The 72,089-nt window shown below is 35.7% G+C and overlaps 1 long non-coding RNA gene across 3 annotated transcripts; it reads right to left on the bottom strand.

Moving 5' to 3' along the window:
- Positions 1–11,860: 11,860 nt before the first annotated feature.
- LOC140635024 (uncharacterized) lies at positions 11,861–70,489 on the bottom strand. 3 transcript variants are annotated; one of them, XR_012032373.1, is made up of 4 exons: positions 70,446–70,489; positions 49,907–50,008; positions 46,342–46,469; positions 11,861–12,448 (listed from the first exon to the last, which is right to left on the bottom strand). It is a non-coding gene; the product is annotated as an uncharacterized lncRNA (long non-coding RNA). The 3 variants fall into 3 exon arrangements; XR_012032372.1 differs by lacking the exon at positions 11,861–12,448 and adding an exon at positions 42,527–43,794; XR_012032374.1 differs by lacking the exon at positions 46,342–46,469.
- Positions 70,490–72,089: the final 1,600 nt, after the last annotated feature.

Raw genomic sequence — 72,089 nt, 5'->3', positions numbered from 1 at the left:
TAATATTCTAAATATGTAACTCATTGTGAGTCTTAAACTAGGACCTTGAAAAGAGACTTTTTATATATAGAACATTTATATATCTGTATCATATTTCGCATATAACATTTTAATATGTTATAGTGCCCAGTAAAGCTATTATTTGATTTTTCATACTAATCCAGAAATGTTATAACACAAATAGGACACTCATAGATAACCTTATACGTTCTTTCTATTAATAGTTTTTACCTTTTTCCCCTCCTCAGCTATTGAGACTTTTCTCAGATCTATTAAATAGGAGAAAAACAACTGAATTATTTGGTTTCCAATTCTCTCAAATGCCTTGTGGTAGCAGTAACAATAGACAGTGAACCCCCTAAGAAATTACTGGTCAAAAGAAGGAAGAGCACAGCAAAGCTTGTGTAGTGATCTTCAGTTGTTTTCCATACGTGCACTTCAACCAGAGCAGCATTCCTCAGGCATGATCTGTCTGTCTTCCTCTCTCCCTCTCCCTCTCTCCATCACTCTTCGTCCCTCTGCAGCTTCTCACCACAGTGTTAGGTATAGAGTAAGGCCTTGATAAATATGGGTTCAGTTGACAGGAGCAGGAACCAGGGGCTGAGCTGATCTCATAGTATAATGTCAGCTGCTGAGTAGTGGAGCATGCTCTGGATGATTAGTGTATTTATGTATTCAACTTGTATTAGCAATATCCTCCCTGCCATCTTTCTACCCCATGTCCCTCATCTCTCAGCCCTGTATTTGGTAAAGGTATTTTGTAAAGTGGCTTGTTAATGAAACAAGAAAGAGGAGGAATGTGCTGGGCTAGGGGTGATAGGGATTTATTTATTTATTTATTTATTTATTTAAAGATTTTATTTATTTATTCATTAGAGACACAGAGAGAGAAGGAGAGGCAGAGACACAGACAGAGGGAGAAGCAGGATCCATGCAGGGAACACGATGTGGGACTCGATCCCGGGTCTCCAGGATCACACCTTGGGCCGAAGGCGACACTAAACCGCTGAGCCACTCGGGCTGCCCAGGAGTTACTTATTGGAAAATATTTAAACAATTCATGTAACATGAGAGACTCCTAACTCTGGCAAATGAACAAGGGGTGGTGGAAAGGGAGGTGGGCAGGGGGTGGGGGTGACTGGGTGACGGGCACTTGATGAGATGAGCACTGGGTGTTATGCTATATGTTGGCAAATTGAACTCCAATAAATAAAAAAAAAATTCATGTAAGTGTTCTGCTTCATATATCTATGTATGTGTGTGTACACACACGCACACACACACACACACACAGATTGTAGATATGGCTAATCCACATTTTCTCAGCAGTAGCTGAGATTGAAAAATGATACATTCATGAAAAGGTAACTTTACTCCATCAGTCAGGGTTAGTTGTTGTTGTTGTTTTTTAATCTTTTTTTCGGAATTTAACATACAACATAATTAAAGACAATGTCTCTAATCAAGGTCATAAGTGCTGTTTTATTTTGTAGAAATGCATTGTATAAAGCAATAAGCAATAAACAGTGATTCCTGTTACCTAAAATAATCCAAGATGGAAAACAGCACTAGAAAAAATGACAAGTAATTGCTGTTAGCAGTAAGAGAGACAATTGTTTCCTGGATGATTCTTCTTCTCCCCCTCTTTCTTCCCTTCCACTTCACCTCCCCTCCTCTTCCTCCTCTTCTTTCTTCCTACTTTACTGAGACATGATTGACATGCAAAAAGCTGTACAAATTTAATGCATACAACTTGATGAGTTTAGGGATATGTATATACTTCTGAAACCATCACCACTATCAAGGCCATAAGATATCCATCACCTCTCAGTTTTCTCCTATCCCCTTTATTATTATCACTTTTTTTGGTGTGTGTGGTAAAAACATTTATGAAAGATCCATTCTCTTAACAAGTTTTCATCTTTTATCTTTTCAAACCTGGAGGTGGATCAGTTATAGAACCAATTATAATTATAGTTTTACATGCTTATTGTTACAGAAAGGATGTTATTGTTCAGTTCTACTTGGATTTAGACATATCAGCAGTTCCCTACAAGATACATAAGGCAGTATATATCTTTTAGGAAAAGGAGTTGTATAAGAAATACTTGATTCATACAACTTGTGGAGGGTTATAACAATGTTTACGGAGCAGATATAGCTATCTACATTTTTTTTTTTTTTGCTTATACTGTGAGCTTTTTAGACCACTGAAACCTTTTTTTTCATCTGGAAAGTTGGCATCTTTCCACTGGCCAGAAGTAGCCAGTCATCCTTAATGAAGCACATGTTGTTTTTTTGGCTCAGTTTTCTGGGGTCCTACTTTATCCTGATTTCTGGATCCATTCCACAATGTCTTGATCTATTTCTTCAGAAACTCTGGTTGTTAGCCTCTAGAGAATTGTGGTTCTGGTTGCTAAGCAAATGGTAGGGACTTTTGTGTTTTTACTGTAGACCTTTTTGGGTCAAAGCCAGGGCTTTGCTAGTTGTTAAAGACCTCATCCTTCTGGATTTATTGTGGGGGTTGTCCTTGTCCTTGCTGGTGGCTTTCTATACTTTACCCTAAGCTATTTGGTGTGTCCTCTGTCTCTGCACCTGGTAGAATAGGAGAGGTAGTATTTAGTTCTAGAAAACCAATCATCTTTGGCCAAGAAAGTTTTGCTGGAAGTATCACGTGGAAGATTAACTCCTTTAGGAAATACTGCCTGTATAACCTGGTACCTGGGAAGAGAGAAGTACCTTTACTTTCTTTACTTTCAAGTCTTTCATCGTCATAGCTATGCTATACTAGTAGCATCAAAGGGCCTTTGATCATTCTTTTACTTTAAACAATATTAGTTGTTAGCTGCCATACGTGAGTAACACTTTCCATTCAGATGTGTTTTATTTAATCTTATTTGTTCATTCAATTTTAGGATTACAGTTCTAAAGGATTCTTTTTTTTTTTTTTTTTTGGTGACTCCTACCTCTTTTTGCAATTTTACCATTCAACTCAATATTGGTCAGAGATGGACATCTGACCCAAAGCCACTCAATGCATTGACTTGCTAATGAACAGTTAGATTCTCTTTCTGGGAATTTGAATGATGAAGGATCCAGAGCAGTTCTTTGGCAGTGACCTATTACTCTATCTATGGCCATGAAGACTTCAGGCTGGTGACCATATCAGAGCTTTGATTGATTTCACTTTGGTCAAATTCCAACTCTAAACAATCATATGACAAAAAGTGTCTGGTGGTACATTGGTACCTTAAGGGAGTAATTTTTGCACCAGAAAATGGGAAACAGAAAACACTAATAAATATCTCTCCATATTTGCTTATAATATTTGAGTGTTTGCTATATTATTTAACTGTCTCACTATCTCACTGACTTTTCTTCCCTCCTAACAACTGTGAGTCTAAGAGGCTAAGGTCATTCAGGTGAGTAACCTGAATTATCTAGATGCAAGAATCATGTGATCATTCCTAGAAAAATTGTAAAGATATTGCAAGGTAGGCTAGTTTGGGAACATGCTTAAAATGCAACTGGGCTTGGGGTAGTGACAATACATGGCATCGTGAGGCGATTTGCTAAGCTTGTCTTCTACTCAAGGGAAATGAACTGCAAGGCAATGAATAAACAGCTAGAGTCCTTGAAAGAGTAGGGGTTAATTCCATGGAAAAGAAACACCAGGCCAGTTTGGAAGAATGTCAGGGGTGAATCACCACTTTTGTTCTGTATCTAGACAGTTGGAGGTACTGGCATCTTGTTTCCCAGAGTAGACTGTAAAGTGGAAGTGGGAGGCCTCTACTCTCCTAAAAACATGAAGACTTTATTCCTGGAGGCACTGGTTAAGTATGGTTAAGTAGAGGCAATAAAACTGAAGCCAATTGGGACAACCTCAAAGGGTAGAATTCTCTGTTCTATGGAAGAAAATAATAACTACCGTTTGTTGTATTCCAAAATGTACTGAAAATAGTATTAGGAAACATTATTTCTATCCTTGAGGTAAACATGCAACATTGATATTATTATTTCTATTTTGCAGAACAGGAAATTAATGCTTAGAGAGATGGTTTCATTATTTGTTGGTAAATGAAATGAAAATCCAGGTCTTTTGATTCCACTGAAAGTCCTGAAAGAACCCTGCTTTGTCAGACTCTGGTGGATTTCTTATATTTTCCAGTAAAACCCAGAGCAGAGAACAGATGATCTAGTCTTCATTTTGGGACAAATGGAAAAATGGCTGAGTCCTTAGATGTATCTCCAAACAAAAAAACCCACCTCCAAATGCCATATTCTGACTTTCATAACAACCATTTTCATGATGTCACACTTCAATCAAAACCATTCAGTGAGTCTCCTGTAGGAGGAAACCTATGCTCTTTAGATTGGCATTTGAAGCTCTTGGCTCAAGTGGTCTTTAAAATTCCCAGTAGAATCAATCCTGTCTTTCTAGACTCCTCCTGCTAGAAAACTAATCTTGGGCTGCAGTAAAACCTGTCATTCGGTTAGTCTCTTTTCTTCTGTTTACCAGCACCAGTCATCCCCATAGCCTCTACCACCATCTGTGTGAAACATTCCTCATTTGCTTTATTCTGTGGATTTTTGTTGTGTTTTTAGTCTGTATTTCTTATATAGCCAAACATAGTCTAGCCTGTTGTAATTACTTATGAACCTCTACTAGAGGCTATACATCTAGAAGAAGGACGCTTGTCTTAAATGTCATGTGAGCACTCAAAGATTTCTTCAATGATTTATAATAAAGTTTATAGATTTTCACTTGATATGATGATTGGTAATAGTAATGATAATAGCTAATACTAAGTATGGATTGAGTGCAGGACACTGTTTTAGGGATTTTATATAAATCATTTATTTATCAACCTATAGTAGCCTTCCTGAGGAGGAAGGAGTTGAGGTATCTGGCCTGTGACTATCTTCCCTGACTACTAGGGGAATCTTCCTGGGAAGCAAGAGAAAAGGAAGGTGGCTCAGTATAATCTCCTTGTAAACATGAAAATAGATGGACCTTCAGGGAGATAGACTAGTGGTATTTTCTCAGAGGATATTCCTAATCTATGGATGCCTTGATTAGGATATCTCTGGTTTAGGATTGTTTATGGTAAGCAAACCAACAATCTCTCGATTTATAAGGCATGGCTCCCTGGCAAATGTCATATACGTCATACAACTATTTGGTGGCATAAAATGGAGATGTTTTATGACTTGAATGCTCCTTACTATGTGGGGTGTCCTTAGAGATCTCATCTATTATTCTGCATCAGAGAGCATATGTCCAAAGCAGGAAGGGGAACCCAGGGAGCCAGTGTCTTAGACCTTTCCCTGGTTTGCCTTTGCTTCTTAGTTGTTGTTTTCTCTTGGAATCTGGGAACGAATATATTATATTACATGGGAAAGGGGAATTACAGTTGGAGATAGAATGAATATTGCTAATCTTCTGACCTTAACATTGGGAGATTATCCTGGATTATCCAGATGGGCCCAGTATAATCACAAAGATCTTTAAATGTGGAAGAGAGGGCAGCCCGGGTGGCTTAGTGATTTACTGCCCACTTTCGGCCCAGGGCCTGATCCTGGAGACCTGGGATCGAGTCGCACGTTGGGCTCCCTGCATGGAGCCTGCTTCTCTCTCTGCCTGTGTCTCTGCCTCTCTCTCTCTTTATTTATTCACAAGAGACACAGAAAGAGGCAGGATCAGGCCCTGGGCTGAAAGTGGGCACTAAATCGCTAAGCCATCCAGGCTGCCCCAATAAATAAAATCTTAAAAAAATGTGGGAGAGAAGATGCAGAGTTGGTGTTAGAATGATGGCAGTGTGAGAGACTTGATCAGTCATTGCTGGCTTTGAAGATGGAAGTGGCCATGAGCCAAGGAATGGGTGCAGTCTCTAGAAGCTGAAAAATGCAAGGAAAGGGATTCTTCCAAGAGCTTCTAGAAGGACTATAGCCTTGACAACATCCTAATTTTAGTCCAGTGAGATCTGCTTCAGACTTCTGACTTCCAAACTGCAAGATAAATTTGTATTGTTTTAAGCCACTAAATTTGTGGTAATTTCTTATAGCAGCAATAGAAAGCACATAATAGGCTAGAACTCCTGTATCTCCATTTGTAAAATCACTTATCCAATCTGATGTGACTATCAAGTAGCACATTCTCATTTAAAGCCTGATTCATCTGACTCCAAAGTCTGTGCTCTTCTACTCTGTTTCATGTTGTTCTGCTATTATTATAAGATGGGCCTGTGAAATTTTCTCTTGGACGATAGCTACAGTTTTTGGTTTTCTTTTGTTTATAAAACTTCCTTCTTTTGCATTCAGGTTTGTTTGCTTCCTAGTGGGAGAAATAATTTCTACCCATTGTCATGGCTCGCAGTGAGTTTTCCTCAGGTTTTTGGATGGGGCTTAAAAAGTAGAATTAAGATCACTCTGAATATTAATTTGAGCTGTTGAGGTAAAAGAGATTCTGACTCAGCAGTCATATTAATTAAAAATATATGCAAGTCTTTGAGAAAAAAGATTTCTTATCAGCCTGAATTAAATAAACTTCTGTTATACAAACATGCAAGTTTAGTACTGCATAGTTTTAAATGGTATCCTATGTCAAGAACAAATTTTAATGTTTATGAGATTAGATAAGAAGTAGTTGGCGTCAGAAAAACTTTTGTTTAAATCGAAGCATCTACTTATTTGTGTGATACTGGAATAATTATCTCTGAGCTTTAATGTCCTGATTTTTAAAGGGGGGGTGGTGGATAACCTAACTAAATAGGCTTCAAATGAGAATTCATGTTAAGCAGATTACAATCCATAAAACACTATGCAAATATAAGGTATAATAATTATTATTGTTATGAGATTTGAGAGAGAATGTATGCGTCTATTTGAATGCAGTTCACTTGCTGTATGAAAAGTTTGGCTGATTATCATACCCCTAAGGAATTACTACTGTCAGTTTTGTTTGAACAATTACTGGCTGATCAAAAAAAAAAAAAAGAATCAATTTCAACAATACACATTATTATTAGCTTTCCCAAACTAATTTAGAGCTCAGAGGTCCCTTAGTGTTCAGAACTCATAACATTTATTGTTTATAATAGTGGTTCACAAACTTGACTACACATTAGAAACTCACATGAGGAAATTAAAAAAAAATTCTTGGGCCCCATGTTGAGATACTCTGCTTCTATGTTTTTGTTTTGTTTTGTTTTTTTAAATTTCTGATGACTTTCATTACTATCCAGATTTGGGTGCCATTAACATATGCCAGTCTTTTGATAGTTAGCAGCCTTATTTAACTTGTTCTGATAGGTAATTTTTCATGTTTTTAAAAATTTTCTTAGTCATATTGTGAACTTTGTATCTCCAAAAAGTGGTTTGCACTGAATATTATTGCTGATGATGTTTACATGGGGAAAAGTACTGCAGTGCATACAGGCCACAGTAGTGGTTTGCTTCAATTATTTGGAGAGATAATAGCAACTTTTTAATTATTCATAACATATGCTTAGAAAACTTGGAACTTGAAGAAACCATATCTTATCTTCTTCAATCTTTTTATTTTTCCATCCCCAGATAATGAAACTTAGGCCAAGAGAAGTTAAAAGGCCCATCTAAGGTGACTCTACTAGCCATCCAGGATGAGAATTTCCAGATCTTGTATTTTTCCTCTATTTGTGGTAATTATAGAGGGCATAATTGACATTCACAAATAGCCAAATCTCTAATCTTAGCAGAAACTCAATCATCTTTCTTTTACGGTAATTCCTAATAAGTGGCGGAATCCACAAACTGGAGTTAAAGTTTTTTCCCCCTTGAATAGTCTCTGGTGGGTGTCCTAAGCAAGCATCTACAAAATTTGAGAAGTGAAGTGGTAATTGGAATTACCAACTGTTTGTACCTTCAATTCTTTTTATGTTATTTTATCTGTTCTCTCATGTGGAGGAAATTAAATAACTGCAGTATTAACTCTGGAAATTACTGCAGTATTAACCTCTTCCAGCATCATTAATGGGACTGATTCAAACTAACATGAACAAATTGGACATTAAAAGGCATAATAAAAACCACATACTGAAAGAAAAGAAAACTTTCACCTTGCTAAATAAAGAAGCACTTTTCTACTTGAGGTTTCACACATCCAGATGTAGGAAGAAATTTTTCTCCTATAAATTTTTGACAAGTGGACTGGTTATATTTCAGGAACTCTACATTTCAGGAAGAAAGGTTTATTTATTCTAAATTCCTCTTTTGTCTGCTCTTGAAGTAGCATAAATGATCTGTGCCTTTTTATTTCTACCAAACAATACATTTAAGGTATAGATTGTATCTTACTCATCTTTACCATTATAACATCTACATCTGGAAATATCTATTCAGCTATTCTGATAAAGGAAGAAAACAGAAAACCTCGAGAACCAGAGTCAAACAATATTTTTCTGACTTCAAAGCTATATTTATTTCCAGCCATATTCCAATGAAAACTTTCTGTACTAAAATTTGCATAGAAATTGGTTTCTTTGCTTTTTTATCAGATTAATTTTGATTTGACTTTTGACAATGAGATATGTAATATCAAGAGATGATAATGTTTTGAGTTTTAAGGATTAGAGATTAGATCGTTGTTTGAAAGAGTTATATTAAAAGCAAGACTGCTAAAATAAAAGTAATAATTAGGAAAGGATAATATTCACTCTTTTAACCAAAACTAGGCACTGTCTCAGGCAATGGGGATGCAATAACAAATAAAAAGAGTTCTAAGGCTTTATCTTCCCCAAGAGGAAGATGGAATATGGACACACAGATACTATTAGGTGGTAAGTTTTAGGAAGAAAATCAATGGAGTAAAAGGATAAAGGATGGTTGGGGAAAGGATGCTCCTTTCGGTAGAATGGTAACAAAGATTTCTTTGAGGAAGTGATATTAAGTCTAAAAATGTGATCACTAAACATAGGTATAATTTTAGGGGTAGAATACATAATTACGTTGCCAGCCTCTAATTTTTGCAAGTCTAACAAGACAATGCTGTTCTTTTGTAGAGACAATGAGAAGAAATTATGTCACTGGCCAATTTTGTGTATTTGAGCCTCAGGTATGTTTTCTTAGCACTAGCTTGTAGCACAAGCAAGTTCTTTCTCACTGTGTTTCCTTAAGTTGTTACTGAGTCACTAGCACCATGGAGCCCCTAAATGTTGAGGCCTTGAAGAATTCTCTTTATTTACTCTATCCTTACCCTATGAATGGCTTGTCAGGTCATTTTTGCTCTTAAGAGACATCCTCTTATTGATTTAAACACAGACACACACAGACACACACACCAAAAACAGGATCATGGAACCCAGTAAAGGCAGTCAACCAGAGGCTCAACTGGTTCATACTCTCTTGTACCTGCACTAACTTTCAGAATTTACTGTGTGTGGTACATTTGAATCCAAGGAAATTGAGAAGATAAATAGTGTCACTAGTTTACTTAAATTTCTTTGAATATCATCTATATCAGCATATCATTAAAAGAAAAAAGTTAATGTACTCTGTCTTAGTCTATTCAGGCTGATCTAACAAAAATACCAGACTGGGTGGTTTACATACCAAACATTCATTTCTCATAGTCTGGGGGTTGGGAAGTCCAAGATAAGGTGCTGGGAGATTCCATGTCTGGTGAGGAGGATCTGCTTCTTGGTTCATAGTCAGCTATATTCTTTCTGTGTTCTTACAAGGTAGAAGGACAAGGGAGATCTCTGTGGTCTCTTTTATAGGGCACTAGTTTAATTCATGAGGGCCCCACCCTCATGGCCCGATTATTTGCTTTACTTTACTCTGTACATTTATTTCAAATGGCTCCACACTTTGTTGGCATAACAAAACATTGTTCTTTTTAAAAAAACCTGAGTCAATATAGCACTGTTATTAATAACATGGTTTCTGGTGCCAGATTATGCCTGGGTTCAAATGCCAGTTCTATTTATTTTATCCTAGATGTTTGACCTTGGGGAAGTTTCATAAGTTCTCTGTGTCTCAGTCTTATCATCTATAAAATGGAGGGAGTAGTAGTGTTTATTTTATGCAAATGTTATAGAAATACAAGAAGTTAACACATGTGAAACATTTAGAGAAGGGCCAGTAGAAATATACTCAGTGAATATTGGCTGTTTCTATTATGTATATTTGGGGTTGTTAGAGGGTTGGACTAAAGTTGCCAATTAGGCCATTTTTTCCCCTGGTTACTGTCTGTTCCAAAATGGAGAATACTATCTGTAGGGTGGTCCATGAAGGAAAATTTGGGGTTGAATATAGAAGGCAAAACGGAGTATTTTGATCTAGGTAAAAGTAGGATTGGAGAACGGAGTGAGGACAAATTGGGAAGAAGATAAGCATATTCTTATCTGGGTCAAAGACATTACTTAGAGATGAGTCTTCTAGATGGATTCTTTAATATTAATTGATATCAAATTACTCTGTGAATATAATTTTAAACTTTCTCATTATCAGAGGGCTCTCTACCCTCTGATGTGTGATGCATTGCATATACCATGGTAAGGAAATTATTATTATTTTTTTTTTGAAAGAAAAAAATTTGGGATTTTGCCTACTGCCAAGCTATAGGGATTTATATGTTTAATTGAGATATGGTTATATTAAGGAAAAGAGCTATGATGGCCTTTTGGTAATGTATTCTAATTATAAAATGTTCTCTCTCTTTTTTAAAAAAATATTTATTTGTTTATTTTAGAGAGAGAAAGTGCAGGGGTGAGGGGGAGAGGGCGAGGGAGAGTCCTAAGGGGACTAGGTACTGAGCATGGGGACTGACATGGGGCTCAATCTCACAACCCGAGGATCATGACCTGAACCAAAACCAAAATTCTGACCTCAATCGACTGCACCACCTAGGCGTCCCTATAAAATGTTCTTCTAATAAGACAGAGTGATGGTGTTAGAGAAGCTTTAGCTGAATATGGAATATAAAATGATTCATGGATATAATAGTTTTCAGAAGTGCTATAAGTTATTGGAAAAACATTTGTTAAGTAGAATGTCCTTTTTCTACCCATGAAGAATAATTCAGCTGAGGTTTCCTGTATCTGCTGCTCTCATGGTTCTTTTCTAGTGAGGCAAATTAAAAATGTATATGTATCCCCCAAAATTACCGCCTGCCACTAAACTATACTCCAGAACAAATAATGAACTGTATGTCAGCTAACTAGAATTTAAATAAAAAAAAATAAAGTTTAATAAAAAGGATTTTTAGATTAAAAAAAGGAATTGGTATAAGAAAGTGATTATAATATTTTGTTTGCTATATAAAAATATTATGTTTGCTATAACAAAATACCATAAACTGGATAGTTTATAAACAATGGAAATTTATTTCTCACAAAATAAAATGTTTTCAAAGAACCAAAAAAAAATTACATACCTAGCTATTTGATTATATATCTTCAGAAAGGTATTTAGCTTCTATGTGGACTAAAGCTCAGCATTTTGTTGGTCACAACCTATTATGCTTTTCACAACTGTTGCTTGTGTGGCATGTGGTTGTAATTGTTCTTTGACAATTCAATTTTCTTAGCTTAAAAACCAAACTTAAAAAAATGCATAAGTTACAAGTATAAAAATGAGATATATATTTTGAATATCCCAGTTTTTGTTAATTGCACTAATGGAAAGGAGAGGAAGGTTGTGTTTTCTCATTAATTATTAGATCTGGGATATTATTTAAGAATGACACTTGCAAGGAATACAGTTAATATAATTGTAAGAGTAATTCCATTGACCTTCCACTTTTGCTATATATGGGATTGGGTGAACAGAGGCCAAATGAGAAACAGAAATCTGTTAAAAGTAGATAAAGGAATTTGGGAGATCTTTATTTGCATATGTATTAAAAACAACATATTACCTTGATGTCACCAAAGTCTTGAGACTTCAGAAACAAGAGATAGTCTGTGATTTTCATTTTCTCTTGAAGTTAGCTTCATGGAGTTGTGGATCACGAAGAGACCTGCAAAGTGTTTTATTCAGAAGACCGGCTCTTTCTTCTGCTAAAGTAGAGTTTTCCAAATGTAGCTCTTAGTAGCTTTTTCTTGTGTGTTGTGACTCAAAATGTGGGCGACTTCTTTATGTCTAGCGTTCTGTTATACAACTCTTCTTTTCTTTTTTAATCTTCAGGGGAAACAAAGTTTGATATCCTTATTTTAAATTCAGAGCTACGACTGACCTTCTGTCTTCTTAAAATCTCCAGATTCTGTAGTTCACTGACCCTTTATGAATAGTCATGCCCCTCAGGACTTTGGGATTTGGAGAAAGGCAGCTGTTGTCAGGCCAACTGATTAGAAGTAAATACACGCACATGATATTCGGATATTCAGTGGAGTTCAGAGATGTTTATAAAAGCTTTGTTGACACAGATTGTGTCATTTACACCCAGAGTACAGCCCTGAAGGTGAATTTCCTGAAAATACAAACCATATTTAATGATCCAAGGAACTTAAAAATCTATGTCTAATGGCATGTGGTGAGAGATATGAGTGATTATATCTTCAAAAATAGAGTTTAACTCTTGTTAAAGTTGATACAACTAAGATGTGTAAAACCTGTCTGCACAGTAGCTAAGGAGTGATGTTTTTGTAGTAAATTTTTTTTAGCATGTAGGCCATGATGCACTACTGGATTGAGGGTTATCTCTAGTTATAGCTTAGTTAGATGGAGCAGAGATTGTGTATTACACAGACTCTTGTGACAAAAGAGAATCCAACCATTCTCACACTTTCTGTTTGCTTCCTTAGAACTCTTGTTACCATAGAATGCACTGAAAGGAAAATTGACTAAAGTTGTTGATCTCTTCCTAATGAAATAATGAAATGGCCCACTTGCTTTCCCATGACTCTTAAGTCAGAAATCCCTTAATGCAACATTTGTGAAATGAAATACACGCATACACACACACACACACACACACACACACACACACAAATCCCTTTTGGTAAATACATTATTAAGAATTAAAAAAATAAATTAAAAAATTTAAAAAATCAAAATACTTAAAAATTTAATTAAATACGTTTAAAAAATTAGGGAATGTTACATTGTGAGACTGATTAGGATTAGAAGAAATCTGTACTAAAAATCAAGAAACAAGGGTGCCTGGGTAGCTCAGTCAGTTAGGCCTCCCACTCTGGATTTCAGCTCAGGTCATGATCTCTGCTGCACCCTATACCTTCTCAGCCCCAGCACAGTGGGGAGTTTGCTTATGTCCCTCTCCCTTTGCCTCTCTCCCTGGTTGCCTGTTCTCTCTCCCTCAAATAAATAAATCTTAAAAAAAAAAAAAAATCAAATCTTGTTCTTGATGCTTACTAGCTTTTAACCTTGTGGAAATGACTTCAGCCTTTATCCTTAGGTTTTTAATTGGTAGAGGTGTGTGTAGGGGTGTGTGTGTGTATGTGTGTGAGGGAGAGAGAGAGAGAGAAATATGAGTGGGTTCTTAAATAAGGTGATAACGACCTCCCAGGGAGCATTTTTATTTGTCACAATGACGGGATTTACTAGCAGTTGTCAGTTTGGGTTGGAAAACAAGCTGCAATGCACAGGACCATCTTACACAGTGAAACAGTGGCCTGCCTGAGATGTCAGTAATCAGGACCCCACTTTGATGAAGCTGTAGATAATTCTCTAGGATCTCTTTCAATTTGTATCCAAATTACACAATTAGTAAAAACAACATTAGATTAAATAAAAAGGCAAATGTTGGGATCCCTGTGTGGCGCAGTGGTTTGGCGCCTGCCTTTGGCCCAGGGCGCGATCCTGGAGACCCGGGATCGAATCCCACATCGGGCTCCCGGTGCATGGAGCCTGCTTCTCCCTCTGCCTGTGTCTCTGCCTCTCTCTCTCTCTCTGTGACTATCATAAAAAAAAAAAAAAAAAGGCAAATGTCATCAGTTCAAAACTGTAAACACAAAGAAACCCTTCAAATTCTTAGGAAAAGCTTGAGGCAAATGTAGTCTCTATGATTCAGGAGGGAAACTTGTTTATTGATGTTTCTGTACCAGCTATTTTCCCAATTGTAGTCACATACATTTTAATGAGGACTGCCCAAGTTAGATGTTGCCATTACTATTTGCCAATAATAAGCCTGAAGCTTAGGGAGGCTGAACAACTTGTCTAAAATCAGATTATAAGTGCAGAACCAAATGTTAATTTGACCCCATCTGGCACCAAACGTGGGGCTCTTTTCCCACTTTATGCTCCCTTGAAAAGAGAAAATGGTAAATATGATGGTAGGAAAGTAGTAGTGACACTAAATGTCAGTGAGCAGTCATTATGAACTTGTTTTCCATTTCTTGAGCATATACCCTCTTTTGCCTCTAAGCCTGTGCTGTTTCTGAACTCCTCCTCCTCACCGGGCCAACTCATCTTTATCCTCAGGTCTCACTTGTGCTTTGTTTCCTCTGGGAAGTCTTCCTGACCATGCGGAACTTATTTCAGATGCCCTGAATTGTGCTTCAGTGGCTTCCTACACATCCTCAGTCATATGCACTCATCTCTCAGTGCTGTCGCTTGATTGCCTTCCATGCTGATTGTGTGTGTGTGTGGGGTGTGTGTGCATTTCCTTCATTCCTAGCATTATATTTTGTGCCTCCCAAATATTTGTGGAACAAAGGGATGAAAAAGACTTGATGTAGCAATTTATTTATTTATTTGTTTTTAAAATATTTTATTTATTCATGACAGACAGAGAGAGAGAGGCAGAGAAACAGGCAGAGGGAGAGGGAGAGAAGCAGGCTCCATGCAGAGAGCCCGACATGGGACTCGATCCTGGGTTTCTAGGATCACACCCCAGGCCAAAGGCAGCGCCAAACTGCTGTGCCACTGGGGCTGCCCAGTAGCCATTTATTTTAAAAAATGAAGTGAATTTAATTAATTGTGAACATTTTGTGTATTTGTTCTTTGATCATTTGTTTTATAACATCAGGACATAATTCATTTTATATGCATATATAATTTTTTAAAATAAATTTATTTTTATTGGTGTTCAATTTACCAACATACAGAATAACACCCAACATATATAATTTTTATATCACATTCATTATTGTAATTCTTCATAGTACATGTGTATAAAATTCAATCCTCCTACTTATGTTTTCTTTCTCTTGTATGCTTACTATTTGATATCTTTTATTTTATATGTCTTTGTATTTGTGTTCTTTCTTTAATCATATTGTGTATGAGAATTAAATGTACGATGCTAATATATCCTTTGGGGGAAGAATAGCAGAAATGTAGGAGAGCAGATTATGGAGCCAGGCAGCCTGAGTCTGAGGATCTTGGTTCCACTATTTATTAACTGCACAAGTTTTGGCAGGTCACTTGGCCTTTCTTCATATGTAAAAAATAAGGAAATAGAATCACTTATCCTTAATGATTGTTTCGGACTAATAAGTGAGGTAATACATTAACATTTACCATACAGCTAAAAACATGTAAGGGGATTAAGAAAAAGTGCCATGTAATATAAATGCAGTTGTTATTATTATCTTTTTCTTTAACTAAGACTTTTTAGATAATTTTTTTTGGAAAGTGCATATTATGGGAAAGGGGAATGATTAAACTTGGTTATTGCATTTAAAGGAAGTTTAGAGAAAATTTTGATCCATAAAATCCAAGGCAATTTAAACCAATTAGTACCAGTGCAGACAAACAAGAAACATGCTGGCTGTCCTAGGATGAACTTAGGAGTGGAACATCCCAGAAGATGACATCAGGCCTTTGGTGCCATTTCCTTACTCACATATGGTTTTGTTCTTACTCACCTTGTTTGTGATGTCACTGTCAAATTTAGGCTCTTCTATTTCTTTATTGAAATGGTAAGATTGAAGGCTGGTAGGTCTACAAAGAACAGGTCCCTGGGGATAATTTTGGTGATGGTAATTTTGCAATATAGCTGTATGCAATTATAATTCTCTTTTTGAGGAAGTTTCTAAGAGATTTTTTTAAAAAAGATTTTATTTATTTACTTATGAGAGACACAGCGAGACACAGAGAGGCATAGGCAGAGGGAAGAGAAGTCGGTTGGTTCCCTGCGGGAAGCCGGATACAGGACTCATCCCAGGACCCCAGGATCACAACCTGAACCAAAGGCAGATGCTCAACCACTGAGCTACCCAGGTGCCCCAATTCCTGAGCATTCTTAAAGATAATTTAACAATTGCCTTATGTATACCTGAGGATTTAATACATCATCAAAGTCCTTCTCTCTTTTGTGTACTGGACCTAGATTAAGCCTCACAAAAACTAATTTGATGCAGACCCAGAATTAAGACTTTTATGGTTCTGTTGTTTTAGTGTATAGATCACCATACATCTCTAGATTCCCACAGCTCATAGATGACAGTTATGCTGCTTTGCTCAATACTATTTCCTATCAATGTTTTCTTGTCCTGCAACTCCATGGGGACTCACTTTAAATCATACCAATAAATCCTAGTTAGTCAAGTGTGTATGAAGATTTCCTGAAGTGTCAAATGCTGAATTAACAATCATGTAAATGTTTTGTATAGGCCTCCTCATATTATAGATGGTCTGAGAGGTGAGGAATTCTAGATTAAGTAAATTTTTTCTTCCTCTTGGAGGTTTTGAGAATTTATATTTTAGTTGTTTACTAAACTATGAATGGTCTAAACAGCCAAATTATTATCCTATAATGTTAAAAGAAAGCTAAGAAAGCTTGTCTCACCATGTGACAGATTTTGATTATAGAGAACAAGTAGTGTACTATGACAAAAACCAGGTCTTAGAAAAAACCTACATGGTAGGACTAATGGCATTCTCTCCATTTTTAATTGAGAAAGCTTATTTGCTCCACCAAAGGGTATATTATATCCTTAAATGGTATGCATGAGTGGAAATAAATCAGGAGAAATGTTCTTTGAAAAAAAGAATCATATTGGTACCAAATAGTGGTCGGGTTTTGCTTTAATACTTACCAAATAAATATCATTCTAAGGCTATATTCACTGGTAACTTTGTGGTGTTTGTAATTGAGTACCTTTGCTAATTTGGAATTGGGTGAATAAAGTGTGTGTGTGGGAGACATATCTATATTCTACACACATCTGTGAATGAATTTTTATGACATCATATAAATGCTAAAATTTCCCACATGTAGCTAGTGCTGTGGCTATACTATTTGGTAATTATAGTTTCAGGAATGTATTGGAATACCTCTTTGCTCCTCGATGGTTATGAAGAACTACAACTAAATTAAGCTGAAACAAGAGAAAAGGACATGTATATATTCATAGAGTTTGTTATATTGGCCTTCTTATTGCCATTTATGGTTTTTCATTTCTTCTTATGCTTTTGACTTACCATCTGGGGTTGTTTTCTTATTCCAATACAGCTTTGTTTTTGCCCACCTCTTTTGTGCTGTAATTGTCAAATACATTGCATTTCTACATGTTAAAGCCCAACAATACAATTATGTAGTTAAGTGAAGAAATATGCAATTAAACTGTCTTTTATAATTACCTACAGAATTACCTTTACTGGTACTTTTTCTTTTCTTATATGGATTCAAATTGCTGATATCCTTTATTTAGTTTAAATAATATTCCTTAGTATTTCTTGTAAGGTGGATCAACTAGCAACAGATTCCCTTAGGTTTTGCTTATCTGGAAATGTTTTTTCCTCCTTTTTTTTTTATGGTACTTCCATTAGACATTATTTGGAATGCTCGATAGTATCCTACCATTCCCTGAGACTTCATTTTACTTCATTCTTTTTTCTCTGTTTTACAGATTGCATAATTTCTATAAATTTTTTTTCAAGTTTGCTGATTCTTTCTTCTGCTGTCTCAAATCTTCTGCTAAGCACCGCTAATAAAATTTTCATTTTTTTGTTATTACACTTTCAAACTCCATTTTTTGTCTTTATAGTTTCTTTTTCTCTGTTGATATACTCTATGTGATAGGACATTGGCATCATATTTTAAAAAATTTCTTAAGTGTGGTTTCTTTTAGATCTTTGAATATATTTATAATAGTTGCCTTGAAGTCCTTGTCTACTAACTCCAACATCTGGGTCCCCTCAAATATAATTTTCGTTGCCTGCTTTTTCTCTCTTGTGTATGGGTTCCTCTTTCTTTAAATGTCTGTATATCTCACATGTACACCAAATCATTTTTGGATACTGATCCCTTGCAGGCTTTTTGTTGTTGCTTTTTTCCTTACTGTTTAGTGTCTTGGCTGGACTAGTTTGATGAGATCTATTTCCCCTGAAATGTATAGCCTCTGATATCTCCTCAGAAGGCAGAACCTTGGGCATGCACATAGTTTTCCTGACTACCAGAGATGATTGTGTGTTTAGCTAGACTCTTTTTGACAGTCCCTTTTCCCCCTTTAAGTTTCAGATCTTCCTCTCTTTGTATCACACCCACCTGTAGCCTCCACTAGTTGCTAGATAATTGCTTTTTCATTTTTGACAACATCTTAGGGCATTAATTGTTCCATATTCTGATACAATGATAGTTAAATCCATTGATAGAAGTTGTTACCAGTCTTTGAGGCTTGTTTTGACCCTTTCCGGGGAAGAACCTCTTATCTAATGAAGCAGGAACTAGTTGAGGGATAGAGAACTTATTTTTCACTTCTTTTTTTCCTAAAAATTTTATTTATTCAAGAGAGACACACACAGCCAGACGGAGAAGCAGGCTTCATGCAGGGAGCCTGATGCGGGACTCAATCCTGGGTCTCCAAGATCATGCCCTGGGCTGAAGGCGGCGCTAAACTGCTGAGCCACTGGGGCTGCCCTTATTTTTCACTTCTTGTCCTGCCTGGATCCTTTCCATTGGAGATAGAGCTTTATTTGTGTATTTGTGGGAAGAGGCAGGCCCTGGTGCCACCGCCTGGCTGTGGCCACTACCCAGTATGGATCTTCTATAACTCAGTGCTGAAGATGAAGGAAAACTGCTGATATTTATTAACTGCTGCATGGTCTCTGTATTAGGAAGCTGGGGGAAATGGGAGCTTCCACTTGACTGCAAAGTACAGTTGGGCAGCTCAGAGCTATGAAGGAAAGGGGGACTAAACTGCTTGGCTCCATATTAAATAGTGAGAGATGATTTGGCATGACAGATGACACCCAGCTGCCACCAACTCTATGTAGGCCCTCTGCAGCATGGAGCTGTGGGAGATGAGATTTGCTAATGCACACTGGCTGCTGATACTACCAGAGTGCTCTCCCATCTCAAGGAACTGGGGAGATGGGAACTGCTCTTTGGCTACTGAGCCCACTGGGCCTGCTGAAATAGTTCTCAAGGCAGAATTGTTGGTGGATTGGTGTAGTCACTAGCTCAGATGCAACAGCATCCCACTGTTCTTTTTTTTTCTTTTAAAGATTTTATTTATTTATTCATGAGAGACAGAGAGAGAGAGATAGAGACACAGGCAGAGGGAGAAGTGGGCTCCCTGCATGGAAACTCTATCCCGGAACTTCAGGATCACGCCCCGGGCCGAAGACAGGCGCTCAGCTGCTGAGCCACCCAGGGATCTCCTCATCTCACTGTTCTTATTAAGTTTCTATCAATTTTGTTGAATAAATGTTTGCCAATTTGTTGTAAACTTGCTATAGCCCTTAGGTCAGTTGTCACCATGTATCCAATTGTTTTTATTAAATTTCCATTAATTTTGTTAAATACATGCTTGCCAATTTGTTGTAAGCCCTTTGATCAATCTCCAGAGACTTTGAATAATTGTTTTTGTTAATTTTGACCTGCTTATCTTTCCAGGAGAGAGGTTTCACTGAGTTACTCACAATATCATTCCAGAATTGCCTCCCACACTTAAATTACATAACCAAGTAGCAGAGTTACAACAAGGAAAAGACCAAATACTTATACAATGAGATGTTATATTTTCAATAATTTAAAAGAACCTGCCTTATTTTTTAAGGCATTTCTTATGTGTTGAAGAATTTTCCAATAAATTAGCCCATTTCACCTCCACTGGGGTGCAGAGAATTAGGTTGGGAAGTTGTTATCTTTCCTGTTTTACAAATGGCAGGAACGAAAGTACTGGGGATATGTGACTTGCCTAAAGATACATAGCTAGAAACTGGCCAAAGGGGACTCAAGCAGAATGTTTTATTTGGAACCAGTTTATTAATGTTTTAGATTAACTTCTCGTATGAGATCATGGCTAGTTGTATTTGATTTTGTTTCAAGAAAAACAAACTCTCCACTGGCCAATCTACTTGCACTTTAAACTGACTATGAACTCGATTTTTAATGTCCTCATTCACTTTGGTACCTTATCTTTTCCATTTGGAGAAAGACACCCAGAAATAAAAATCTCTTTTTCATACTATTTTCTTTTTTACTTTGGGAAGTGGTGGCTAGCCTTTCTTGTCTTGTGAGTATTGCCTTGTTAACTAGGAGGTGAGAGCTCAAGGTAATCCTGAATCTGCACCTGCAGCAGCAATGTTTTTAGTATATGCCGCAGCATCAGCCTTTACTACAGTGTGCTGGGGCTAACAGAGGCAGAAACGCAGTCACGATTTGCTCTGGGTCCAAGAATTATCACTTTATTTTCAATACTCAAAGGCCTAAGAGTATTTTTAGTAGGCTACTGTGATGAACATCAATTAAAAAAAGAAAAAAAAAAACCCTACTTCCCACCACTGTAATAATTATTTCCACTTTTGCATATTATTGTCTTATTCTTGTTCATGTGCAAATGATTTGTACATAATTGAAATCTTAATTTTTGACATTTGAGAAGTGACATTACCAAGATGGTGACATAGGCTGCTTGAGCTTCAGTCTCCCTCATTAGAACAACTAACAACTATTCAAGTATAAGATACCACTGAGAGGATCCTAGAACATGAGTGTGTGGCTGAGGCACCCCTGCACCACAAAACAGAGACAAGGCTATATTAGAAGGGCAAGAGAAGTGGCTACATGTCAATTACATTACCCCTCCCCCAGCATCATGCAGAGAGGTCCTCCTGAGCCTCCATTTCCTCCAGTGGAAAAAGAAACCCAGGTGGAACAATCAGCACCTCCTCCCACCAGCATTGTGAGTTGTGTGTGGAAGCCCCTCCTGATCTTGAATCACAGGGACTGCAGGGCAGTCAGTGGGATTCAACCATTGGGAAAGCATTTGACAAAATTCAACAACCATTCATGATAAAAACTCAACAAATTAGGCATAAAAGGAACAGATCTCAACATAGTAAAGGGCACATATGACAAGCCCAGAGCTAACATTTTAATGGTGAAAGGTTGAAAGCTTCTCCTTTAAGATCAGGAACAAGATAGACATGCTCAGTCTCATTGCTCCTATATCACATAGTACTAGAAGTCTTAGCTAGAGCAATCATGCAAAAATAAAAAAAAAAAGTATCAGAATTGGAGAGGAAGAAGTAAAATTGTCTCTATTTGCAGATAATAATATTTTGTATGTGGAAAATCTTAAAGACTCAACCAAAAATACTATTAGATTTAATCCAAGAATTCACTAAAGTTGCAAGATACAAAATTAACATAGTAGTGGTTGTGTACACTAACTATGAATTTTCTGAAAAAATTAATTCCATTTATAATACCGTCAAAAAATAAAAAATAAAGTAAAATAAAAAATAAAGTAAATTTAACTGAGGAGGCAAAAGATGTCTACTTTGAGAACTGCAAGACATTGATGAAATAAGTTGAAGAAGACACAAATAAGTGGAAAGGCATTCTGTGTTTATTGAAGGGAAGAATTGATGTTGTTAAGGAGTTAATACTACCAAATTCCATGTATATATTCAGTGCAAGTCTCATCATGTTTCCAGTGGCATTTTTTATGGAGGCAACAAAGACAAAAACAATGCTAAAATTTATATGGAACTGCAAAAGATCCCCCCAAAATCCCAAGAAAGAACAAAGGAGGAGGCATCACGCTTACTGACTTAAAGCTATATTATAAAGCTATGGTCATCAAAACAGTATGATCCTTGCATAAAAAACAGACAAATTGGCCAATGGAACAGAACCAAGAGTCTAGAAATAAACCCAAGCATATATGTATATGTGGCCAACTAATATTTGCTAAGGGAGCCAAGCATACTCAATGGAACAGATAGTCTCTTCAATGAATGGTGCTGGAATAATTGCATATTCACATGTAGATGAATGAAACTGGACTCATATCTTATACCACTCACAAAAGTTAGCTCAAAATGGATTAGATACTTAAATGTAAGACCTGAAACCATGAAACTCATAGGAGAAAGTATAGGAATAAAGCTCCTTGACATCTTGGTAGTGATTTTTGGATATGATACCCAAAGCACAAACAATGAAATAAAAAATAAATAAGTGGGGACTATATCAAACTAAAAAGGTTTTGCACAGCTAAAGAAATCATTGACAAAGTGAAGAGACAGCCTATAGAGTGGGAAACAATATTTACAAACTATACATCTGATAAGGGGTTAATACTCAAAATACATAAAGAACGCCGCTCCAAATAATCCATTTAATAAAAAAATGGGCAAAAGACCTACATAGCCATTTTTCTAAAGAAGATATATAAATGGCCAACAGGAACATGAACTAGTGCTGCACATACTAGTCATTAGGGAAATGAAAGTCAAAACCATGATGAAATATTACCTTACATCCGTTGGAATGGCCATCATCAAAAAGACAAGAGATAATGTATGTGATGTGGGTGTGGGAAAAGGGAACCCTCATGCAATGTTGCTGGGAATGTAAATTGGTACAGCCACCATGAAAACTAGTATGGGGGTTCCTCAGAATTTAAAAGCAGCGTTACCTTATGATCCAGCAATTCCACTTCTGAGAATATATCCAAAAGAGATAAAAACACTAACTTGAAAAGATATATGTACCCCTATGTTCATAGCAGCATTATTTACAATTGCCAAGACATGGAACTAACTTAAGTGTCTATCAAAGGATGAATGGGTAAAGAAGTTGTGGTTTTTATAACAATAGAATACTATTCAGCCATAAAAATGAGCAAATGCTACCATCTGTGACAACACAGACCAATATTGAAGGCATTGTGCTAAGTGAAATCAGAGACAGAAAGGCAAATCTTGTATGATCTCACAATGTGTAGCAAAAAAAAGAAAACAAAAAAACTCCAAACTCACAAGAGAAGAGATGAGACTTGTGGTTACCTGGGGGTGTGGTGGGGGAAGAAATTAGAGGAAGATGGTCAAAATGTACAAACTTCCAGTTATAAGATAAATAAGTATCTTACATTAGATCATAATGTACAACATAATCTTACTGTATGATATATAAGAAACTGTTCTAGGAGATCTCATCACAAAGAGAACATTTTTTTCTTTTCGTATCTATTTGAGAAGATGATGTTAACTGGACATATTATAGTAATCATTTCACAATAGATATAAAACCATCATGCTGTATGTTTTAAAGTTATACAGTGATGTGTGTCAATTATTTCTCAAGAAAACTGGAAAAATATTAATTTTTAAAAAACTGTGTCTTAACCATTTCTTTTAGATCCATAGGCTTTTCAGACTGTTAGAGATGTAAAACATCCATTGCTCTTCTTTTTTTTTTTTTTTAACGCAAGCTCCATTGCTCTTCTTATTAAAGAAGTAAACAATTTACAAAGTGTATATAATATTTTAAGAAATTCCTAAAAAAAAAAAAAAAAAAAAGAAATTCCTGAGTGTAGTTGGTGAAATTTTGGGAGAGGAAGGAAAAGATCATTAATTCAGCTATTTCTTTTTTATATAAAAGGAAACAGAATCTTACGTTATATGACTTGCCTCAAGAGAAAAGTAGCCAGTAGTGGCATTAGATCTTAATTTTTCTGACTCCTTGGTACTTCCTTACATTTTTAACAACACACTGTATACTAACAAACATCATCAAGAAACAGTTAAACAAATTTTTAATTGAATCATATCTCCCCCACCTGACAATTGGTGTGGAACACAAATAATGACTTTTGGGTTTTAAACATGTGCTCTTCGAGAGCCAAACTTTTGCACGCCATGAGGATATGAAGATGCTTTCTCTTTTCTGGAAATTTTAGCTTGTCTAGGATATAAACAAAAGGGCTGCCAGGTTGCCCAAAGCACATGCTGAAGCATGCCAAGGAAAGCTTCCGATTGGCCCCAGCCTTCTGGGTCTCTGTGGGCCTCATTAATTTGATGCGCTTTGCTTCTATGACAATAGAACACTCGCCTAGTCAATTACTTGCACCTGCATTTCTCAGCTTGTCACACTTCCCTTTTCCTTTAGGGTCTGGAAATAAGTGGGAAAGAAAAGCCTTGTTGAAAGGAGACACCTCCAGATTTGTTTTCCTCTTACACCCAGTAAAATGATATAGATTTCCCTCAAATTAAGTAAAGGTGAATATACTTATTTAAAATTTAAAGATTGTTTTTATTGCAATGTATAGGAACATCCAAATTTTAAGAATAAGCGTGTTCTTTGATATAATTTTTATTTATCTCTTTCTCGTGCTTTTATTGGAGATTTTTGTTTCTACATGTCAAGGTAAGCAATGTAGTTTTATTATGCTTAAAAGCATTAGACCAATAAATACTGCCAACTCCAATATTTTAAAATAGCTACTGTTTGAAATAGTTTTATTTCAGGCAGATATTAACACAACTAACTTCCTTCCTTCCTTCCTTCCTTCCTTCCTTCCTTCCTTCCTTCCTTCCTTCCTTCCTTCCTTCCTGCTTTTCTCTTCTTTCTCTTCTTTCTTTCCTTCCTTCATGCTAATTGTTACCACTTCACTTCCCATGTAAGGAAAGGGCTATAGTGAAAACAAGGACTAGTGAAAACTGGACTTCCTATTCTAATACTATATTCCTGGAAGTCGGAATCTCAATATTCAGTGTTTTATAAAGGGCCTGAGGGATCCCTGGGTGGCACAGTGGTTTAGCGCCTGCCTTTGGCCCAGGGCGCGATCCTGGAGACCCGGGATCGAATCCCACGTCAGGCTTCCGGTGCATGGAGCCTGCTTCTCTCTCTCTCTCTGTGATGTGACTATCATAAATAAATTAAAAAAAAATTAAAAAAAAAATAAAGGGCCTGAGGATCTCTTGTGTAAGAATTGAATTTGGCTCTATTTTAGTAAAAGATAATTTCACTGTGAAAAAGTAAAGAAACTGCTACTCACATGCTATTTAAAACTTAATGTTTCTTTTTTCTGTTTATTATTTCCTTCTTTCCTGATATTTCATAAGTTCATTTTCTATACCTATGTTCTTAATTCTGTTCTTCCTAATGGCTTTGAGTAGATAGAGTAGCCTTTATTGAGCTCACAGCTCACAGCAACACTTAACAAATTAAGATTATTTCTTTCCATTTTATAGATGAGGAACTGATCTTGAACTGATTAAGTACCATGTGCCTTATAAGGAGTAAGTGATTGAGGTGAGACTGGAACCCAAGACTAACATGAAAGCCTAAGCTAAACTATCAATTCTAGGTCTTTCATCATCTCTCTCCATTACATTTTTGTATCCTAACTTCTGAGCACGTGTCAGTGTCTCCTTGAACCAATAACAGGAATTTTTTTCTGTAGATCCCACTCCTCAAGTTTATCTTTTATCTTACTTTCATTTTTCAACATCTTTTGAAAGATTCATCTATATGGACAGACTCTACTTCTTCACCTCTGTATTTACTCTTCAGTTCAGTACCACTTGGCTCTTGCCTCTACCATTGTGGAAAACTCCTTTATGAGAATTAAAAGTTAGTTAAAAGCTAAACCACATAACTTTTAAGAAAACACTTTAAATGAAATATAAATGCGCAGATCTTAAGTGTACAGTTTGATAAAGTTGTGCCCATTTGTATCTGGTTTTGTTCACTCAATATTATGTCTACTAGGTTTTATTTTTATTTTTTTTCTACTAGGTTTTAAAATGTATTATATTTAGAAATAGTACATTCTTTTAAGTTGCTAAGTAGTTTTTAAGGTATAAATAAGTTCCAAATTACTTATTCATTCTATTCTTGATGGGCATATGGATTATTTCCATTTCTTACTATTATGGGTAAAGCTGCTATAAACAATCTTCTACATGACTGTTGGTAGATCTAAAGCAATCATTTATATTGGGTATATACAAGGGAGTAGAATTGTTGGCTCATAGACTAGGCATATATTAAATTTTATTTATTTATTTAATTTATTCATGAGAGACAGAGAGAGAGAGAAAGAGGCAGAGAGAGAGAGAGAGGTAGAGAGAGACAGAGACACAGGCAGAGGGAGAAGCAGGCTCTATGCAGGGAGCCTGACATGGGACTCGATCCCAGGTCTCCAGGATCAGGCCCTGGCCTCAAGATGGGCACTAAAGTGCTAAGCCACCTGGGCTGCCCTATATTAAATTTTCATAGATACTGCCAAGTAGTTTTCAAATTTGATTTTACTAACCTTCACCATGACTGGCAACACAGGAATGTTTTAGCTGCACCACATTATTTTACCATCTCTTGGTATTGTCCGTCTTCTATTAGGTGGTATTATTTTAAAGGTTTTATTTATTGAATGAATACATGAGAGACACAGAGAGAGGCAGAGACATGGGCAGAGGGAGAAGCAGGCTCTGTGTGAGGATCCTGATGCAGAACTTGACCCCAGGACTCCAGGACCCCAGGACCTCAGGGTCATGATCTGAGCCAAAGGCAGGTGCTCAACCACTGGGCCACCCAGGTGCCCTAGGTGGTATTGTTTTATTTAAAATTCCATTTTCCAGAGTCTATACCCTTTAGCCATCAGTTCCCCATTTTCACATTACACCTTCCCTAAACCTAGGAAATCACTAATTTACTTTCTCTCTGTATAGATTTACCTATCCTGACTATTTAACATATGGAATCATTCTATGTGATCCTTCTTTCGGTTAGCAGAATATTTTTAAGATTCATGTATGTTATAGCTTGTATGAGTACTTCTTTTTTTGCAAATAACATTCCATTTTATTGATATACCACATTTTATTTATTCATTTATTTGGCTGACAAATATTAGATTGTTACTCATTTTTATAGTTTCGTCCTTTGGAGTTGGAGTCCATAGTTCTTTAATGTGTTTATTTTTATTTTTTTGATGTGTTTTTAATAAGCCATGATTTTGTAGCTTATACAGTTTAAGTTGGTCAGGTGAGGATGATAATATTTTGTGATTTTCTTCATCTAAACCAGAAGTGAAGCCCTCCCAAGGATTTTGAGATACTTTGTTTTTTTCCCATCATACAAATCCTTTGAAATGTGAGTTTTTCTCTGAGTTTTTCACAGGTGAGAAAATATGCATTGCTTGAAGTTCATTGATTTGTCCAGGGCCAGAGACTCAATGAGCACAGTTTTAAGTGAAAGAGCACAGTCCCCCCCCCCCCCCCCCCCCGCTCCAAATTCAGTGCTTTTCCTATTCATGGTATTATGGGCCCAAGAGAGTAAGAATAATTTATACCTCAGAACTGAGCTGACAGACCATTGTTGTTGGATTCTCTGGTGGGGTATAACTGGGAAGGTGGGGTTTAAAGTCTTCTGTCTTGGGATGCCTGGGTGGCTCAGTGGTTGAGCATCTGCCTTCGGCTCAGGGCGTGATCCTGGGGTCCACATCGGGCTCCTTGCAGGAAGCCTGATCCTCCCTCTGCCTCTCTCTCTCTCTCTCTCTCTCTGTCTCTCTCTCTCTCTGTCTCTCATTAATAAATAAATAAAACCTTTAAAAAATAAAGTCTTCTATCTTAAAGTAAATTGTGAATCATTCCATGAATTTTTCTATTTAGAAAATTGATTTTGATCCTAATTTTGCTGCTCTTCTCAGCAGCTGGATAAGTAGACTTCAGAGCGTATTCCATTCTGGTATAAGAGCAGCTGTTCCTGTGTACTTGCACTTTGGAGCCTGCTCTCTGATGTGCCTCATTAGCCTGTCAGCAGCTGGCTTAGCAGAAGTTTTGAAGAACTTGCACTTCTAAGCCAACGCCCCAGAGAGAGAGAGAGAGAGAGAGAGAGAGAGGTGAGAGAGCTCAGCTACTGGTACCTGAAGCACAAATTAACTCCAATTTAGAGGAAGCATTTCTCAGCCCTAGAAAGTCAGTATAAGTGTCATGATGTTTCCAAAGAGAATGCACCTGAAATCCTCCAAACTGTATATTTTGAGGCTTCTAAGGTGATAATTCTTTGATTGCTAAAGGGCATCATTAACAGAAATATGTGTCTTGTGCCACCTTGGAATTTTTTAAGTGGGGTCTAATTTTCCACTTTGAGATTAATATAAAAAGAGAGAAGTTGATTTTAGATTTAAAGGCATCATGTCACCTAAAGTCATTTTTCAGTGTTTTCTCCCCTTGCTCCCATCTCCTTGTGTATTTCCTTCTTTGTGACTGCACCTGTGCAGCCTGCTTTGGCTTGAAGCATCTTTATATGACTTTGTCCCACTGGACTCTTAGATCACCCCACAGTCTCTTTGTTAGGAGGAAGCACACTCATGGGCAGGTTGTATCTTCTCTACTTTCTTTTCTCCCTCTCAGCCTCCCTTTCCCTCAGTCTTCATCTAGTCATAGATTACATGATAAAGAGGAAGGCAAGAATGTATTTGTTATAATAATATGGGAGTGAAGATTTTTCTGTCTGTGAACTTAGAATGACATTTCTAAAGTGTGTATCATGCAGATTTGAACAGACAATGCCCCTGCTGGCAAATGCCTCAAAGGCTCTTGACCTACCTAAGGAATCAAACTCTCCTTGATACACACAATTCCTTGGGGTCCAGTGCAGCTTATTCTTGAAGTCACACCCTGGGCACCAGCCCCACTGTCCTCCTTACACATCTAGGTTTTGCCTAGCATACTTGGGATAGCACAGTTATGTATTTGATCTCTTATTCTTTTTAATTTCTTTCCAGCATTGAACATGGTGGATCATCTTTTCCTTTTGGAAACGTTCTGCTTCTCTTCTGATGCTTCTCTTAAGTCACTTGTCATTTTGTCTCAGTTTCGGTTTTGGACATGTTAATTTTGAAATGCATGTGAGAGACAGCCACATGGGGATCATAAGTAGGCGTTTAGATCTATGGTTCAGGAGATCCTCCTAGAATCTTTCTCAGGCACCTCCTTCAACTGAGCTTTAAATATTGGCGCTCTTAAGCTCTGGGTTCTGGATCTTGCTCTCCTCTCCTCTCACTCTTTCCCTTTTACATTCCCCCTTCTCCTTTTTTTTCCTATGTGGCATTGAATTTTACCACTTATGACAATTCCCACACTTTCCTCCTGAGCCAGTCCTTCCAAAGCACAGACTTTTATTCTCAGGGCTATTCGGAAACGTGTTTCTTGACCAAAATGTGAGCTTCATAGGAACAGTAACTTATTTTGTTTATTCACTATTGTTTCTGTATTACCTAGAAAGAAAGATTGGGACTCCATAGATATTAAAAAATATTCAACTAAATAAATTTGAAAATTGGTCAGTCTGTGATGTTTTCTGCATATGATGTCCTTAGAGACTCCTGTAACCGAAGACCAGCAATCTTCCTTCCTCTGGTAGATGTGTGGTTGGGTGTGTAGATGGTGCAATGAGAAAAGAAAAGATATGTGTAAACCAAGCACTGAGATCATTGGTAAAGTGGGAGTCATTTTGTGGAAGATTGCAAGACAAGGCTGTAAATATATCATTAAATTTAATTCAGTTTATTATATTGCTATATGGATATACCAGTTTTATCTATCCGTGCTTTGTCAGTGGATATTTGGGGTGTTTCTACTTTTCTGTGATTAAGAATTTTGCTCCTAATCAAAGTATTGATAAAGTCAAATTAATGAACTTGATGATAATGTCCTAATGTCCTGGAAATGTTTTCTGAATAATTGAACGGAAGTAAAGTTAGGATTGTGATTTTTTTTAAACTTTTTCCCCTTTGTTATCTTTTAAAATCTGTAACATTTGCAAAAATAATGTCCTATACTACATATGTTAGTTACAAATAATAATTGCATAAGGAACATTTATGAGTTCACTTAATCCACGAACTAGAATACTAAAACCTTTAGCTACCTATTAATTACCTTTCTTTCACTGTCTCTCTGCCTTCTTGTCACCTGTATCAATCATTCTGTGTCACAAAGGCAACCACTCTTCCTAAATTGATATTTTCACATTGCTTTTGAAAAAATATTTTTATAATATGTATGTGTATGCCTAAATATATCAATTAGCTTTGCTTGTCATTCAGCTTCATGAAAATATATTTTACTCTATATAATTTACTGAGACATGCTTTATTTGTGTATTTATTTATTTTTTGCTAAACATTATGTTTTCAAGTTCTTATGTTGTTTCAGGTAGTTGTAATTCATACATTTTCATTGTTGTATGAATATGTCACCAAGTTTTGTCTGTTCTCTATCCATGGATGTTTGTGATTCTTCTTTTATGTCATTAAGAACTTTGCTCTTATACAATTTTTTAACAAAGTAACACCAATTTTTAATAGTTTTTATTCATTTTCTAAAATGCATATGTAATGCCATTATATTATTTTTTCCTTGATAAAATTTTGCCCATGAAATCTTTACTAGTGTCTGTAATTTTTAGACATGTATGGAATTAGTATTTTGAATTACTTCTACAAAAACACCTTATTTTCTCCTATCCCTGGGCCATTGCATATGCTGTTTTCTCTATCTTAAAGAATTTTTGGCTCTCTACCCCTGACTTTGATTTCCCTGAGTACCTCCTATTCATCCTTTGTCTTAGATGTCACTTTTTCCAGGAAGCCTTCCTAACTGCCTCAGGTTGCTGTAGGTGCCTCCAATCCCTTTCACAAACTCATGCACCACTCCATATTTCCTTTTAAAAACACCCAATACAGTCATATGTTTATATATTCTGGTTTACTTCTTTGACTTCAGCACTATCATGTATACTTGGAATGGCAGATATTTGCCTCATTTTGTGATACGTGCCTAGAAGCCAGCCCATAGCCTGACATGAGACAGATATTCAATAAACATTTGTTAAATAAATGAAAAAAATTGCTTATCTCTCATCTTCTACTCACCAAAATAATCATTAAAGGCACCTTATTGGGCACCTGGGTGGTTCAGTGGTTAAGCGTCTGCCTTTGACTGGGGTCGTGATCCCAGGGTCCTGGGATTGAGTCCCATAGCAGGCTCCCCATGGGAAGCCTGCCTCTCCCTCTGCCTGTGTCTCTGCATCTCTCTGTCTCTCACGAATAACTAAATAAAATCTTTAAAAAGAAGAAAACTTATTTTGTTATGTCAAAGGACAGCTATTTGTTGGTAAATGGAATATTTAATAATGTTTTCTCTTTGGACAGTGTTATCAATTTCAATGCTGTCAGCTGTCAAAGATGGAGATCATCAAGGAACTAAACAATTGGGGCCACCATTCACTTCTGGTGTCCTTTGGTCCATGGAGATACATTTCATAAGGACAACTATTGATTTCTACTATTATATTGCCAGGAAAGCCAGCAATAATTGCTTTAGAAATTTTGTCCATGAATTTTTCTTCTTAATTTCCCAGGAGCAAGACCAGCTGCTCCCCCTCTCTCAACAAAAAATTAAAGAGCTGGTAGAAATTAACATACTCATAATTTTTTTTAAAGAGGAGTATTATTTACTTGAGTTTGTGGTAATGAATAATGAGAAGCAAAATAAAAAAGTAATGTTTTCAAAGGATTTTCAGCTGTGTTTAAAAAATTGATACATTTATTTATTGTAATAGGTTTGCCATTGTAGTGATAATTATCACTTCTGTTTAATGGTTGGAATAATTTTGTTCTAGTCTTTTATCAAGTTTGATGATTATAATTTGACATTGTGCTTATTCCCTATACTGTGTATTAGGTCCCTAGGACTCATTTACTGCTGGTTTTAAGTTTGTACCCTTAAAAAAATACCTGTTTTATCCCCTAAGCCCTTTTTCTACTGGCTACCATTTTACTCTCTGTTTTAACAAGTTTGGGTTTTTTAGATTCCACAAACAAGTGACAGCATGTATTACTTATCTTTCTCTGTCTGACTTTTCTCACTTAGCATAATGTGCTCCATCCATGTTGTCACAACAGCAGTGTATCTTTCTTTTTCTTCATGGCTGAATTATCACATATATATCATGATTTCTTTATCCATTCATTTGTCTGTGGGTACCTAGGTTCTTTCCATATCTTGGCTATTGTGAATAATGCCACAGTAAACATGGGAGTGCAAATGTTTCTTTGTTGTTGTTGTTTTTTAAGATTTTATTTATTTATTCGTGGGAGACACAGAGAGAGAAAGACAGAGACACAGGCAGAGGGAGAAGTAAGCTCTATGCAGGGACCCCGATGTGGGACTCGATTCCTGGATCCCAGGATCACGCCCTGAGCCAAAGGCAAAGGCTCAACCGCTGAACCCCCCAGGTGTCCCAACAAATGTTTCTTTGATAGCCTGTTTTACTATTCTTTGGGTCTTTACCCAGAGATGGAATTGTTGGATCATATGGTAGATTTATTTTTAATTTTTTAAGGAAACTCGTTAGCGAATTTACATTCCAACCAACAGTGTGCAAGTGTTCCCTTTTCTCCATATCTTCACCAACATTTTTCTGTTGTCTTCTTGATGATACTTATTTAAATATGTATTAGGTGATAGGTCACTGTAGTTTTTGATTTACATTTCCCTGCTTATTAGTGATGTTGAAAATGTTTTCGTGTATCTGTTACTATGAAAATAAGTAAAGCAAAGACCAACATAAAATTTTCTGCTTTATGGGAACACTACTATTCCTATTTTTCAATATGTAAACATCTTTCAGGGTTTGGTAAATTTGCAAGCTTGCTTGTCATTATTAGCAGCTATGGAAAGAATCTTTATCTCTTCTCCAAATCCTCCCTATCTTTCATCTTCGGTTTCTCCCCTCCATTTCCCATAAATATCTGGTTGTTGAACAAGAAATATTAGGGTTGTAATGGGACAGACATTTGGAACATTATACAACCAAAAATTCATTTTGTCTCAGATCATATATGTGTGGATGTGGTATACATTACCACATCCCATTTTTGTTATTGAACCCCATAAAAAGAAAGTTTCATTGTTCTTACTTGACTATTCCGGAGGTATGTATTACATACATGCAAGAACTTTTTCACAGGGCCAAGACATGAGAACTATGTGGATAATGGGTAGAGTCTTTTTTATTTATTGGGGTTTACTTCCCAATTCAGAAGAAATGAATTGCCATTTTATTTCCTGATGCAAAAATTAACTAAATGTCATCCATTTTGTTGACATGTAGAATTAATATATGGGAACTGGTTCCTATTAGCTCATACGAGCGAATTGTTCCCAATTCAGCATTCAGTGATGCCACATTGATAACTTAATGTTTGGTATAGTGGGAGTATTTACACCGTGGAAATTGGCAATTGCTACAAAACAGGAACTTTCCCCCCATTTAAAGAGCTGGTTGTTTATTATTCATCAGCACTCCATTGCAGGTAGTAGACAACTTAAAAAAATACTGATTATGAGTGCAGTATTCCTTCCTCTGAGGAAGCACCCTTTCTCAATGAATGTGGTTCTGGTATGGTGGTATGTCCGTCCTTGAGCCCCCACCTCTTTAATGATACAGGCAGATTAGAGTTTTCATCTGTTCTGTGAACATATCTTTTCGGTTTGCTTTCATTGTGTCTAGAAGATGTATTTTAATACCTATTCTTTTCTTAAAATGATTTTTCATGGAATTGGAGAGATTCAGAAACTATGCTGTGGCTTCTCTCTCTCTCTATAATCATTTCCCTTAATTATATTTTCAACAGATAATTCATTCAGGAGGAGTGTTATAGAGTTATGGAAATTGTTTCCTAGAGTTGTGCACAGGTTGACAATAGCTATTGGAAACATATATTAAAGTTCTCATACTCTTTCTCTTTGGAGATTCATGCCATTGTGATTTTTCTTTTTCCAGAAACTGTTATATTTACCGTAATATCCCTAGATAAAATTGGTAACTTGAAGCTCTCCTTTAGTTAATATGTATCTGAATCTATTAGGAATAATAATCGAGAATACTAATTCCATTTTTAAATACCTCTGGTTACTTAGTGCAAAGTTTTTCCATCATGTCAGAGAAATTTTAAATCTCTTTCCTCAAGCTATATATCTTCTTAAAGTTACACTGGTCATGTCACAGAATAATTCTCAGTCCTAGAATAACAAGAGAAGTTAAGCAGAAAATACATATTATATTTGGAATATATTTCAACACAGTAAAAATGTGATGATTTCCCAGGACTCTCATTTAGATGACAATTATAGGCTGCCATGGGATCTCCTTAGATGTTGTTTAAGGAAAATGAAGTTTCTTGAGTCTTATGACAGACTCAGGACTTTTTTTTTTATTTGGAAAAAAATCTCCTTTCAGAGTTTTATTCTAAAATTCATTTACTGAAGATACAATGTTTATCTTTAAAATGTATTTATATATTTCTTTAGTCCTCTTCCTTTACTCAAAAGACAACTTGAAATCTATAATCTCAGGTTTATACAGAAACAAGATATTCGAAGTTTTTGGTTAGTTGAGACTCCTCAAGGCTTGAAAGTTACAACAAATGTCTTTATTTTTATGCATTCATGTTCTAGTAATCCACATCAAAGCAATATAGAATGAAAATTTCATAGTCTAAACTACTTCAATTAACAAAATTATGACTATCAATTATGCAGTTTTTATCTATTTTAATAGTGTTCTGCTTATTAATTTTTCATCAGATATTTTAAAATGATACATTGTGATCATTGATCCTTTGCTCATACACTTCAGTGATTTCCTTTCTTAATCCACATATTAATGATAATTATCTTTTTAAAAATTAATTTTTTTGAATGTAATTGTATGTACTCATTTTACTTGTTCAGTTTGAAGCATTTTCACAAACCCCTAATTTTGCATAACCATTACCAGTTCTGAATTGGTTATTTATCTTTATGCTAATACCATATTTTCTTGATTACTATAGCTTTATATTAAAACTTGAATCCAAGTAAGGTAAAATATCCAGCTTTATTTTTGCATTCCAAAATTGTTTTGGCAATGCTATTTTCTTCATTTGAATTTCTATATTAATTTTAGAATGAGTTGGCCAAGTTTATCAATGAAGCCACTTGGCATTTTTATTGCATTAAATTTATAGACCATTTTGAGGAGAACTGACATCACAGCAACACTGACTCTTCTAGTCCATGAATATGGTGTATCTTTCATTATTTTAGCTTTTCTTGAATTTATTTAAATGATGTTATATGATTTTCAAGGTAAAAGGTGTTGCTCCTATGTTGAATTAATCTCTGGTTAGTATATGTTTTTGATGATACTATAAATAATATTTTCAAAACTTTGATTTCCTGGTTACTCATTACTAGTGAAAAAATTAGAATTGATTTTACATGTTGATCCTGAATCCTATGACTTTTCTGATTTAATTAATTGGTTATAATAGCATTTTGGTAGAGTATTTGTTTTCCTATGTACACAATTAGTCTGTGAATAACGAGTATTTTATTTCTTCCTTTATAATTTATATGTCTTTTATTTCTTTCATTTTGTTCTTCTTTCTCCCCTTTATTGAGCATGTTGGAACTTTCAGTCCAATGTTAAATTACAATTGTGAGAGTAGACATCTTTGTCTTGTTTTGGTTCTTGGAGAAGAACATTTAGTCTTTCACTATTAAGCATGACCTCACCTGAAGCTCTTTATGGATAGTCTTTACCAGGCTGAAGAAAGTTTTTGTATTTATGCCTTATTAGATTTTTAAAAACTCATAAAAGTGTGTTAAATTTAGTCATCTCTGTTCTCCGCATCTACTAAAAGGATTATGTGATTTTTATCTTTTCTTCTATAAACGTGGTTAAATTACATCATTTGATTTTTATTTTTATTTTTTTATTTTTATTTTTTAAAGATTTTATTTATTTATTCATGATAGTCACACAGAGAGAGACAGAGAGGCAGAGACACAGGCAGAGGGAGAAGCAGGCTCCATGCACCGGGAGCCCGACGTGGGATTCCATCCCGGGTCTCCAGGATCGTGCCCCGGGCCAAAGGCAGGCGCCAAACCGCTGCGCCACCCAGGGATCCCATCATTTGATTTTTAAATGTTAAATCAGCCTTGTATTGCTGGTCTTGTTAGAGCACTTCAACAGTATACTTCTATTTCTTGCTTCAAATCTTTGTTATTATTGTCATACATTTTCCAGACCTATTAAACATATCTTCATTTTATACAGTCATTTGTCTTTTAAAGAAAATGTAAAGTCCTTTATGTTCTCTCACTTACTATCTGTCATTTCTGGCATCCTTCATTCCTTTGTATAGACCCTAATTTTCATTTGGTATCATTTTCCTTCAACCTAAAATCTTCCTTTAACATTTCTTATAATGAAAGTCTGCTGGTAATTAACTTTATAATCTGTGTTTTATGAAGATATATTTGCTGTACTTTTATTTATTTATTTATTTTTAAAATTATTTTTAATTTATTTTTAAAGATTTCATTTACTTATTCATGATAGACATAGGGAGAGAGAGGAGGCAGAGACACAGGCAGAAGGAGAAACAGGCTCCATGCAGGGAGCCCGACGTGGGACTTGATCCTGGGACTCCCGGATCACGCCCTGTGCCCAAGGCAGGCGCTAAACCACTGAGCCACCCAGGGATCCCCTGTACTTTTATTTTTAAAGAGTATTTTTATTTAGGGCATATAGAATTCTGGGTTGATAGTTTCCTCTCTGCCTCCCAGCACTGTAAACATATGGTTCCATCATTTCCTGCCTTGTATTATTTCTGATGAAAGTCAGTTGTAAAGCAAAAATGAAGTATTAGGATTTCATCAAGATAAAAAGCTTTTGCACAGCAAAGGAAACAGTCAACAAAACTAAAAGGCAACTTACAGGATGGGAGAGGATATTTACAAATGACATATCAGATAAAGGACTAATATCTATAAAGAACTTATCAAACTCAACAGCCAAAAACCAAATAATCCAGTCAAGAAATGGGCAGAAGACATGAACAGACATTTCTCTAAGGAGTACATACAAACAGCAAACAGACACATTAAAAAATGATCAGCATCAGGCACCCTGGGTGGCTCAGTGGTTTAGCACTGCCTTCAGCCCAGGGTGTGATCCTGGAGACCTGGGATCGAGTCCCACGTCAGGCTCCCTGCATGGAGCCTGCTTCTCCCTCTGCCTGTGTCTCTGCCTCTCTCTCTCTCTCATGAAGAAATAAATAAAAATAATTAAAAAATGATCAGCATCACTTGACATCAGGAAAATACAAATCAGAACCACAATGAGATACTGCCTCACACCAGTCCGATTGGCTAAAATGAGTAAGTCAGAGAACAACAAATGTTGGTGAGGATATGGAGAAAGGGAAACACTCTTACACTGTTGGTGGGAACGCAAGCTGGTACAGCCACTCTGGAAAATGGTATGGAGGTTCCTCAAGAAGTTAAAAATAGAGCTACCCTATGATCCAGCAATTGCACTACTAGGCATTTACCCGAAAGATACAAATGTAGTGATCCGAAGGGGCATCTGCACTCCAATATTCATAGCAGCAATATCCACAATAGCCAAACTATGGAAAGATCCCAGATGTCCATCGACAGATGAATGGATAAAGAAGATGCGGTGTGTGTGTGTATGTGTGTGTGTGTGTGTGTGTGTGTGTATCACTTTCTGATGGCTGGAATATTACCCAGCCATCAGAAAGGATGAATACATAATGGAATATTACTCAGCCATCAAAAAGAATGAAATCTTACCATTTACATCGATGTGGATGAAAATGGAGGGTATTATGCTGAGCAAAATAAGTCAATCAGAGAAAGGCAATTATCATATTGTTTTACTTATATATGGAATATAAGAAATGGTGCAGAAAGTCATGGGGAGGGGAGGGAAAACTGAATGGCAGGGAATCAGATAGGGAGATAAATCATGAGAGACTCTTAACTATAGGAAACAAACAGGGTTGCTGGAAGGGAGGTGGTTGGGGGATGGGGTAACTGGGTGATGGGCATTAAGGAGGCACATGATGTGAGGAGCATTGGGTGTTATATGCAACTGATGATTACTAACACTACATCTGAAACTAATGATGTACTATATGTTGGCTAATTAAATTTAAATAAAAAATAAAAAAATAAAGTCAGTTGTAATTTATATAATTGTTGCTCTGTGTATAACAAATCTTTTTCCTTTTGGCTGATTTTAAGATTTTTCTCTTTATCATTCATTTTAAATAATTTGTTTATAATGTGATTTGGTATGGTTTTCTTTGTGTTTATCCTTATCATTTACTCCCCGTATTTGTCTTTGCTAGAGCCATTGTTCCCCTTAGCACTCCTTTTAGATTGTCAGACTATCAAACCTCTTTTCCATTTATCAAAGGCCTCATTGTCCTTCTCTTTACTGTTCTTCTTGCCTGATATAAACAAATTCAAGTTTCATTTTACTTCCAAAATTACTTGGGGTTGGGGTTGTCTATAATTGTCTTAGCTCTTCTTAATCTCTTCTCCACCCCTTGGGGATTGCTGTAGTAGAGACCTATGAACCCTGAACTTGGATTCACAAGACTGAAGTGTGCATCCAAGCATCACCACAGCTGTATGATTGTGCAGACAAATCACATATCTTCTCTGAGCTTACCACTTGTAGAATCAAAGTGAGAACACACCCTCTTCTTAGAGACTTGACAATGAGAATTCACAAATATATTGTTCGAAGCATGTTGTTATCATGGTACTTTATAGCAGAGTCTCAAATAATTTAGTTTTTTTATATCTGTTCTTTTTCACTAGAAAATTATATTCTGATATGTCAAACATGACTTACACATTTTCACTGACCTCATAAAATCAATTAAAAATTGAGAAGAAGACACTGGGTTGAGTGGTGGGGGGGAAAGGCCTGGGTGGCTCAGTTGGTTAGGTGTCTGTCTTCAGCTCAGGTCATGATCTCAGGGTCCTGGGATTTAGCCCCACCTCATTGTCATCATCTTTGGACTCCTTGCTCAGCTGGGATTCTGCTTCTCCCTCTCCCTCCGCCCCTCCCACCTGCTTGTCCTCTCTCTCTCTCTCTGTCAAATAAAAGAAAGAAAGAAAGAAAGAAAGAAAGAAAGAAAGAAAGAAAGAAAGAAAAGAAAGAAAGAAAGAAAGAAAGAAAGAAAGAAAGAAAGAAAGAAAGAAAGAAAGAAAGAAAGAAAGAAAGACACTGAGAGGGATATTAGCCCCTGGTTACTCATTTGGAACTAAGGTGCACTTGGCTCTCTTTCCAGAAGATTTCATACATTTCTTTAACATTGGGTCTTTCAGTTAATTTTCCTTTAAATTCTTTAAGTTCTTTCAAAATTAGTTTCTTTAAAACAGTTGTTTGGGATTTAGAACATGTTTCCCAAGGTACATATTATTTTAGGTTGCAAGTAAACCACCCACAAAACTTTCTTCTGCATCATGTAACTGCATTGCAGGATTAACTGAAACATATAAACTAATATTTGTGTCAGAGATATTTGAACTATGAAGATTAAAGGCGGTTTTAGCCTAAATATCTGAACTAGGGGTATCTCTGATTGGTGTGGTTTCCTAAGTGTGATGGACTCATAGGTAATTCACTTTTAGCTTTCATGTTAGCCAATGAGTATTTTTCAGATCTTAGCTCCTGCTCTCAGCACAAGAGTGTGGATTTTTTTTTTTCATTCTGTATGTATACTGAGAGCTGAGGATCTTTTATTGGTTAGTCAATGAGATGAGGGGCTTGCCACTCATGGGATTTCATGGTTTATTCTTTAAGTTTTCTAATATTTTCTAATTATGTGAGTATATATATTGCATATATGTTCTAGACTGAATGTTTATTATTCCCCCAAATCTATATGTTGAAGCTCTAATTCCCAATGTGCTGGTACGTGGTGGTGGGAGCTTTGGGAAGTAATTAGAATTATATTAGGGTAATGAAGATGCAGTCTAGTGATGGGATTTATGCCCTTATAAAAAGAGGAAGAGACTTGAGTTCTCTCTGCCATGCATGCGAGGATACAGCCATTTGTAAACTAGCAAGAGGGTTCTCATCAGATGCCAGCTCTCCTGGCACCTTGATTTTGGACTTCCCAGCCTCCAGAACTGTGAGAAATAAATATCTGTTGTTAAGCCACCCAGTCTATGGTATTTTGTTATAGCAGCCTGAATAAGATGATATACATGTCTTATTGCACATACTTTGCAATATAAATATGCCATATATTAAGTATAGGTTGAATAAATAAGTGAACTTTTATATTCACCTCACCTTCATGGCATTCTCTTATCCTCATTCATTCATTCATATCAAATCTAAATTCTGAAAAGTAAAGCAAGACTTATTTTGCTCTGCCCCACTGCTCTTTTGGACTGTTCTTTGCAACTGGGTACCTGCTTTCGAAAACTCAGACTCCACATCATTGCATTTTATTCTTCATAGTCACAGTTTTGAATAGGAAAAAGTACTTCCCTTGGTATCCTGTTATTTTTCTTAGGCAGAAAAGAGTAACCTAGAATGAGTCTGTATTGATGACTGTGTGGGGAATTGGTTGGAGGGATAACTGAAACACTTACTAAGCTTAAGGTATCACTCCATGGGGACTTGATTGTGATGTATGGTATTGCCTACAGTTATAGTAGCATCAATTAGGATTTTGTTGGTGATTGTGGGAATTGCACACTGGTGCATACAACAAAGAGTATAGTAAAAACAACTTTACTGTAACACGGTGGAGCCCCCATAGCTTTTCCTTCGTACAGTTTTGTATTCCTTCTTCAGTGATGATTCCTCTTCCTTAATTTCCCCAAAATAGAAATAAAATGTGCTCCCCATCTCCCTCTCAGTTTAAGTTTTTATTTTTGGAGTCATTTTAAGGTGGAACTGATTTATGTTAGCAATAGTCAACCAGAATACTTCTGAGGGCCCCAAGAAGACTACTGTCACAAAGAGTCATGATATCCTCTAAAACACAGAAACAACTCACAATTCCAGTAGGTATTATCTTAGAAGTTAATATTTTAAAGAAAGCTAATATTTATTTATTTTAAAAATATTTTATTTATTCATTCATGAGAGACACAGAAACAGGCAGAGACATAGGCAGAGGGAGAAGCAGGCTCCCTGCAGGGAACCCGATGCAATACTCAATCCTAGGACCCCGGGATCATGACCTGAGCCAAAGGCAGATGCTCAACCACTGAGCCACCCATGTGCCCAGAACACTAATATTTAAAGAAAACTTTTAATTTTTGTTTCTACAAGATTTTATAAAATTACTAGACTTCACTAGCTCACATAAATTTTATATACTTATTTCTATTTTCAAACCCCAAAGTCCTAACTTGTTTTTGCTTTTGTTTCTTGACCTCAGTTTCAAGGTAATTGATGCCTCCAGAAAAAAATCGATTTATTATTTGTTGTTTTACTGGTAACGTTTTTTTTTACTCTGATTCAATTCTGTTTTTCCTTCTTAACCAACCATTTACCTAATCCCATGCTCCCCACCTCCCATTTCCTAGATCAAGGGTGAGAACTCCATCTGTGAAAATATGCTGTACAGGGTCCTTGTCCTTCTGTTTTAGCAGATAGTCTATGCCATTTAAAATACTGTAAAAAGCGTGCAGTGGTGTTTTTTAATACATTGTAGCACTTGGGGAAATTTTACCCAAGTCCGTATCCTCACGAAACTCACAAATAGAACAAGAACAAGAGATTAGAGTCATAGAGGCAATAAAGAGTGCTTCTGAGTTACAGATTTGAAACATAAAAGGAATAGCTCAATATTAAAAAACACAATAGTATAACTCACCAAATTAGTAGATACAAAAAAAAATCATAAGATTCTTTTTAAAATGGTTCTTTCATCTCTCTCTCTCTTTTAAAAGGTTTTATTTATTTACTTGACAGTAAAAGGGGGAGAGACAAGCAAGAGGAGAGACAGGCAGAGAGAGAGGGAGAAGCAGGCTCCCCAAGGAGCAGGGAGCCTGATGCAGGGCTGGATCCCAGGACCCTAAGATCATGACTTAAGCCAAAGGCAGAGAATGGACTGAGCTACCCAGGGACCCCACTATGATTATCTTTTTATAGCTGAAAAAGCATTTGATGTAATTCATCCTCCATTCTTGATAAGAAATTCTTGATACCATGCAATATATCAACATATCATTAACATAATAAAAATAGAATTATTGTTCCATATTTTAAGGACAGTGTCTAAAATATATAGAAATCATTTCTTTAGGAAATCATTCCCTCAGGAAAAGAGAAGGATGTTCATTAAGACACTGTTCTTTTTTTTTTAATTTATTTTTTATTGGTGTTAAATTTGCCAACATATAGAATAACACCCAGTGCTCATCCCATCAAGTGCCCCTCTCAGTGCCCGTCACCCAGTCACCCCCACCCCCCCACCCACCTCCCTTTCTACCACCCCTAGTTTGTTTCCCAGAGTTAGGAATCTCTCATGTTCTGTCTCCCTTTCTGATATTTCCCACTCATTTTTTCCTCCTTTCCCCTTTATTCCCTTTCACTATTTTTTATATTCCGCAAATGAATGAGACCATATGTTTGTCCTTCTCCGATCGACTTATTTCACTCAGCATAATACCCTCCAGTTCCATCCACGTCGAAGCAAATGGTGTCATTTGTCATTTTTAATGGCTGAGTAATATTCCATCATATACATAGACCACAGATTCTTTATCCATTCATCTTTCGATGGACACCGAGGCTCCTTCCACAGTTTGGCTATTATGGACATTGCTGCTATAAACATTGGGGTGCAGGTGTCCCGGCATTTCACTGCATCTGTATCTTTGGGGTAAATCCCCAGCAGTGCAATTGCTGGGTCATAGGGCAGTTCTATGTTTAACTCTTTGAGGAACCTCCACACAGTTTTCCAGAGTGGCTGCACCAGTTCACATTCCCACCAACAGTGCAAGAGGGTTCCCCTTTCTCCACATCCTCTCCAACATTTGTTGTTTCCTGTCTTGTTAATTTTCCCCATTCTCACTGGTGTGAGGTGGTATCTCATTGTGGGTTTGATTTGTATTTCCCTGATGGCAAGTGATGCAGAGCATTTTCTTGTGTGCTTGTTGGCCATGTCTAGGTCTTCCTCTGAAATTTCTGTTCATGTCTTTTGCCCATTTCATGATTGGATTGTTTGTTTCTTTGCTGTTGAGTTTAATAAGTTCTTTATAGATCTTGGATACTAGCCCTTTATCTGATAGGTCATTTGCAAATATCTTCTCCCATTCTGTAGGTTGTCTTTTAGTTTTGTTGACTGTTTCTTTTGCTGTGCAGAAGCTTTTTATCTTGATGAAGTCCCAATAGTTCATTTTGCTTTTGTTTCTCTTGCCTTCATGGATGTATCTTGCAAGAAGTTGCTATGGCCAAGTTCGAAAAGGGTGTTTCCTGTGTTCTCCTCTAGGATTTTGATGGAATCTTGTCTCACATTCAGATCTTTCATCCATTTTGAGTTTATCTTTGTGTATGGTGCAAGAGAGTGGTCTAGTTTCATTCTTCTGCATGTGGATGTCCAATTTTCCCAGCACCATTTATTGAAGAGACTGTCTTTTTTCCAGTGAATAGTCTTTCATCCTTTGTCGAATATTAGTTGACCATAATGTTGAGGGTCCACTTCTGGATTCTCTATTCTGTTACATTGATCTATGAAGACACTGTTCTTTATTGAAGTCTGGCTAATGTAATAAAATTAGAGAAAGAGGGGTAAATTCCAAAAAAAGAAGACAAAGTAAATATTTGCAGGTAGTGTGGAATGTTGCATTAAAAACCCAAGTTGGAAAAAAAAAAAAAAAAAAAAACCCAAGTTGGGGGCAGCCCGGGTGGCTCAGTGGTTTAGTGCCGCCTTCAGCCCAGAGCCTGATCCTGGAGGCCTGGGATTGAGTCCCGCATCAGGCTTCCTGCAAGGAGCCTGCTTCTCCCTCTGCCTGTGTCTCTGCCTCTCTGTGTGTCTCTCATGAATAATTAATAAAATCTTAAAAAAAGAACAAACCCAAGTGGGTAAGGGGCGCCTGTGTGGCTCAATCTGTTAAGTGTGACTCTTGATTTCTGTTCAGGTCATGATTCTAGCTTCATGTGCTCAAACCCTGCATCAGGCTGCATGCTGGGCATGGAGCCTGCTTAAGAGTCTCTCTCTCCTTCTTTCTCTGCCCTACTCCCCTCCCCCAGCTCACTTACTCTGTCTCTCTCAAAAAAAAAAAAAAAAGTAAGGAAAGATACAGGTGGGTCACTTGAAAATCTACTAGAACAATAAGAAAATTCAGTGGGTTGGCTGAATGAATCAAGAAAAAAGTAGTTGCAGGGCACCTGGGTGGCTGTTGGAGGCTCTGTTTTTAGCTCAGGTCATGAGCCTGGGGAACTGGGATCAAGCCCCACAATGGGCTCCATGCTCACAGGGAGCCTGCTTCTCTCTCTCCTCCTTACTCATGATCTCTCTTGCTATCACTCTTTCAAATAAATAAATACAATATTTAAAAATAAAAAATAAAAGGAAAAAGTAGTTGCTTTCCCACATAGAAGAGAAAACAGAATGGAAAAATACGTTTGAAGGGAAGCACCTATTAACCATACCACAAAGTGATTAAATATCTGGGAATAAACTTAATAAGTATAAAACATATAAATAAGTGAACATTTAGAATACCACTGAGATACTCAAGAAGAGTTAAATAAATAGAAAGACATTTTCTCTTAGATATGAAAACTCAATATTATTAAAATATTTATTCTCTCCCAGTAAATCTGTATGTTTAACATTCTCCTTGAAAACTATCCTTGGAGATTTTAGAATAAACTACACAAGCTGTTTTTAATTTTCTTATGTTAAAATAAATACTAATTACTAGTAAACTTCTGAAAAAAAAGTTGTTGTTTTTTGAATGTACACACTGAGGGGATGTATAGTTTGTCCTATAGGATATTAAATATATTATAATAATATAGTTATTTAAAGGTTGGTTTTGGTTCTTGTATAAATAATGTTGAATAAAGCAAAATAAAATGTCCAGATGCAGGATCAATAAATTTGTGAATCTGGTGTGTGTTAAAGGTGGTTATTGAGATACCAGTTGAGAAAAGATGACTCATTCAAGGCACGATGCTGGGACAATTGCATAGCCATCTGGAAAAAAAATAGAATTGGCTCCTATCCTGAATTCATAAGAAGCAAAAATTTTAGTGTAAAAAGTTAGTCCATAAAAGTATTAGGATAAAATATAGAAAAAATTTAAAAAGTAATTTTTGCTGTAAAAAAGTATTTCTAAATGCCATATAAAATCCAGAAGCCATATAAAGAATGATTCATAAGTTTGACTAAAAATAAAAATAACATTTGCATGGCAAAAATAACTATTAAGAAAATAAAAATAACAAGAAATTTAGAAAAAAATTTGTAATGCCTATCATTGGCAAAAAGCTAATTATCTTAATTATAAAGACTTTATATTCATCAATAAGGAAGCAATAAATAATCCAACAAAAATAGGAGTAAAATCATAAATAGTCCACAGAAAGAAATAACAAGTGAAATTACAAGTATGAAAACATACTTAACTACTTCTGAAATAGGAGCCTAATATAAATTAAAACCATGGTATGTTAGGGGATAATGCTATTAGATTGTCAAAGGTGAAAAAATTTGATAATGCAAACTTGCATTTGTGTGTGCTATGGGCTAATAATTGAACTAAAAATACTTAGCATTTTTGAGTGCTTATGTTGTGGCAGGCACTATTCTAAGAGTGTTATATATATTCATTAACTAGTTCTTAAAATAATCCTGAAAAGCAAGTATGATTATCATTTCTTTTTTAGATGGTGAAATTGAAGTCTAGAAAGGAGCAATTTGCCTAATCACTAAGTAAGTAAGTGGCAGGGACGACCTGGGTGGCTCAGTGGTTGAGTGTCTGCCTTTGGCTCGGGGTGTGATCCTGGGGTCCTGGGATCGAGTCCCACATTGGTCTTCCCACATGGAGCCTGCTTCTCCCTCTACCTGTGTCTTGGCCTCTCTCCGTGTGTCTCTCATGAATAAATAAATAAAATCTTAAAAAAAAAGAGAAGTAGTGGCAGGAGTAGAAATTGAAACAAACAAGTCTGGCTAAAGATATGCAAGTAGGTATACTCAGCCATTGTTGTCCTCTAAATTATATATACTAAAAATTATACATACATGATTGCTTTAACCCTGGAATCTCATAGTGAGGGTTTTATCCTGAAGATTTACTTACAAATGTACAAAATGACGAATGTGCATAGATATTCACTGCAGCCTTGTCATGATAGCAGTAGTTTGGAAACAGAGGTTCATCAGTAGGAGCTGGTTATATATACTATGGAAAAGCTATGTATTGGAATCCTAGGCAGACAAAAGCAAAATGAGGAAGCTTTTCAGTTTCTTCATTTGTACGTATATACCATTTTGTAAGAAAAGTATATACTTCTAATGTGTGTGTGTGTGTGTGTGTGTGTGTGTGTCTATGATATAAGTCCTGTGGTAGGATGCACAGGAAATTGATATACTTAGGCATAGGAGGAAGTCTTACTTTTCATTGTATATCCTTTGATATTGTTTAAATATTATACACATTAATATGTTATCGTTCAAAAATGAAAAAGATTGTTTAAATTTTTACATGGTTTTGGGAAATGGCTTTACCAATATCCTGAAGCAGTCTATAGGGAGGAAGGGGGCATGCAACTCTTGCGGGGATAGCTGCCTCTGATGACAGCAGGTGTGATCAGAAAGAGTTGTGTTTCAGGATGATGTTGAGTCAGATCAAAGTTTGGCTTTGATCAAACCCAGTTTGATTGAAGGGCTTCCCATTTACTTACAGAAATATTTTGCACATCCTTACGAGAGACATTCAGGTGCTGTTGAGAATCACCCTCCATGTTTTCACTTTTTCCTGCTGCCAACTTACACACCAGATGCTTGAGCTATGTCTGTATGTCTGTATGCACTATGTCTGTATGTCTGTATGCACTATCATGCCTGGGCCTCTGGAGACACATTCTCCAAACATTGTACCTCTGCTCCATTTTGCACTCAGTCATTAGCTGGTTTGTTTTCATTGTCCAGTATCTTTGTTATCTTTTTTTCCAACATCATGGTTCCCAAGCACGGAACTTCAGAATTCCTAGAGATAATCTAAATCTAAGTGTCTATTTAAAAAATAAGCTATTAAAGGCTAAGAGGCGAAGAGATTTGCTTTTTTGGATCTCACTTGCCCAATGATTGTGGCTTCCTTTGTGTAGACCCAACTACTCTCAGATGCTTTTGATCTGTCTCCTTTCTGGATGGCTTCGCTCTTTTGGGTGTAACTGAAGGGCTCCCTATCTTCTGGACAGAAATTAAAAACATTTTATGGTAAAGACATACAGCAGATTGGATGAGATAATAGGATATACTTAATAATGATGCAAGTATGTTTATTCTCTTATTCAGTCTAAGTTGGGTTTTAGGCACTTTTCTGGTTCATATTTTTGTGTGTTGCTTCGAGTAATGAAGAATAAGTACTGGAGTTGTCCTGGAGACACAGCTTCCCTTTGTCACCTTACTATAAATGTCTCCATTGTTATTTTAGTATTTGTGATGCTGTAAGAATGGTGTTCTTGAGAAAAAGATGACACAGATTCTGGGCTTTAAAATAAGATAAAATAAAATAAAGTAAAATAAAAGCAAAATTAAACTATTGGGACTACATCAAAATAAAAAGCTTCTGCAAGACAAAGGAAACAATCAACAAAACTGAAAGGCAGCCTCAGAATGGGAGAAGATATTTGCAAATGACATAGTCATAAAGGGTTAGTATTCAGAATAAGTAAAGAACTTACAAAACTCAACACCCCAAAAATAAATAATCCAATTAAAAATGGACAGAAGACAGGAACAGATATTTCTCCAAAGAAGACATCCAGATGGCCAGTAGACACATAAGAAGATGCTCAACATCACTCATTATCAGGGAAATGCAAATCAAAAAGCTGTAATGAAGTATCACCTCACATCTGTCAGAATGGAACACAAGGAACAACAAGTGTTGGTGAGGATGTGGAGAAACAGGAACTCTTGCACACTCTTGTAGGAATGCTAACTGGTACAGCCACTGTGGCAAACAGTATGGAGGTTCTTCAAAAAGTCAAAAACAGAACTACCCTATGATGTAGCAATTGCACTGCTAGGTATTTATCCAAAGAATACAAAAACACTAATTAAAAGGATACATGAACCACTATGTTTATAGCAGTATTACTTACTTACAATAGCCAAAACACAGAAGCAGCCCAAATGTCCTTTGATGGATGAAAGGGTAAAGGTTATCTATCTATCTATCTATCTATCTATCTATCTATCTATCTATCATCTATCTATCTATCTATCTATCTATCTATCTATCTATCCATCCAATGGAATATTACTCAGCCATAAAAATAATGAAATCTTGCCATTTGCAACAACATTGATTTAACTAGAGAGTAAGATGCTAAGCAAAATAAGTCAGAGAAAGACAAACACCATATAATTTCACTCATATGAGGAATTTAAGAAGCAAAACAAGCAAAGTAAGAGAGAGAGATAGAGAGAGAGAAACTAAGAATTAGGCTCTTAACTGCAGAGAACAAACTGATGGTTACCAGAGGGGAGAGGATGGGTGGATGGATTAAATAGGTGATGGGGATTAAAGAGTGCATTTATCATGAGGGAAAAACAAAACCAAAAACAGCCATAGGATTGGAGCATTGGCATTGGTACATAAGTTGGAAAAGTGTTTGTTTTCAGGTCAATTAGGATATATTCTGTGCTTGCTTTTTGGTATTTAGGTCAACACCACACACTCATTGCATCTAAAAATTCATAGATGACTTATGAATCCATTAAAATTTTTAAACAGTCAACTCATTATTTTTAAGTTAACTGTAGAAGGTTGATCATGATTAATAGATAACTGAATTTTAAAAATTAATGAAAAAAGAACTGCATCTTGTTATTATAACACTGTAGTATGAATATTCGAGTGTAATTAATGATAAAAGTGATGTCTATAACATTAAAATGCATGGGCAAAATGTTATCATCATTAGTCCTGACAATCAAAGGCTCATTCTACAAATCATCACTGTGGCCTATTATATGCAAGGCACTGCTAAATGCTTCTTGGCTGCTGCACTCACTATCATTTTAAGCATCTATTTTATAACATAGTAAAATTAATTTTAGATGAATTAAAGGATGTAATTTTAAAAAGTCAATAAAGAAGAAAATATTGCTGAAAACAATACCTCCAAATAGGGAGCAGATTAAATCACAAAAATAAATAATTAATAATTTTAACCAAATTAAACTACTCTACTTCAAAGTAATCACCCTGAACCAAATTAAAAACTAGAGAAAATGGTAAAAACAAAATAATTAGAAAATATTTCATCAGAACTGTATATATAATAGTTCTAACTTGCTATATCAGCGATGCTGCAGTATATGCTATTTCTAAATCAAATTTAGTGAAAAAAATCCATGCCTAATAGTGATTACACTTTTAGAATCTAAGAAAAAAATTAGAGTAATCATTTAAAAATGAAATTATTTTTATGCATTCCTTAACATGAAACTTTTGAATGGATTCAGGATAAAGACTAAGGTCCTTATTTTGGCTTATGAAGCCCTACATGTCTACACCCATGCCCTCAGCTTAAAAAAACTCAAAACCTATTTAACCTTATTTCTGGTCATTGTTTCCTAGTACATTTTCTCCAGTAACATTAAGAAATCCAAATGTCTGTGTTCTCTCTTACCTACTTCATTGTCTTTGTTTCTGTATCTGAGAGGATGAGAGGGGTTGTTCATCGGGTGTTCATCTGGACCCGGACAGTTTATACTCTTCTCGTTGCTTTGGCCTGTAGGTACAAATCCCTGAATGCCCCAACATACTTAACTCTGTCCATACCTCTTTTTTTTAAAAAAATATTTATTTATTTATTCATGAGAGACACAGAGAGAGAAGCAGAGACATAGGCAGAGGAAGAAGCCCATGAGGAGCTTGATGCAGGACTTGATCCCAGGACCCCAGGATCATGACCTGAGCTGAAGGCAGATGCTCAAACACTGAGCCACCAAGGCGCCCCTGCACATATCTCTTTTAAAATTCCCTTCATGAAATTTTCTTCAAATTTTAGGTGAGATTGCCCTATCTTGTTAGCACCCTGGATAACACAGCATTCAATATTCAGAATTTAAAACTATCAATATTTTTCATATATTTTAAAATATTTTAAAGAAATCAACATTATTGAGATGTGATTTATATGCAATAAAATGCACCCACTTTGGTCATATGGTTTGATGAATTTTGGTAAATATATCACCTGTGTAACCACCAACACAATAAAAAATGTATGTCCATTGCTCCCCAAAAGTTTCTGGTGCGCTTTTTTTTTGGACTTTAATTAATTATTTTATTTGAGAGACCAGTGGATACAGGCAGAAGAAGAGGGGAAGAATCCCAAGCATAGAGCCCCCTGATGCAGGCTTGATCTCATGACACTGAGATCATGACCTGAGCCAAAACCAAGACTGACTGTGCCATCCAGGTGCTATCCTGTACCCTATCTTGGTCCAATCTCCCACCCTAGACCCCCCCAGGCAACCTCTAATCTGTTTCCTATAATGAGATTAGGTTTGTATTCTATAGTATCTAGGTGGAATCATAGTATGTGCTTATTTGTATCTGACTTATTTTGCTCAGCGTAATGTTTTCAAGATTCATCCATGTTGCATTTATCAGGAAATTATTTTTTATTGGCAGGTAGTGTAAAGTTATATGGATGTATACTTTGTTTATCCTTTCTCCTGTTGATGACTGTTTGGATTGTTCCAAGTTTAGACTATTATAAATAAAGCAACTAGGAACATTCAAGTACAATTCTTCATGTGGACATAAGTTAAAAAATGCACTGAATACTAGAAGAAGGGTTTCTGGGATGTATGATGTTAGTCCAGTTTAAAAGAGCTGACATATTTTCCTCCAAAGTGTACCAGTTTATATTCCGACTAGAGTTCTAGTTGCTCCATATCCTCACTTAGTACTTGTTATTTTCAGTCTTTTTAATTTCAGCCATTCTGATGGTTGGTGAAATTTCATTGTGGCTTTAATTTGCACCTCCTTGATGGCTAACAATTTTGAGCATCTCATCATGTATTTGTTTCCCATTGGAAAATGGCCTATTTATTTTTCCCATTAGAAAAATGACCTATTTATTTTCTTATTTCTGAAAAACTATATTCTGGATACAAGTCTTCTGTCAGATATATGCATTGCAAATACGTTTTCCAGTTTCCTTTATGTTTATATTTTCTTAGTAATGTTTTGCAAAGAGCTTTTAAAAATTTGATGAGGTCCAATTGAACAATATTTTGTTCTTTTATGGTTTGTGAATTTTGTGTCATAACACTTTTGCCCTAGAGTCATAAAGATTTTCTCTTATGTTTTCTTCTGGACAGTTCTTTTATTTTTTAAGAAAAATGATTCTATAGGTAATTTAAAAATTGCTTCTTCATCCTTTCCTACTTGTATTCCCATCCTTCATTCCAAAACTGATCACTATCATGAACTTCCATGTGCATATCTCGATCTGTGTTTAATAATTCTGCTAAGCAAGTTACACAAGCCTTGTTTTGTGAACTTATGAAAATGATATAGTTTCATTTTTTTAATAGATTTTACTTATTTATTCATGAGAGACAGAGAGAGAGGCAGAGACACAGGCAGAGGGAGAAGCAGGCTCCATGCAGGAAGCCCGACGTGGGACTCTATCTTGGTTCTCCAGCATCAGGCCCTGGGTTGAAGGCGGCGCTAAACTGCTGAGCCACAAAGTTGGCTGCCAAAGTTTCATTTCTACATGGGCATATCACTTACTTTTCTCTGTATAACAAATCATCCCCAAATGTAGTGGTTTAAATCAATAGCCATTTGTTTACCTTATGGTCTGTGAGTCCGTAATTTGGGCTGGGCTTAACTGAGCATTTCTTGGTCTACTCCCACATCTATGTTCTGCTCCCAAGTTGGCTGTGCATTGGTTGGACCAGAAGGACTCGTGGGTAATGCTTGCCTTTGTTTCACATTGTTTCTTAGCCTGCAGCAGCAAGGCTTATTCCCATGGTGGTAAAAGAGTTCTAAAATCCACAAGTGGGGACGCCTGCGTGGTTCAGCGGTTTGGCGCCTGCCTTTGGCCCAGGGCCTGGTCCTGGAGTCCCCGGATCAAGTCCTACATCAGGCTCCCTGCATAGAGCCTACTTCTTCCTCTGTGTTTCTGACTCTGTGTCTCATGAATAAATAAATAAAATCTTAAAAAAAATAAAATAAAATCCACAAGTGGATGGAATTGTTGAATCACTATATTATATACCTGAAACTAACATAACATTGTATGTTAACTATACTGGAATTAAAATTTTAAATATATTAAAAAAAATCCACAAGTGGGTCAGCACTAAGGTTGAAGTGGTTTATAAGTCTCCTCTTGGGTCATACTTTCAACTGGCAAATTGAACAAAGAAATTAACAAAGATGAGTCTAGAGTCTAAAGAGTGTCTCAAAGTTACTCAGCAAATGTATAGAATAAAGGGAAAATAATTTATGAACATTTGTACAACCTATCAAATTTTTAAAATAATTTTTTTTCAATTTTCTCTTAAGACTTTTATCCATATTGATACAGGTATGATTTGTTTACTTTAACTACTTTGAAGTATGTATGGTATGACAACATTACAACTTATTAACTCACTTCCCTTTTGATGGGCATGCCTGTTATTGCCTTTAGTTTTGGTTTTTACCGTTTCCCCCATTGTTGTAATGAATATCCCCATATTGAACGCTTCTTACATATTTGTAAGAATTTTTCTAGAAGTAAAATGTTTAAATTTTTTTAGTAAGTATATTTTTAGGAAATATTGCTACATTTCTAATTTGTTTTTTGTGCATTATAGGCTGTTATGACCCTCTTATTAGTATATAAAAATTTGATATTCATATAGTAGCTATCTTTTGATTAATATTTGCTACTACATCTTTTCCCATCCTTTCATCTTAAATCTTAAACTGTTTTAGATATATTTTTTTGCAAAAAAGCATATGGCTGGATTAAAAAATGTTCACTGTTTTTAATAAAGTTTATTCTATTTATAAATATTGCAATTAATAATATGTTTGGACTAGTCTCTTTCAATTTTATGTAAGAGTGTCTTTATTTATCCCTCATTATTGGTTATTGTTTTACTGAATGTGATGTTTTGGTTGACAGTTTTCTCCCAGCAATTTGAATACTTCATTTTATTTTATTTTTGTAGTTTTTAATGTCACTGTTGTCAAACCGATTTTTCTATTTTTATCTGTAATTCCTCTAAGTATTGAATATAAGGGAGGGACTTAAATATCTGCTCATTTAACCTTTCAAACCAGTTTTATTTACTTTTTTGAAAAAGATCTATTTATTTGAGAGAGAGTGACAGCATGGGAATGGGGGAGGGGCAGAGAGAGAGAGAGAGAGAGAGAGAGAGAAACTTGAGCAGACTCCCCATTGAGTGCAGAGTCTATTGCAGGGCTCGATCTCGCAACCTGAGCTAAATTCAAGAGTTGGGCATTTAGCTGATTGAGCCACCCAGGCACCCCTATCTTATTTAGTCTTAATCAAAGACAAAGAAATAGTCTATATATCATCCATCTGTCTCTCTCTCTCTTTTTTTTAGAGTGTGAGCAAGAGAGAGGGAGAAGCAGGGGTGTGGAGAGAGAGAGAGAGAGAGAAAGAGAGAGAGAGAGAGAGAAACTCTTAAGTGGGTTCCACCCCCAATGCCTGATTCGTGGCTCCATCTCATGACCCTGAGATCATGACCTGAGCTGAAATCAGGAGTCAAATGCTTAACTGATTGAGCCAGCAAGGCACTCCTATCTTTCATCAACTATTTATTGAGACAGATAGAAATGGACACACACAGAATGTTTTGTTTAATTTTAGAAGAATGAGTAAAACCAAGTTTTAAACAATTCTTTAATTGTTCTCTGCTATGAAAATTTTATGTTTTACCTGTTTATGAAAAATGTTAAAGTAAAAAACCGAAGTATTGTTTAAACATAAACCATAGTTTTTACAAACACAGTGCTGATATCACACTGGAAGATTCTACAGAAATAGGTAAAGTGAGAGATAACTAGCCATGTACTCATAACCTTTTCTATGCCTCATGAATACATTTAAGCTATCTTCCTGACCCCACTGCATGTAAGTGGGGTCATGTAACTGATTCTTGAAAACAGGATGTATGGGGAAATAATGTGCCCCTTCCAGACTGTCTCCCTCATCATGGTGATGATTCTCCACCTTCTCTTTCTTTGCTTCATTAGCCAGCTAGATGGAGACAATCCAGCAGATGACTTGTAGGTCTTAGGAGGAATGCAGAGTTCCTCAGTAGAAGGAACCTGGACTCTAATGCTACTTATCCTGAGCACCACAGTGGCAGAGTTTCGAAGCCTGATGAATTTCATACATCATAAAATCTTTCAAAATTTTAATGCAATTCATATATACATATATATTCACACACAAATACACATAAATACATATACATAAATAAATATAAATTTATATACATACACAAAAATAATTTAAGGCCATATTTTGTGTATCAAAAATATAATATTTTTTTCTAATGTCTAAGGAGATCCTGAAGCCTTTCATCTCCTCATTTCTTTAAAAATTAACTCAGATGAATTAAAATAGTTAGATGTGTTTTAAATATTTCTAGGTTCTGAAGAGTTTAAGAAGGCTATAAGTTAGATACACAGTATCAATCAAGGAATATAAGGATGAGAAACTTTCGCCCTCAGCCTAATTTTTTTTTTTTCAAGATTTTATCTATTTATTCATCAGAGACACACACAGAGAGAGAGGCAGAGACACAGGCAGAGGAAGCAGGCTCCATGCAGGGAGCCTGATGTAGGCCTTGATCCTGGGACTCTATCCCGTGACTCTAGGATCACACCCTGGGCGGAAGGCAGGTGCTAAACCGCTGAGCCCCTTAGGGATCCCCCTTCAGCCCATTTTTTTTGTTTATTTTTATTTTTCTGACCCTTGATGTTTCACTATCAGAATCTTATTTATTTGAATGAATGATTATCTTGCCTTTTAGATTTCTCTTAAAAAAATGCAAGCTCTTCTCTACCCCCACTCTGGGGTGGTGGTGGTGTCAGCAGTGGTGGTGTGTGTTAAGTGTCCTAGGTTATATGCACAGAAACTGAATTTGAGTGATTTAAGCAAAGTATGTGATATTATGAGGTGACTGGTCAGAGGTGACTGATTTAAAGACAGAGGTGAATAGTCCTTTCTCAGAAAGGGTAAAGAGCTAGGAAGGCTTAGGTTGTTAATAGTGGGAACTTGTGGGATTTCTCCCTAGAGAGTTGAGTACCATTGAGTACTTGGCACCTATTGATTATCTGTCCTTTGGCTCTCTGCTTTAGATTCAGATATGTGTCAGAGGAACCCAGTCAGCCTAGAACAGACCACTGGCCCACTCTGGCACCTAGAAAGAAAGATGTGCTGGGATTGGTACCCGCCCCCCCCCCCCCCCCGAAACATGGAAAGGAGAAAGGAAAATTCTTTGAAGAAAAACATTTAGTTGGTATAGGAGAGAGAAGTGGTGCACCCCAGATTTATAGCAAAATGTATCCACTACAAAGGGAGAACTGGAAGGCCATTGATACCTTGGTGTAAAGTAATTTACTAGATTTCATCTTGTAGTTAGTCAAGCAAAGAGGAATGGTGTTGAGTGCTATAATCTGGCCACATGCTAGGTACTTGTATAAAAATCATCTCATTTAATGGAAAGTGATGGCAGCGGAGTCCAGGAACATATAAAAGAGAAATGCTATAAAGAAGGAAAGTAAGGAAGGACCAAGGGGGCTACCTGAAACCAAATTATGCAAATTTTGCCTCAATATAGAAATCATATGATTGTAGGCTAGTGAGTTTGCTGTTGGATGGTTTTTCATCCAGACACAACTTGATTTTATTTAGATATTTTGTATCACTTTCCAGTACCAATGCATCAGAGACTTTAAAAATAAACAACTGTGAATAGACTTTTCTTCGAAATCTGGATGATTTATTTTGTGGTAGAAATGAGAAGTACCAGTGCCATGTGCCAAGAAAGAAGGGTAATAGCATAAATCAAAAGTTACATATACAGCATTAAATGAACTGTAATACTTTAACAAATGCAGTTTCAGGAGAGAATAAAATAGAGAAGCCCAGATGAAGCATAAGTGCACAGAAATGCATTTCTTAAGGAGTCTGAGACTACATTTATGCATTTCAGTGTTACACAAAACTGAGAGGTCAGAAAACCTTTACGAGCTTTTGCTTATAGAGCAGGTTCACCTTGCTATGGATCATCTTTGCAGCTCTGACTCTGAAAGCTGATATTCGATATGTTTAGCTAGAGATCTTCTGATTTTATTCCCTGTTGTGTTCATTTCCTTCACCAGGACTCCCTAATAGGTGGCTAACTCATTTACTGAAGATTCAAACTGGCTTTTGATAGCATTCTAGGGTTGAATTATTTTGGCAATTTGGTCTTTAAGCTGAGAATGGATGATGTTCATATGCCCATAATCTTCTAAAATCTTGAGTCCCCAGTGTTCCTTCAAATAAAACTACACTTTGAGTAAAGAAATATAGCTTTTTTCTATTATTAAAAATAGTTGGGAATGATTTTTATTCTTTGTCAGATTCCCTTAGGCTCTAGGACACTTATTAAGCAGGCCCTTGACATAGAATATTCTTTTATTCCAAAGTAAAATAAAGCCACATCAATTCAGACTTTTTAAAATTAAGAATTTGTGATTACTTGGAAGGGACTGACATTTACCTTTGTATTACGAAAAAAGAATAATATAAGCAATATTGTTGGGATATGTTTAACCTGGATAAGGAAACCAAATCTCTCAGTCATATTCAAAGCACTTATTTAGTAGTTACGGATAGATTACCCTGGTGGGACTCCAAATATCTTCCTAACACAGTCACCCCTGAGGAGGTGTTGGTGCTTATTGTTTTTGTATCAGACAGGAAACAGTTTCAGAAAACACTTTTTGAGAAGCATGAGGTTTAAGCATTTCTGAATCTTGCCACAGGAAAGAAATGGTAACTGAAGATGCACCATTGAGAACATCCCCAGAGCTGCATTGAAGGCATGTGTATGCCTACATGAGTGTAGTACACAGATACTATTCAGGGAATACAAACCATCTTTAACATCAAGACTGGGATGACATACTGAGATAACAAAGTAGTAGCTTGCTTTTCTGGGTACGAAGGGACTGTTAAGGCACTGAGTCATTGCCAGAATTGTAAGGAACAAATAATTCCCCTATCACTGGTACGTACATTTTGATAAGAGGAAGTTGTTTTCCCTCAAGATAGATGACATCTAAGAAATTTTATAAGTCACAATGAGTAAAATTATGCCTGAAAAATTGGTAGAGTTTGTGTTCTTTGGTTACTACTGTATATTTATGCAGGTAAATATGGTAGAAGGCCTGAGATTGGTAAAATGAGAAGGGCTTTCAGAGGTCTTACTAAAAGTTCCGTTTCCCACTTTGCTTCTGCAGATAAGATCTCCTAGTCAAACAATGCTCTGTATTAAAATGACCAAATGCAGTTCTAGATTATTTCTGACTGTTGGGTTTCACTTCTTTCACATTCTATGAATTATTCAAACAAGCCAATTGCATTCTTCTGTGGGAACCTTGAATTAAGAGGGGGCCATCCCACCTGCCTCCCACAGTCCCTGCTGTTCACTGTTTTGTCCCCCAGTGCAATTGCTGCGTGGCCCAGTATAGTGTTCTCTCCTGGGCCATTGTTCTTCTCTCCTAGTGTATGTGACTAATACCTGCTCTTGCTCTCATTTGTCCTCTGTTGGGTACTGTGTGTTGGGCCATTTGCCCAACTCTAGGGTGGGAATTCCTCTCTCACCAATAGAGTGGGAAGGAGGTGATTAAAACAGTAAAATATCAATGTAGAGAATAAAGAAGATTCTAGTATCTATGTAATCTCAACATTGTTAAAAATGAAGTCATCATTTTGAAAGACAAAAGAAGAGAGTATGTAAAAGTATAGTAAAATGTATATGTGGAATTGTTGAATAGTAAAATCCACAAATTACTTCAATTGCTGGAAATGTTATTGTTGTGATACAGCTTGTATTCTAACCATGATATTTCAGCTCATTGAAGGATTAAATGTGAACTCACAACCCAATCTAGAAATTAGTATTTCTGCCACTGTAAATTAAATATAATATATTTCATCATGACAGTGTAGAATAAAAAACAAAGGAATAGAATGGGGGAAATCTTGGAGTGCTCCAATGACTAAGTTGAGTTGATTCTTAAGGAAATAAGTAGTAAGAAATATGTGTTTTAAAATAACATTTTTGTGAAACCAATTTCCTTAAGTGTGTAGTAAATGAATCCTAGATATATAAGATTAACATCAAATTATAAATTAAGAGATGGAATAATTTTAATGAATAATAATAACAAAGAATCGGGCATAAGAAAGTCCTGTCTCAATTTAGAATATTTTGGTAGATACATAGAAAAGGAATAGGAGAAAGTAGACAGTGAACAAAAATGAAAATTCAGAGAACCAGATTAGATACTGTTCTCTTAGCTTTGGTTGGTTTATTTAAAATAACTAGATTGTTATGAAAAAATTAATATCTCAATCCTACTGTAACATTATAGTTTTTATACACATTTGCTTATTTTGTAATTAGACTTCCATTTTGTTCCTTTTTCATGGGAATCATTTAATTTTTCTCAATGCCTCTTTTGTTGACTTCATAGGGTGCTATTACTCCAGCTCTAATTACCTTTTGTAGCCAAGATTCTTGTGTGCACAGTGGACAAGTCAGAGGAATGGTGTGTCACTTAGGGAATGTTGCCCTAGAAGTCTAATTTTTCTAAATATGTATCACATGTTTTGAAAAATTAAGTATAAAGTAATAATAATAAGTATTCAGATTAGAATTAAGGAGTATGAATAGAAGAGTCTACCAGATATGTAATATTATCCACAACTGCTTACTTTTCTTTATTCATTTGTTTTGGTAATCCTGTGAAAATTTTAATGAATTTTCTGAAATAATTCTTTTCATCAAGTACTCCTTGATAGCTTATCCCCTTTGTAAATGGCCTGGGTTAAATGTAGGTGTAGATATTAAACATACTCAAAGCAGATAAAATGTAAGTTTAAATGGAGGCCCTAAAGAAGAAAATGGAAGTATTAGATTGGTACAAAGACTTCTGAAAACATTCTTCATGAACAAAAGCATTAAATCTACAGAGTAAATGAGCACAGCAAGTCTCAACACAAACAAACAAACAAACAAAAAACAAGAAAAACCCTAAAACAAAACAAAACAAAACTGATACAAGATGGATCTGCCAGAGACTGCTGACTACCAAAATCTTCTCTTCCTACTCCTGGGCACAGAGCTAGATCATACTTTTCTGCTTAGTTTAGGAGTGACCATGTGACATAGTTCTATTCATTGGATTGAATCATATTTAATGGCTTGCCCTCGCATAACATGGGTCTCTAGCTCTTTAGCTTATGTCATTTTCTTTGCCACTCACTGTCTAACCTCTAAGCCAATATCATATATTTAAAGTCAGATTTACGGCATTGTCTCATTCCTATTATGAATTGCCATATTAATTAGTGAAGGCTAGAGTACTTTAACAAGTATAATCAAAATACAAAAGAATTCATTGCTTATTAACATAATCGTCAAGGTCAAATATTCCAAGTTCATGAAAGAGGACCTCTTTTCCATAGTCGTTCAGGGATTCGGGCTTCTTATTCCATCAAAGTCTGCTACATAGGCCCAATCAACATTTTCATTAATCCTTTGCTCTGGGTCACATTGTTGCCATTGTAGCCCATAGAAAGGGTATGGGCTGGATCTTGGACTAATATACCTCTCTAGCACACATTGTTTCCAATATACAGTTTCCAAGGGGGTCATATTTCCCAATCCTCACTTCAGATATGGTCATGGATAAGAGACAAAGAAGAATCTTCTGGAGGGTAGAGTAAGAGGATATGGGAAACAGCAAACTCTTTAGAGAGAGCAGTTCTGAGATATAATTGAGAAACTTCCAACTTTGCTAAGACTTCACAATGCTTGCCTAGCTGGATTCCATCATTGCTGTAATTACTGGGTGCTTCTCTTCTATCCTTTTTAAAATGGAAATTGTTATTGTGGTTATCATGTCTGTAATCCATTATTGTATGTTGGATGTGTGTTTTTTCATGAGATTGGTGATTAGATAACTTGTATTTTTAATCTGTAGATGGTTAATTCTTAAGGAACCAGAATTGGACCTGATATAAAGGAGAGAAATCATGGACTTTCAGTTAGATTAAATTAGTGAATAATGTTGGGGTGTTTCCCTTGGGGAGAAGTGAATGTTTTTTATGTGTGGTCAGTAGGATCTGCATAGTTATATGGTGGTCCAGGAGCAGATTGTGGCTAAAATTGCTAGTGCCCACCTAAAAAGCTTTTAAAATTTTTCTTCTTGGATACTTAACACATTTTCTGGCCGCTTTTGTGTCAGATGACTGCATTCTAGTCAATGGCATGTAAGCAGAATTTATGTGTCTGTCCTATTTTTAACATAGCCCACATAATATACATGAGCATTCCTTAGTGCTCCTTCTTCCTTCCAGTGGGCTGCTGTTGTGACCACAATGATCAAAGAAACAAGAACTGAATGGCCACGTGGATTAGAAGAAGTTCCTTAAATTCTAACCTGGAATATTTATCCCCTAACAAGAAAATAATTTCTATTCTTTTTTAGCTCTTACATAATGAGTTTGTGTAACTTATGACAGCAGTTTAGCCTATGCCAACGAGGAAATAGGCAATAATGAGACATCAAAAATAAAGAATCATTTGGGAAGCTAAGCAATAAAATTAAGTCACTTAAAAGTGAAAAGAAATCAGCCTGTCTTTAAATTGTTGTATAGCAGCATTTGATACTAATGAAACAATTCTTAATAGTCTTCAAGGAAAAGAAATGTGTTCCCCAAATTTTATACTCAGACAAGCTGCCATTTAAGTGTAAAGACAATACATACATACATCAAATATGTAAGAACTTAGGGAATATTGTTCTCATGAATTTTTCTGGAAGAAATCATGAGAGGATGAACTTTAGTTTTCCAAGTGATGAGAAAAAAATGATGGCAGAAGGTTTAACAGGGAGAATTTGGCCTATTTATATGTAATTTATGGCAAAAAATAAACACACCAAAGAAAAGTACCAATACCGTTAATGGGAACACTTTCAAATAAATACAAAAATTATGATTATTGAGCCCTAAGTAATATAAAATCAACATTTATAAAGAAAATGCTAGGAAATTATAGGAAGAAGTAGAAACACAGTAGTCATTATAGATTTTAACTCATCAAAGGGACAAAAAATCAAGTGGACAGAAACAACTAAGGATTAAAAACAAACACTAAGGGGGTTCCTGGGTGGCTCAGTAGGCTAAGCATCTGCCTTCAGCTCAGGCCATCATCTCAGGGCCCTGGGATCAAGCCCCACATTGAGCTTCCTGCTCAGTGGGGAGTCTGCGTCTCCTCTCTTTCTACCTGCTGCTCTGCCTGCTTGTGCTTTCTCTCTGTCAAGTAAATAAAGAAAGAAATAAATAAAACCTAAAAACAAATTGTAAAAACAAACACTAAGGATATGGAAAATACAAGTACAAGATAGATTTATGAGGTGGATTTACTGGTATATGTTGAACTTTGTGCCTTAAAAATAGATAATATGCTGTATTTTCAACTGTCTTGGGATAGTCACAAGGAATGACTATATCATATGTCATAAAATAGTGTAGACAAAATTGTGTAATATAAATGCAATAAATTAGAACTTAAAATCAGAAAATCAAAAGTCCCACACAAGAAAAGGGAACCTTATGCACTGTCGGTGGGAGTGTAAATTCCTTCAACCACTTTGGAAAACAGTATGGAGGTTCCTCAAAAAAATTAAAAGTAAAAATACCATATGATCCAGTAATTTAGCTAATGAATATTTACCCAAAGAAAACAAAAAACACTAATTCAAAAATATATTCACCTCTATGTTTATCACAGCATTATTTACAATAATCAAGGTATAGAGAAAACCCAGGTGTCCATCCATACATGAATGGATAAAGAGATGAATGAATCTATAGATCAATGGATTGTGATATATACATATATATTACATATATGTGGTATATATAGTACATATTTAAAAATGATATATGAGATATATATGTGATGATATATATATACACACACATATATGTTTGCGTGTATATGTATATATAATGGAGTATTACTGAGCCATAAAAGAGAATGAGATTTTGCCATTGCTAACAAGATTAGATCTGGAAGGTATTATGCTAAGTGAAATAGGTCAGACATGGAAAACAAATACCATATTATTTCACTTATATGTGGAACAAACAAAAGCAGAAACAGACTAGAGAACAAATTGGTGGTTGCCAGAGGGGAGGGGGCTAAAGGGTTGGGCCAAATGGGTGAGGGGGAGTGGGAGGTACAGGATTCCAGTTTGGGAATGAACAATTTACAGGGATAAGAGTTACAGTATAGGGAATAGAGTTAATGGTATTGTAATAGCATAGCATTACAGTTAGTAGACCTGTGGTGAGTATAACATGACCTACAGAGTTGTTGAATCTCTGTGTTTTATACCTGAAGCTAATATAACATTGTGTGCCAACTATATTTCAATCAATTAAGCAATCAATAAAAAGGTCCTACCACATAGAAATGTTGACATTTTCTCTTAAATAATTCATAAACATGAAGTAGCAGAGTGATAATTTCGTTGATAATGAAACTACTACATAATAGTACAGAGGGTTTATAGTGAAAGCGAGGGTTACAGGATAAAGCATTATGTATTTACATTAATGAATAAGAAAGCATGATCATAAATGAATTAAACACATAACTGAAGCAGTTAGAAAAAGACCAAAAGGACAACAGAAGTATGGAATTAGTAAGGTAAAGTAAAAATCAATAAACTAAAAAACTGAAAAGTGGTAAAGCTGTATGTGTATCAAAGCTGAGTCTTGAGAAATAAATGAGATAAATGTCAGTTAAATAGGAAAGTAAAGGCGAGAAAGCACAAATATACGAAATAATAAACAGAAAAATTACTTCAGTTGCAGATGAAATTAAGTAAATCACAGACTGGTTTTCTAAGCTCCATGTTTATACAGTTGAAATATTTTGAAATGGATAGTTTTCTAGGAAAATAAAGTTTACCAAAATAGATTCCAGAAAAAGGAAGACAGCTTTGAAAAACTAAGGAGAAATAAAGTTCTTAAAGTTAATCCTTTAAAAAGGACCCTGTTCAGACAGCTACACAGGGGATAAATCCAATGCTAGTTAAATTGCTCCAGAACCTAGATGAAGAAGAAAATCTTCCAAATCCATTTTATGAAGTAGTATACATAACATTATTACCAACAAAAATCCAGCAAAAAATCACATAAAACAATATGCAACACAATATTGGTTTAAAAATCCTAAGTAAATTACTAGCAAAAGGTAATTCAGTTGTCATTTAAAGAGGTCATTCCAAGAATGTGAAGGTGGTTCTAATTAGAAAATATCAACATACTTTGTCTTAGTAATAGATGTAAAGTGGGTCATATGACCATCTGTGAATATTTTGTTGTAAGCCAGTCCCAAAGACCATATATTGTATGATCTGCTTACATAAAATATCCAGAATTGGCAAACCTATAGAAATAAAAGTAGATTGGTGGTTGTCTAAAGTTGGGGCTGGAGTCAGGAAGGGGGAGACTACTAATAGACCTGAGGTTTTTTTAGGGCGGGGGTAATGAAAATCAAATTCTAAATTAGATTAGATTATTTAGATTAAATAATCTAATTTTATTAGATTGTATAGGTTGCACAACTCTGAATATACTAAAAGCCATTAGATTGGATAGCCTGTGAATTATATCTCTGTAAAGCTGCTAAAAAAGTCCATGTTCATTCTTGACTTAAAACCTTAAGTAAAATATTCTTAATGATAAAAAAATATGGTTGGGTCAACTCCAAAGATAACATCAATCATGATGGAGGAAGCAGTACTATTTCCTCATAAACACATGGAAGAAGGTGAGGATTTCCATGATCAGCACTATCATTTTAAAGATACCAGCTATTGCAATTAGACAAAAGACAGAAATTAGAGGCACAGAATTTGAAAAGGATAAGGTGGAATGATCACTCTTTGCAGCTGCTGTTATGGGACACATGGAAAAAGTAAAACTAATCAAGAGAAAAAAAATGCAAAAACAATAATAAAAGCGAGATGGGCTAACATGAACTTAATGTAACTTGTATTTGCAAGTTACAACTACTTAGAATATCTAGATGAGGAAAGGCACTCTATGTATTTATAGCAGACACCACCAGATACAGTTAACCTCTTTGCACTTCATTTTCTCAGCTTAAAAATGCAGAAAAAGAATCTTTAGCTGTAAGAGCTTTTCTAAGAACTGAATGTAGTAATCATTCAATAAACACTGGTTCTGTCCTTCCTTTAAGAATGGGACCTATTGTAATGTCTCTCCTAATTGGTTCATATGTGGTGGTGGTAGAGGGAGTGCAAACTTATACTCAGATGTCCATTTCTACTCTAGAGTCAATAATACTCATGTGTCTTCTCCTAGGATAGGAGATGAGCTTCATCTTTAGTGCCAACTTTAATCTGCTAAAAGCATAAGCTGGGGTTATTATATTGAGAAGAGTTGTGAGGCTTCCTGAGGACTACGTGGGGAAAAAATGTCTGTGAGTGACTTTCTTAGAAAAAGACATAGCTGTAGAGGTGCCATGTATTGATGGGACTAGACTGCCAGAGTGTGTATCATAAGTTTCTTCTTTTCTCCATTTCAGCACCACAATTCTTGTATCATTGGGCCTCCAAATTACAAAAACTCTGGTTTAAATGCATACTTAGTACTCATTGATGGTCTATGAATAGCAGATACTTGCTTTTATTAAAATGGCAGTCAAGATTTATTAGACATAAAAACAAATTTTTCAAAAGCAAAACCTAGGAAGTGCTGATTTATACTGAATAATCTCCCCTGGCTTTCTCTCTCTGTCTCTCTCTTATCATCTTTACAGTAGTACTTTCATTTCATCAGACTGGGAACTAGTGTTTTTTAGCATTTGAATTTACTTAAAGTCATGAAATCAATAGAACAATATTATTAACTATGGTATAATTTCTAAAACATCAAAATATACCAGAATTTTTACATTTAAATAAATGTCCTTCAGATTAGTCATATTAGAATGCTAATTACTTATTCCATTGATACTATTACTGTTCAGGTTATTTCCCAAGCTCTTATCTTAAAATTATTGATGTAGCCTGTGGCATTTTCTTATGAATATCTTCAATAACGACAAATTTTTGTCCTCTCTCAAAAGATCACATATGTAGAAAATAGAAGTAACTTAGAGATGACTCTTAGGGGGAAAGATGTATGTTGAAGGTGAATTATATCATTTGGATTTAAAGCAAAGAAAACATTAGTTGCAAACTAATATGACTGACCTTTCAATATGTGTCTGAAATCATTTGTATACAAAATAAAAGAAAATCCAAAATGTTTTGAGTGACAAGCTTGTCAAAGTAGATTCCCCTTGACACAGTAGGTACCTGACAAATTATTTTGTCCCCTTATGTTGCTTTTGCTACCTGAGTCAGCTTTAAATCAGCAGAAATAGGTTTGCCAAAGAGTTTCATTCAGAGAGATTCTGGCTGCTGAAAGCATGGTGTTGTGATCGACTGAAGTCTAACAGATGTAGGTTTCAATCCTAATATTGCTTCTGTGTAATATTCAGGGTAACCTCAGACAGCCTTGATTTCAGCATCAGTAAAATGGGAATTTTAAAATATAACAAATTGTTAGGATAAATGAGAAAATATGCAAAGTACAAGACTCATTTCATGATATACAAGTGCTTACTAAGTGTTAGTTCCTGGCTGCCTTAAATCAAGTATGGAATAAGATGGAATATAATGAAATACTAATGCTATCTTTGAATTATTTTTTAATTCTACTATGGAATCTAGTAGAATAGACTATTGAAGGATAGGAATGTAAGCTGGTTATTTGTGAATAGATAACCATCAGTTTCTGAATATTTTTTATGCCATGGGCAATTTTCTTTCTGGACAACTTTTCTGCATTCTAAGACATGAGTTAATATGTGATCCTGAACCAGCTAGCCTGAAGAGATGATCGAGGAGGGATGTTCATAGCTCCTGTTCCACTCAGGGCAGAAGACATCTTCAGAGATCCAGGGACAGAGTGCTGCAGGGAGGGGTCAGCATCAGAACGTACATTCTCAGGGTGCTTGGGTGGCCCAGTTGGTGGAGTCAGTTCTGATTTTGGCTCAGGTCATGATCTCAGTGTCATGGGATAGAACCCTGCATCTGGCTCTGTGTTTAGCACAGAGTCTGGTTGAGTTTCTCTCCCTCTGCCCATCCTACTGCTCTTTCTCTCAAATAAATAAATAAATCTTGAAAGAAAAAAAAAAGAACTTACACCTTCTGTTTCATAGTTATGTTTGTAACAATAAATGCTGACCAAAGAGTTCAACACTCAGTATTGATGACCTAATTAAAGATAATCATTTTCAGAATACTGTTCCTAAAGTGGCCTGATATAGGTACATTTTGTAAAGAATTATAGAAGTTGTTACAAGACTTGACTCCTATAGAGATAGAAGGGACTTCAGTTCTGATTTGCGTTTTTGCTCTGTTCTAGATGTGACTTTGTGAACAGGAAGCAACTGATGCTTGTCTTAAGGGCTTCTTTTCCTTATTTTCCTTTGGTCCTAGAAAACTTTCATATGGCTTAGTATTTGGAAAACACTGGGTTGTCCACTAGTATGTGTTTCATAAACTTTATTTTATACTTAAATATCTCAAAAAATTTTCTCCTTAAAATGAAAAATATATAATTCTTCCAATGAATGGTCCTTTGGTTGGATCTAAATAGAAAAACACAGACTTGTTTTGGAAGATCCTGTTTTTGCTGGTGAATTTGTTGGCAGTTTTAAGTTGGATTGTTCACATGACAGAATTTCTGAGACTCCAATTTCCAGTGGTGGAATCTATTTCCTTCCTAGAAGCTGCTATAGGGAGCTGACTATAGTGCATGCCAACAAACTGTGGAAGAAAAAACAGTGCTCTATTATCATAAGGAATAAACAGCTGGATATAAAATTCTCTTGTAAGGACTTGAACAAAAGTCTGTACTAAAGCCCTGGCACCCATTTGAGCACAGCTTATGAGGTATCTAAATCTAGGACAGATGATGTAATCAAAAGATTTTCCTAAAAAATCAGAGTTAAGTCATTAGAATTAGTCAAAGGTTATCCAATGAAACTTTGCAGTTCTTCAAATATTGCTTTCTTCTCTTTCTTGTGTATTATGTATTATTTCACAGAACATAAATATATTTTCAGTAAAGATAAGATCCATTTGAAAAGCTAACTTAGTGTAAAATCCGAATCAAAATATTATGTCATTTCATATATTCATCCATACATGAAATTAATCATAGTAAAGGGCAACCATGCCTCTAAACCTCTTGAGGTACTCTCTTGAGAACAGCTACCAAGTATCTCATTTCAGAGTTTCTCAAACCATTGTCTGTGGGCCATCTGCCACAAAATAGCCAGGATGCTAATGAAAAGGGTTGATTCTTGGGCCTTTCCTTCAGACCTACTGAGTTGGAACATCTAGAGAGGAAATCTTTAATCGATTTCAATTCTGGAAGTAGCACATCTTGGATTAGGAAGCGATTCTTATCTTCAAGATAGTGAAATTAAACATAAATAGTTGACATAGCTGAAGATTTTTTGCTGATTAATGTGTTAATTTATTCAATAATCACATATTGAGTGCCCACTATGAACCAGGCAATAGGAATAAAGAGATGAATGTGAAACTGTTACTCTTAAGAGTGAATAGTTCATTTGGGAGAAGATAGATGAATAAACACATAATTATAATACAATGTGATAATCTTAAACTAGATGGATAGCCACTATTCTGCAGGGGAGAAGAAGAAGTGACTTAATGCTTGGTGAGGTTGGGAATGGCTTCACCACTGGAAAACCAAGGCAGGTATGCGGGAGTTGTACTGAGCAGAGGAAGAGAATAATAATGAGATTTAGATATATTAGGCAAATTCTGGTAGATTGATGTAGTTCAAAGTCAATTCCAAGGGAAAGCTAAAGAATCAATAAGAAATGGTTACCTTTTAGGGAGAGATTTCCAGGCTACTCTCAACAAAATTTTAAATGAACTGTAATGATTTTTTTTTTTAAACTATGAGTATAGGGAATAAAATACACTAGTATGTCTCTCTTTTTAAATTGGGATATAAAAAAAATAAATTGGGATATAATTGACATACATTATATTCATTTCAGATGTACAACCCTAATGATTCAATATTTGTATATATTGTGAAATGATCACAGTAAGTCTAGTTAACATCCATTACCTTACAGTTATATATATATATATATATATATATATATATATATATATATATATTTGTGATGAGAACTTTTAAAGTTACTCTCTTTCTTAGTGACTTTCAAATATACAATACAGTATTTTTACCTATACTCACCATGCAGTACATTACAACCTCAGGACATACTTATTTTTTAACTGGTAGTTTGTACCTTTTAACCCCCTTTACCTATTTTCCCCACCCCCACTTCCTGCCTCTGACAACTGCCAATCTGTTCTCTGTATCTATGAGTTCATTTTTTTGTTTTGTTTTTAAGATTCCATATATAAGTGAGTATGCTACTCTAAAATTTTTAAGCACAGTTGTAAAATATTAATGAAAATATTATTTAGAGTTTGTTCTAGGGGCTACAGAATAATAGGCTCACTTAGAAATAGGAGACTTAGAGATAAAAAAGCATTTTTATACCAGGCATAGAAGCGATGAGGATCTGATCAAAGTGAGGAACAGTCCACATGAAAACAAGGGGTTAAGCAAAGAATAGTATTTTGGAGGAAGAAACATTAGCATTTGATGGACCTATTCTGACCTAAAACTCATCCATGAAATTATCTACTTTTCTATTCTTAGCTCAAGATTCAATCTTCATTTTTAAAGGTGTCATTTTATCCCTTTTCGTGTGTTTTCGCTGCAACAAACACATAATTCTTCCCTGATGTAGTGATTTCTTTAAATACTATAATTTTATTAATACTTCCCTAATATGCAGCCTACATGGAAATATATACTACCATTAAGTTGTTGATAATACCATAACGGATTTAGGAAAATGTATTCTACTGGCAATTATTTTGTGTCCTGTAGCTTCATTAAGTTCTTCATCTAGATTTCAGGAAGATATATGTGCTGCATTAATGGTTTATTGCCTCGTAACAAGAGTTTTGAAATGAAGGATGAAATTACCAAGGAGCAATCTGTATGAATGATGGGAAAAGTGAGATAATGAAAACATAGTGTGGGAGCCTCCTTGACACCATGTATCAGTTGAGGATGTGCAAATTAATTTAAGTATTAAATGCTTGGAGCTCAGATCTTTCGCAGAGAATTTCTTTTTTCAGTTAGCATCAGTATAATAAAAGGAACCTAGTATTTTTAAAGAGATACTACGTTAGAATGATAATATTTTTGAAATAGAAGTGAACCGCACAGATGTGAAATTCTTTAAAGATTCTCGTATAGGGCTCAGCAAACCTACAGGTCAAAGCTGGCCCACTGCCTGTTTTTATAAATAAAATTTTATTGGAACATAATCACCTTCCTTCATTTATTTATGTAACAGCAGCACTGAATAGTTTTGACAGAGACTTTATGGCCCACAAAACCTAAAATATTGATAACTTAATCCCTTTTCAGCCCCTGCTTGAGAAATAAAAAGTTTGCTGACCCTTTCTCTAGAAAGAAAAATAATCATAATATTAAGGGAGCACAGAGATTGTTCTATTCTAGCACCTTTGAAGCTCCACTTTGCCTCTCCCTGTTCCTGGATAGAAAGTTGGAAATTATATCCCTCCCCCATGTCCTCTCTTCCTGTAGACATTAGGGTTGGGCCACTTGTTATAAAATTAGCTTCCTGACCTTAACTCCTTTCTACTACTCTTACCTTCTGTTAAGCCACACCGGCCCTACTGTTCTTCAAGAATGCCACATTCCAATTCATTTCAGATTTTTCAACAGTCTGGAACACTCTTCTGTTGTCTTAACATAGATGGTTCCGTCTTTTAGTTCTCAACTTAGGTATCATATGTCCAGAAAGGGCTTTTCTGATCACTCTATTTATAGTATTGTCTTCATACCCCATTACTCTTTAACTTATTACTCTCTTGTTTGCTGCATGAACCACAATCTGGAATTATTTAGTCTGCTTCTTAAGTTATTTATTGTCTATTCTTCCCCTGGGCTGTGAGCTCCTACACCTAGCCCAGTGTTTGGCACATAGAAGGTCTCAGTATTCATTGAAGGCATTGTTGAAATGCTCTGCTATGAGATAAAGTTGACACTATAATCCAGAGACAGTGATAGAGCCTGGATCTAGATTTATAAATTTATTTGTCCTTATGCAAATAGATGTGTGCAAAGGTTCACAATTTCACAGATGGTTAAGGCCTAATTTTACATACAAAATACCCCAGGGAACTTCAATAAGCTTCCAACTGTAAATAATTGTCTTAGTATAGGTTTTTATAATTCTGAATATTCTATTATCAGCAAAAATTCTATACTTTGCTCAGCTCCAAATTCTTACTTGCTGAGTTATTTTAGTAGCCATTTTTAGACATGTCAGTTTTCAGCTATACCATTAACCTGGGAGTGAAAATGATTACATAAGTGAACATCCTCCTTGACTCTGACTAACTTTATGTATTGGTCTTATCATTTATATATGCAAGAATATATGTGCTGGAAATCCTAGTGAAACCTAAACTACCTCTTTTTAAAATCAGTGGTGTCCTTATTAGATTTCAAAGTAATCCTCCCTGGGAAAGAAAACTCTGTTACATTTGCTGCTTTAATTTTCAGACCAATTCCATCTACTGTGACACACTGTTCTCATTAGCTAAGCAAATTAGTTTACAAAATCTAGGTGGGCAACACTTAGTGTCAAAGAAACAGCTATTTGACTCCAATTAGAGAGTTATGGCTTGGCAAAGTTCTAGTGCCTTCATAAATTTGATGAGGTAGTTCGGGATATTGTCAAAGTTATTAGTATGGTTGAACAATTGTGTTATACCACAGAATCAACAAAGCAAAAAAAAAAATGTATGCCAACAAACTTTCCTTGCTCAAGATACTTGAAATGGAGTGCAGGTTATAAAGCTTGTATTCTAGCAGGTTTGAACTTTGCAACGTTCAACATGCCTAATTCAGGATAAAATAGTGTTGTTTATGTAGTGTTGTTGACTTATGAGACATTTGGGGCTCTATACACTTAAATGCATGACCTGAGTCACTCTTTAATTAGTAACAAGCTAAAGTACTATTTAGTAAATTACTCCTACAGTGCATTAAATGTTCTCCTCTCTGAAAGAAAAAAAAAACAAAGTTTGCTGCTTATATGCTTTATTTATACCTAATTTATGATAAGTGAATTTTAGTAACAAAAAATAAAGCACATTATTTCATTTAAAGCTGAAGTTGTGATGTATTTTGCTCTGACTGGCATTAACTAGATTTACAATGTTGTCTACAAAGTTCAGCTCAGTTTACATGTCCCATAGTGCCAAATTTGTGACACCACTTTTAGTTT

Source organism: Canis lupus, chromosome 6 (genome assembly GCF_048164855.1).
Source record: "Canis lupus baileyi chromosome 6, mCanLup2.hap1, whole genome shotgun sequence".
Classification (NCBI taxonomy): Eukaryota; Metazoa; Chordata; class Mammalia; order Carnivora; family Canidae; genus Canis; species Canis lupus.
The sequence above is the reverse complement of the archived record's forward strand: the minus strand, read 5'-3'. Positions and strand labels throughout refer to the sequence as shown.